This window comes from Coenobita brevimanus, chromosome 78 (assembly GCF_032717465.1).
Source record: "Coenobita brevimanus isolate Jiangsu-jjx chromosome 78, ASM3271746v2, whole genome shotgun sequence".
NCBI classification, from domain to species: domain Eukaryota; kingdom Metazoa; phylum Arthropoda; class Malacostraca; order Decapoda; family Coenobitidae; genus Coenobita; species Coenobita brevimanus.
The window spans coordinates 10,877,842-10,949,930 of NC_137031.1; the positions used below are offsets into that span (position 1 = coordinate 10,877,842).

Sequence of the window (72,089 nt, forward strand, 5' to 3'; positions counted from 1 at the left end):
GGAATGTCACTCAGCCATATTGCAGAACTTCTGCCTATCAGAATTCTTTCATTCCCCGAACTGCATCTCTCTGGAACTCGCTTCCCCAGAGTTGTTTTCCTCCAAATTTCAACCCACAACTGTTCAAGTCTAACTGTTACAGATATTTTATGAATAGAGGACACCAGTAATCTGGTGTATGGATTATTTTTTTTTTTCCCCATTTGTTTTTCCTTCCTCCGTTCTGTTATTTAAAAAAAAAAAAAAAACATCGCACAGCACGTATCTCCAGAGCATATTTTCCTGCCCCCAGATCCCATAGTCCATCAGATTTCTACCTCATTCCACCCATTCCATTTCTTACCGTGCCCATTTCATGACGTGATACAGAACAACCGGTCAGTGAACGCGCTTACTTTGCTATTTAATTTGTAGTGATGATACGGAGGGCTCAAACAAAAGTAATAGTGGCGTCATTATCAACTTGACCCAGTGTCCAAGACTCACATGGTGCGCGGTGCTATGCATTATGGTTCTTTGATCTCTTTGGTAACATGATTTTGAGGAAACAAAGCCGTAGAATACAACTGTTGACAAATACTGATTCACATAATTACTGTCTATACCGAATTAGTGAGCAATGACTATCAAAACTCTGTGGGAGATATGCGGAAATAATCTAACTTTGCAGAGTCACTTGGCAAAGGTGTGATTTTGTCCCAGTATAAAGTGAATGGATATTTTGGTCCTCAGCCGTACAATCCCACTACCAAGAACGCGTTACGAATAAAACTAAATATTCCAAACTCTTGACAAATCTCTTCTAGTGACCCGAATGAAAGATGAAGCCCTACTCACCCGGGTATGTTTTAACATTTACATGGAACTCAGGCCGGGGAAAAAACAGTAGATCTGAAGTATAGGAATATAATTTTAAGCATTTTTTTCCTATAAACTTCCCGTGGTGAGCAATTAAAGTTTCTATGAATATTAAGATTTGTTTACACTGGACATGACACCATCGTTCATGCAGACCATCATTTTGTTGTGTTACTTTCAGAAAAAAATAGACCATTATGGCCGAAGATTAGGTAACGTTACGATAGGCTGGCTGAATGCCAAAACAATGCATATGAAATAATTTCCAGTAAATTAGTTTTAAACGATTGCCGTTAAAAATAAACGTTGCCACACATATCCTCTGCAAATACGCTCGTTTACGCAATATCTCAGAAAGTGTTGATTTCCACCGAATGGTTATTGAAGAAATTTTGCTCAGATTTATGGGTAGTATAATGCAGGGAGCTAGGGCTACGGTGCGAGTGGATGGTGAGCTGAGTGAGTTCTTTGATCTCAATGTGGGACTGAAACAGGGGTGTGTAATGTCTCCATGGCTGTTTAATATATATATGGATGGGGTCGTAAAGGAGGTACAAGGTAGGGCAGTGGATGTGGGGGTGGCCCTAATGAATGAGGGTGAGATTTGGAAGCTTCCGGTGTTGCTGTTTGCTGATGATACAGTATTGTTGGGTGAAGATGAATGGGAGTTGCAAGGTTTGGTGAATGAATCTGGGACAGTGTGTAGGAGGAGGAAGCTGAAAGTTAATGTAAACAAAAGTAAAGTTATGGTGTTTGAGAGGAATGAAGTCACAGAGTGTGCAGTGAGGTTGGATGGTGAGGATATGGAGAATGTGAGTGCATTCAAGTACTTGGGTAGTGTGATGAGTAAGGATGGAACTTTGGGGGATGAAGTACGTGAAAGGGTACAGCAGGGAAGGATTGTTGGCACACTGAAAGCAGTGATGAGAAATAGGGAGGTGAGTATGGAAGTTAAGAAGTCTCTGCATGATGGTATTGTGATCCCTACCCTGACGTATGGAAGCGAGGCGTGGACTTTGCAAGAGGGGAACAAGTCAAGAGTGAGCGCAGTGGAAATGAGTTACTTGAGAGGAGCATGTAGAGTGACATGGAGGGACAGGTTGACGAATGAAAAAGTGAAGGAACGTTGTGGGGTAGATGTGGATGTGGTTGAAAAGATTAGGAGAAATACACTGAGGTGGTTTGGACATGTGGAGAGGATGGAGAGTGAAAGACTGACTAAGAGGGTGTATGTGGGTGAGGTGGAGGGAGGGAGAGGGAGGGGTAGACCGAGGATGAGGTGGAGGGATGGAGTTGAGAGGTATATGAGAGAGGGGGGGGGTGAGTTGGGGGAAGAGGAGTCAAATGGTGGGTGACAGAGTGACTTGGAGGCGTTTTGTCTGCGGCCACCCTTTGCGGGATTAGGGCGTCGGGCTATAGATAGATAGATAATGCAGGGGTATTGGTTTTTCCCTGCATAAGTTTGGTGTAACGATAAAAATATACAACCCCGTGCAGCTTTGCTTATAGTTAGACAATAGCAAACCGTAACAGCTTTCCCCCACCTCTTTCATCAAATTAGAAAGAATTTCCCTTCTTTCCTAACTATTCTCTTCTAAGCTCTTAAGGGTCTTTAGCCCCGTAAGTCCAAAGATTTATTTTCTATTTGTTCTTGCTATATCAAACATTATTATTAGCCCGAAGATAGGTTTATCGGACTGCAGGGGTTAGACATGGCCTTCATTAACCTATTTTCTAGCAAGTAACTAAAAATAATAATATAGTGACAGAAGGAAGAGTAAAATACAAATGGAATACTGTAACTGAAGGGGTTAATATCAACACAGGATAAATGAAGATCATACCCAAGATTATTATTGACCTTAAAAAAAAAAAAAAAAGGTATGGGAGAGATGAACGAAAACGCGGTCTTTGTCCATTGATCTAAGAAGACCCACACAGTGACGCTCTAAAGGATTCATCAAGTCAGTAACCGATAATTTCACAGTTATGATTCGACCAAGTGTTAACGCGGTGGCTTCCATCTCGTGAGTGCAGAGTTAGGAAGTAATTATCGATAACCAACGCCACGTCCCCGCATCATACACCACATCACAGAGAGAGAGAGAGAGAGAGAGAGAGAGAGAGAGAGAGAGAGAGAGAGAGAGAGAGAGAGAGAGAGAGAGAGAGAGAGAGAGAGAGAGAGAGAGAGAGAGAGAGAATTTGGGTGTAAGTGTGAGTGTGTGTGTGTGTGTGTGTGTGTGTTAAGGTATGCTTGGGCTGTGACACCCTTCCAGCTTTGTTGTGGCACTGTGATCCGCTGCTAACAATGGGCACTGGAAATAATGGCATCTGTGTCAGCCAGGGCTGGGTCCACTGCTGAATCGGATCATCTCTTTGTAGCGAGACTAATGGCCAGAATTAACCCTTGTGTCTGCTGGCGAATTAATAATGAGGAATGGGTGTCTGCGGGAAGACTGATATATGTGATAGTGGAATTGTTGTATATATAATGTTTATGTTTGTCAGCGTCGGTATATGACATTGCTACACCAAGAGTGACGAAATATGCATGTATGTTCTAGGATATAATGCTAACATCCACTTCAATTAACTGAACCCAGAGACGTAATTTTGCATATTATTAGTGCCATCTCATGAAGATTATTTTCAGATCTGGAATGATCTTTTGAAATGAGTAATTTACAGCAGATATACTCGTTGTCTCAATAAATCCCCTCAGTACAGGACGCCTTTCCCAAACTGAAAGTCTCATTTGAATGAAATTGTCTGGAGTTTCTAAAATAATATACTAGAGTTACTACGACCATGAGCGGTTAGACTGTGAATACTAACACTCTTTTGTTCCTGTGACTCACGTAGCTAAATTAATTCGTCAGGCATTACCTGGATCATGAAAATGCTAATGCCATCCGTATTAACACACTCGAGGTACTCCAATTCACTTTCAGGCAAACAAAAACCTAACTTTCGGTGGAATAGAACTGCCCCCGCGAGAGTTAATGCCATTATTAACATTCACATTCGTATGACGCACTTTCAGCTCAGCAGTTTGCTCGATGTGAATACCAGAGACTTCGCGCACATGAGGGAGTTAATGGATAAAGTATTAGCTGATTTAGGTTCATTTGAATTTGTTTCATGTATATAAATTCGTCTGACGTTGGCAAGAATAGAACACTGGAGTTTTTTCCGACCAGATGACGGTTATGCAGCTAGTCACCTGAGTTGTTTCGAGATATCTCTAATTAACACTCCTCCAAAATTCCTAGTAAATTCTGGGATGTTTGAATCCGTATTGTGTGGTCATACATACATTGTTTTTCTTTTTCCTTTTATATGGTAGATGTAACTTAGTAGTGCATCAAGGATGTAACATAGTAGTATATCAAGCAGACCAACTGTCATAACCCTGGCACATCCAGAGCGGAACAGAATCATATAAGGGTAGCAATGGTCACAATAATATATATATATATATATATATATATATATATATATATATGTATATATATATATATATATATATATATATATATATATATATATATATATATATATATATGTATATATATCATTTAAGTATCGACACAGTTTGTAACAATAACATAAAAGTGGATTTTCAAGCGTCAACGTTCAAAATAAACCTTTATTGGAGTCTACAAAGCCAATTACAGTATGGTTCAAAGTCTTCCTAAACTCTGCATAAAGTTTATATTTTGATGAATTTACCTACTTTTGCAGTTCTTTGCACATTTTCTTGTATGGACATCCATCGCAAAAACATTTAAGTTCTTGGGAAATCAGGTGGGGTGGATTTTCTCAACCTCTTATCTTCGTTTTTTAATGCATGTGTATTAAAATTAATTGAACTAACCTAATTTAGCCTAGTTTAACCTGACCTAACCTAAATTAGAGTAACTGAGACGAGCCAATAATAATCAACTTTCAACGCAGATGAGACAACGGACAGAGCTAAGAGCAGGATACTCCCCCCTCCACTGCTTATTTGCTAAGTGCTAAAAAGAGCATTTGTGACAGATGTGTATAAAAAAGAAATTTTATAATCATAATGGTGAACTTTTTAGTGTTTGTTCATTTGGTGAATTCCGAAAACATGCCCATAATTTACCTCTATAATCGTAGGCTTCGTTATTGTGAACTAAGCCTCTTAATGTAAATAATGATTTACAGAAAATCCATTGCTTGATCTGTTTATTTACAGATCATGATTATTTCCATTGCAACTGCGGTGATTCAGTTGTCATCGCATTTCTGTTGTGATGAGTGTGTCACAAGCCTGTGGTTCGGGTACAAGCAGTGAAACATTTTAACCTCTTGAATTCGGGTGACCTAATTGCCAATATATTCGTCACTATAGTAGGACTCGCCTAAGTTTGCGGCTGTGGTGTGGCCGGCACCTGTGTACAGTGTTGCCACGTTTTCTATACCGTTATCTCTCTCTCTCTCTCTCTCCTGGCGGGAGATGTGAGCCACCCTGAGTACTTTTGATTCTTTAATGTTATTTATAATTGTGCTTTCATTTGTTAATTTGGTTTTGTTATATTTAGTGATATCATTTTTTGTATACGGCGACAGATGACCCGTTATTGCAGTACCATGATTGATTTTCATTCATTCATTCTCTTTCCCCTTCCTCCATCTCTCTCTCAGCCTGACAATGCCTCCACCACCACCACCACCCCCCGTCATGCCGACAATGCATTCAACCTTGCCCCTCTCCTGCCTGCCTCTCTCTCTCTCTCTCTCTCTCTCTCTCTCTTTTATTGCAAGAGACTTTTTGGATATTTTCTTTTACATAATATTGCATATATTGTAAATTTGACATCATTTCCACACCACCCCTGAGATCAAGGCCACCGACTGGGTGTGGAAGTGTTGCCGCTCGCAAGTGAATAATGTTTCTTTTTTTTACTTCAGTATTGGCATATGCCTACTATTTTGTTCTACATATTAGCTTATGATTATAAATGTGATTATTCCTCGCCCTTAAAATTACGGTAAAAGCCAGTAAATGTGAGCATTTTTCCCTAGCAACACCTGTACAAGCTATGCTTGGGTCTACAGAGGGGTACGTACTTTATCTTAAGCCAGACTGGGTGTGTCAGTGTTGCCACTCACAAGAATTATATGAATTATTTCTTTTACTTTGGATATTGGCATATTTCTTCTTTTTTCAGGCTCATTCTCTTATATCCATAACTGTAATATTATTACCCACCCTAAAACTACGCTAAAAAACATTAAAAGTGACTACAATTTCTTTCAGCAACACTGTACAATATGTATGCCATGTTTCTGTGTTACCGTATAAATATTTTATGCATAATAAGATTACTGTTGATTCATCCATCAAAATACACAAGTGTAAGTTTTATTCATCTGAATTTATCGTATTTGTGTTGCCTTGTACATAAATAGCTTCCGTTTCACATCGCAAGTTGGGGAAACGTGGCACCAGTGTACACAGGTCCGGGCCACACCACAGCCGCAAACTTAGGCGAGTCCTACTTTAACAGATGATTTTCTTCAACACTGCTATGGCGTCTTATACTGAAGGGTTTATAAAGGCTATACCAAAACACTTCAGTTTGAAAAGTGAATCCATAGTTCAATGTCATGGTATTTATACGGCAAGATTAATATAGAAAATCATGTGTTTGGTCTCACTGGAATAAAGTGGATGCTGGCAATGATTACTATATTCTTGCTAATTTTCTCATCCTGTCGGTTTAGCAGTGATGTATACCAAACGTCACACACATAAACATAGTCAATATTACACTTCCACTCTTACATTCATCACTTCCTTCAGACTTTTTTTCACAATAATACTTCGCCACCTTGGAGATCGAATATTCGTAGCTGTCACACTCCCGAGAGGGAGATGATCCAGTCTACAATGAACGTGATTTTGACATAGAAAGATGCTGTTAATAACAATGTCCATTGCTAAGACTGAGTCGCACTGACGCCACAAAATCGGAAGGGCATCACAACCCAGTTGCATCTTCTGACATACACGTATATAATATATCGTATTTGTAAGCATAATACATCGTAGTCGTCGCCAAGCTATTGTAACAGTGTGTTGATTTGTAGGGATTTTACGAAAGGAGAGAATGTTCGTTGTACTTGTCGTAGATGGCAGAAGAAAAATAAAGATGAGTCTGGGGATAGACTACAGTTTAGTTTCTTCAAAGGGAATATCTCAAGAGCAATACTGAGGTGAGTAATAGTGAGGGCGCGTCCACACGTGTGCTCGAACAAGTCCTGGCAACATGTAAGCAACACAGTAACGAACACGCTGCAAACAAGTTGGTAACAGCAGCGTCCAGACCATGTTGGCAACATCATGATGAAGTCTCAGCTTCCTCGTATGGACACACTTATCCCATCACCTCAACTGCCGGTGTTCGAAACTGCACTAAAACATGTTCGCAAACATCTGTCCAAATACTGCTGCAAACATGTTCCCGAACATGTTCCCAGCTGTGTTTGCCGACAGATGTGTGAGTACACGTGTGGACGCGCCCCGAGTCCCACGAGAGCATACTGAGGTGCGAGCGATTACTGGTTAACCAGCGCACTCCTTCCTCCTCTCCTCGCCGTCATTGTTCCCTCCTAAACCCCTTGTGCTCTGTCGCTCCCATTCCTTCTGTATATGACTAGTTGCGTCACGTGTAAGGGCACGGGTGTGCTGAACCTTCCCGAGCCTGGGGACTTTCCGATCAGGCATCACACTTTGCTGTGTTTCGAAATTCCTAAGAATGTGCGAGCGTTATTTCCTCTAGCCCTCTCTCTCAGGCATGACTTTCATCTAACCTCTATATTGCATATATACGGTACTAGCCATTATGTAATGTGTTATGATATTTTAGAGCCCTGACACACACACACACACACACACACACACACACACACACACACACACACACACACACACACACACCGCTCGCTGGTGCAGTGGTAACGCTCTTGCATGCCAACTGGTGGACGGGAGTTCGCGCCTCGCTCAGGTTGCGAAAAGTTTCACTGACGAAGTGGGTGGTTACTGTCCCCCTTGAGCAAGGGGACGGGTGTGTGCGTGTGTGAAGGTCACAGCCTTGCCCTTAGATCGGACTATATGAGCTCTCAGCTCCCTTCCGGGAGGGTAAAAGCTGACGATCACGACCATCAAGTGATCCTGACCGACCCGGTGAATTACACACACACACACACACACACACACACACACACAGGAGAGAGAGAGAGAGAGAGAGAGAGAGAATCACTGCTTTCATCCAATGACGCATTTTACATCTAATACTTGCAACTTAGGGCAATGTAATTCAGCCGAGGAAAGCCTCTTGCCGGTGCACCAATAAATAAAGGCTGCATCTAGTCTGTTCAGTTTGGTAATCTCTCTCAGGCTGAATAACACAACCTCAAACAAAAGGAATTGATGACGTCTGCTGGAGTATGTGTGGAGAGGTATGTTTTTTTGATGTGATGTAGTGTGGTTTGTGATGTGGTGTGGTGTGGTTCGTGATGTGGTGTGGTGTGGTTTGTGATGTGATGTGGTGTGGTGTAGTTTGTGATGCGGTATGGTGTAGTTTGTGATGTGGTGTGGTTTGGCTTGTGATGTGGTGTGGTATGGTGTAGTTTGTGATGTGGTATGGTATGGTGTGCTTTGTGATGTGGTGTGGTATGGTGTGGTTTGTGATGTGGTGTGGTATGGTTCGTGATATGGTGTGGTGTGATGTGGTTTGTGATGTGATGTGGTGTGGTTTGTGATGTAATGTGGTGTGGTTTGTGATGTGATGTGGTGTGGTTTGTCATGTGGTGTGATGTGGTTTGTGATGTGGTGTGATGTGGTTTGTGATGTAATGTGGTGTGGTGTGGCCTGTGATGTGTGTGTGTTTTTTTTTATGCGAGGAAGAAGGAACCAAAGGTCATGAGCCCGCAGTAACAGTTCCCTCCAAGAGAAAAACAAAATACAATATAGAGCCAAATTCAAGATCCGATCATTTTGAGATGCCTGGACACACTGCGTTTGAAAGACTGGAGATCATAGGCAGCAGGAAATACAGACAGAGGGAGACAGTTCCAGAGCTGACCTGTTGCACAAATGAAAGACTGGGAGTAACGGTTAACTCTTGCATTAGAGAGTTGGACAGAAAAAGGATGAGAGTTTGCTGCCAGACGGGTGCTACGCGTCCGTCGTAGAGGTGGAGGAATGCAAGCAGACAGTTCAGAGGAGCAGTGACCATTAAAGTAGCGATAGAAAAGAGATAAAGATGCAACAGTGCGGCGAAGAGACAGAGGTTGAAGGGAGTCAGTAAGAGGAGGAGAGTTAATGAGACGAGAAGCCTTTGACTCCACCCTATTGAGAAGAGCTGTATGTGGGGAGCCTCCCCACACATGAGAGTTGTACTCCACACAGGGGCGGATAAAACCCCTGTATAGAGTCAACAATTGCGCAGGGGTAAAGAAAGAGCGGAGTCGGCTTAGCACACTCAATCTCTTGGAAGCAGATTTTACAAGAGATGTAATATGATCTTTCCAAGATAAGTCCCGAGTAAATGAAACCCCAAGCATGTTCAAGGATGATGCAGGATTAAGCTGAATATTATTAAACATTAGTGGGTATACCTGTGGAAGATTTTGTCGGGTTGTGGTGTGATGTGGTTTGTGATGTGTGGTGTGGTTTGTGATGTGATGTGGTGTGATTTGTGATGTGATGTGGTATGGTTCGTGATATGGTGTGGTGTGATGTGGTTTGTGATGTGGTGTGGTTTGTAATTTGGTGCGGTGTGGTTTGTGCGTTGGTGCGGTGTGGTTTGTGATGTGGTGCGGTGTGGTTTGTGATATGGTGTCGTGTCGTTTTGTCATGTTGAGTGGTATGTTTTTGTGTTGTCGTGTAGTTTTTGGTGTGGTGTGTTGTGGTTTGTGATGTAATGTGGTGTGGTGTGGCCTGTGATGCGGGTAGGGTGCTGTACAAGCTGCTCTAGGTCATTAAGGATAGAAAAGATGTAGGCTTGTTCACCAGGTGGATCCGTGAAAGGAGAGGAGAGCCAAAGGTGGTGGTGAACATTGAAATCTCCAAGAATGGAGATTTCAGAGAAAGGAGAAATGGATAGAATGTGTTCCATCATAGAAGTAAGATAGTCGAAGAATTTTTGATGGTCAGTAGAATTAGGGGATAAGTAAACAGCACAGATATATTTAGTCAGAGAATGACAGGAAAGCCGAAGCCAGAGTGTGGAGAATTCAGAAGAATCAAGTTCAGGAACACGAGAGCAAGATAAGTCGTTGCGTATATATACACAACAGCCACCTTTGGCTTTGAAATGAGTATAGAGAAAGTAGGAGGATACAGAAAAGGGTTTGCTGTCAGTTGCCTCAGACAGCTGAGTCTCCGTTAGAAAAAGAAGGTGAGGTTTAGAGGAGGAGAGGTGGTGCTCAACAGAGCGAAAGTTAGAGGAAAGGCCGCGAATGTTGCAGAAATGAAGAAGAAGAGAGTCAGATAGTGGTTCCAGGCACCTTGAGTCGTCACCGGGAGAGGGGCAGATGGTGGGGGCATTTATGGTCCCCCCCCGTGGGGACTCCGAGGCTTGATAAAACGACGCCATTTTTGGTAAATTTTGAATAGGAAGTGTAGTGTGTACTGTGCATGTAGTTGATGAAGATAGTTAGAGAAATTTGTACTGGAGAGTATGCTGGCCTACTCTCTGTATAACTGAGACACTGAAAAAGTTCAGCAAAGGGGGATGGTCAGGAACTAGTCCTGAGGGCTGATGAAACGGGAGCTCCAGCACTCCCTGTCATCAGCTTTCCATCCACCTCGGGAGTACTGGCCTGCTCGACTGGTCTGTGATGTGGTTTGGTTTGTGATGTGGTGTGGTGTGGTTTGTAATGTTGTGTGGTGCGGTTTGTGAGGTGTGGTGTGGTTTGTGATGAGGTTTTGTGTGGTTTGTAATGGTGTGTGGTGTAGTTTGTGATGTGGTGTGGTCTGGTTTGTGATGTGATGTGGTGTGGTTTGTGATGGGTGTGGTTACTTTGTGACATACTGTGATGTATTTCATGATGTGGTGTGGTATGCTTTTGTGATGTGGTGTGGCTTTTGATGTAGTGTGGTGAGATGTGGTGTGTGATGTGGTGTGGTGTGCTCTGTGATGTGATGTGGTGTGTGATGTCGTGTGGTGTGGTCTGTGATGTGATGTGGTGTGGTCTGTGATGTGGTGTGGTGTGGTTTGTGATGTGGTGTGGTCTGTGATGTGCTGTGGTGTGGTTTTTGATGTGGTGTGATGTGGTTTGTGATGTGCTGTGGTTTGGTATGTGATGTAGTGTAGTTTTTGACGTATTGTAGTTTGTGAGGTGGTGTGTGGTGGTTTGTGACGCGGTGTGGTGTGGTGTGGTTTGTGATGTGGTGGGTCTGTGATGTGCTGTGGTGTGGTTTTTGATGTGGTGTGATGTGGTTTGTGAAGTGCTGTGGTTTGGTATGCGATGTGGTGTAGTTTTTGACGTATTGTAGTTTGTGACGTGGTGTGTGGTGGTTTGTGACGCGGTGTGGTGTGGTGTGGTTTGTGACGCAGTGTGGTGTGGTGTGGTTTGTGATGTGGTGTGTGGTGTGCAATGTGGTGTGTGGTGAGTGGATGGCGTTGGCTGCCATTAATTACCTCATATGCACTCACGAGATGGAAGCCACCACGCCAGCAAATGGTCGATATCAACACTGTAGAATTAATGTTCACTGACTTGAATGTTTTTGAGCGTCAAATCTGAGGATCTTAAAGCATAACCACGTAGACTGTGTTATCGTCAGCTCTGGAAACTTTCTGTGTTTCGTACTTTTTAAAATACATCGTTGATACTCTCATATATGATATTTTTGCTTCCTATGTCCATATGTGTCTCTTCTGTTCCAACACTCCAATTGTGCTTTACTGTACTTCTTGTCAGCCTTTTTTTTTTTTTTTTTTTTTTTTTTTTATGAGGTCCCCGGTTTTTAAGAATTTAATAATGGTCATCTCAAACCTTCAAGTCCAAGATACTTATTCTAAGATGAGAAATCACATCTGGATACACCAAGAACCAATAGAAAATACATAATTGGATTTAAAAGGTTAAAAGACTTAATATCCTATGAGAGAATTATTTAGGCGTAATGTGAAAAATAAAAAAAAACTCGCTTAGGAAGAATTAATACAAAAACTTACCCTGACGAAAAGATGCTTTCTTATCTGGTAGGAGAGGTGAGGGGAAAGATGTTACTGTTTGGTACAGTGGATGAATTAATTATGGACAATGCTGCACGTGACTAGGGCTTTATCTTCCCTTTTGGCCATTAATATAGGTCTGTCAGTATATAAAGATATTTTGTTTTACTTGTACGGCATAGTAGGGAGAGGGAATGCACAGTAGGGTACAAAGCTATTGTTGCACTTTATATTCCAACTAATATGACACTCTTGCCTAAAAATTTTGAAAAGCGCGTGCGCGGTAGCATGTGTGTGTGTGTGTGTGTGTGTGTGTGTGTGTGTGTGTGTGTGTGTGTGTGTGTGTGTGTGTGTGTGTGTGTGTGTGTGTGTTTCGAGAACATTAATGTAGCTCTCCGCACTTCATGTGACCCACAGAAGCTAGGTTAAGATGAAGTTGGTGATGCAATATTTAATTACTCTTGTGTTCTATGGGTAGCCTCAGCATTATGAGCATAAGCTCTATAGTTAAAAAAGCACGTTCACTGACCGGGTGACCTGCCTCGGGTCATGAAAATGGGGCATGGTAAGGAAAGGGAGGGATGGCATGGAGTAGAAATATGATGGGCATTGGAGCTGGGGCTGGGAAATATATTTTGGAAATAGGCACTGTACGATGGGTGGTTTGAGTACAAGAAAAGTTTATATTTTAAAATCAGGTACAAGAGCAAAAGTGTCCAAAAAAAAAAAAAAAAGCACGAGGGACAAAGAAATGGGTTGCACGAGCTGGAATTGTGGTGTTGTGGTGACAGATTGGGTGGGAACATGAGCCTTTCCCATGTGAAAATAACTAATGTGGGATTAATGGTTTCAATAAAAGGAAGGTATATTTAAAAATTTTTCAGCAACAAGAAAAAAAATCTGTGGCGGAAGAACTCGTGGGTCATGAGTTTTGCTTAATTAATTTTCTCGTCAGTGAAATATACATTATCTTGCCACTTCAAAAATGAGAGTATACTGTTGTTGCAAAGCTCTCAATGCATCAAGCTGTTGAGTGTTCTTAGGGAATCTCAACCTGAGCATGACAACGAGCGTAGAAACGAACAGCATCTTTCTTTCAGACATTTAGACATTGTCATCATCAGCTATCTAAAACGAATACAATAAAATAGTAAGATTAGGCACTGTAGCATATTTCACAGGAAATTTTTAAGTAAAAAAATTATTCTTGAAATGCCAAAAAAAAGAAAGTGAGAGATCAAAGCAGAGTTACATAACAAAGAGGTACTGCAAATATAAGGTTATTAACCCATCCCATTCGGGTGACATGTTTATATGTCCTTCCAGGGCTGTCCGGGGTGCATGTATACATGATCTAGTGTTTTGCGGCATTGTTTGAATATTCCATGGGTTATTTCCATCACACGCAGCCACTGGCAACCCTCTAGCATGCATCTGAGTCATGCTCCAGTCACCTGCATACCTCCGTAATGGATAGACCTATACAAAAAGTTTTCCCTGTGTCTGGATCCTTGGCTGAGTACCAGCAGCCGCCAACTTCAACACCAATAAAGTCCAAATGCCAGAAAGGAAAAGGCCTTAGTGACAGAGCGATAAGGAGAGAACTCGAGGTTACAATATCGCCAATTGTGAATGGAGAAAATGACTTCCTCTTAAGCAAGCGACAGCCATAATGAGTGTCGATATTTATGCATTGTGTGAGGAGGGTGGAGGACGTGACTCCACTGCACGCCCATCGTTTCCCCCTGTACGTTCATCTGCTATTTCCGATGATGGGAATGGTTTAGAGGGTATTACCGTTCCTGGAGAGGGGGATATTGGCAAGGATAAGGAGATGGAAGAGGAGGTAGAGAGTGGAGAAAGGGAGGAGGTGGAGGAGGGAGGGAGAAGGGAGGAGGAAATTATTTTTTTTTATGTGACTGACTCTGGGCATAAGCTTCACAGCCTGCTCCCAAGGCCCAGCAGTCCTGCATGCCACACACCTCTACATGTCACCACTTCAGTGCTAGCACCCGCCATCCATATTGAATACATGCTAGGGCTGTTGCATGCAGGACTGGTGTACTGGTATTAGCGGAGGTATTTTTATAACATGTTGGCAGGTCTTGTGGTAGATCGGTAAAGTCTGATTTAATGAAATTCAGATCCTTAAACTGTGCCTTGCCCCAGCATGGATTTGAACTTGGGTCCAGTAGGACTGCAGGCCACCTATCTACCGATTGAGCCACCCCTCTCTATTTACGTGAATGATGGAAGCAGAACGTTTGTTTCATGATGAAATCAGTGCCTTATTTTTTATTGAAAGTTTCCGTGTGTGTATGTTATGATGAAAAAAAATATATATATAGTGGAAAACGTAGTGGAGAAAGGGAGGAGGGAGGGAGGAGGAAACTCGTGCCACCGCTCTGTCTATTTACGTGAATAATGGAAGCAGAAAGTTTTTCATGATGAAATCAGTGCCTTATATCTTGTTGATTTTTTGTGTGTGTATATTTATTATGACGAAGTCTAAATTTATCTATCTATCTATCTATAGCCCGACGCCCTAATCCCGCAAAGGGTGGCCACAGACAAAACGCCTCCAAGTCACTCTGTCACCCACCATTTGACTACCCCCCCAAATCACCCCCCCTCCCTCATATACCTCTCAACTCCATCCCTCCACCTCATTCTCGGTCTACTCCTCCCTCCACCTCATCTACATACACCCTCTTAGTCAGTCTTTCACTCTCCATTCTCTCCACATGTCCAAACCACCTCAGTGTATTTCTCCTAATCTTCTCAACCACATCCACATCTACCCCACAACGTTCCTTCACTTCTTCATTCGTCAACCTGTCCCTCCATGTCACTCCACATGCTCCTCTCAAGTAACTCATTTCCACTGGTCTCACTCTTGACTTGTTCCCCTCTTGCAAGGTCCACGCCTCGCTTCCATACATCAGGGTAAGGATCACAATACTATCATGCAGTGACTTCTTAACTTCCATACTCACCTCCCTATTTCTCATCACTGCTTTCAGTGAACCAACAACCTTCCTTCCCTGCTGTACCCTTTCACGCACTTCATCCCCCAAAGTTCCATCCTTACTCATCACACTACCCAAGTACAGTAGGCTCACCCAGTGCGCGTTATCACAGTACACGAATTGCATTGTGCGCGAGTGACCAAAAATCATAACGAAAAACCTTGAATGCGCGAGTTTACCCCACAAAACACGAGGTAGAGGCAAGAAGTGGCTTAGAAATGCCAGTTTCCATCAGTACGCGACCCCCCCCCCACACACAACGCGCCAATAGTGACCTAGAGGCTCATGGGGAAGGTGCTCAAGAGGAGTCTACAATAAGATATCGCCAATAACAGCTTCAATAATAACGTTTTCGGCAATAACAGTAACTTAGAATAGATACCCAGTTTTTATAATAATGATGTTTATTTCGTGAATATCAAGTTGTTATACTGCCAGTACGTTCATAACAAGATAAGGAATGAAACAAACAAGCAAGAAGAGATGAAGGAAATTGCCGAAAATGTGAGCAGTAGCGAGGAGGAGAGGGAGGATCCTCCCCTCACCACCTCCCCTGACTTGCCCACCGCCGTCCTCCACTGCCCCACCTGACTCACCAGCCGCCTCCCTCTCCACCTTCACAGCCCCACCTGACTCACCTGCTTCACCTGGCATACCTGCAACCCCCACCATAATGACTGTTGCTGCATTCTGGAAGAAATGTAACATTCAACAGGCCGTAAATTTCTTCATCAAAGCCTGGAATAATACAACATTGGCAACCTTTAAACAAGCGTGGTGCGGCCGGGGTGGTGGCGGGGGCACTGTAAGTGCGTTAACGCGCCTCAGAACCCCTGTTGTTTAAATCCATCAGGCTTGTTGTCTACTGTTGTTAAGGTGACTGCCCATATTTTTGTTATTGCAGCTATATCTGTAGTACAATGTCTGAAAAATTTGACCTTTTTTTATGTCTCTAAGGGTATTAGGGGGTACCGCCCATATGTAATTTTTCCCATAAGATTTTGTATTCCCAGTACGCAAATTCCCAGTGCACGAGGTCGTGGACCGCCCAATCTCTCGCGCACTGTGCGAGCCTACTGTACTTGAATGCACTCATATTCTCCATATCCTCACCATCCAACCTCACTGTACACTCTGTGACTTCATTCCTCTCAAACACCATAACTTTACTTTTGTTTACATTAACTTTCAGCTTCCTCCTCCTACACACTGTCCCAAATTCATTCACCAAACCTTGCAACTCCCATTCATCTTCACTCAGCAATACTGTATCATCAGCAAACAGTAGCATCGGAATCTTCCATATCTCATCCTCATTCATTAGAGCCAGCCCCACGTCCACTGCCCTACCTTGCACCTCCTTTACAACCCCATCCATGTATATATTAAACAGCCATGGAGACATCACACAACTCTGTTTCAGTCCCACACTGAGATCAAAGAACTCATTCAGCTCACCATCCATTCGCACCGTAGCCCTAGCTCCCTCGTACATACTCTTCACAGCACTCAACAATTTCCCCTCCACTCCATATATTCTTAATACCTTCCATATACCTTGCCTATCTATTCTGTCATAAGCTTTCTCCAAGTCCATGAAGGCAGCATACACTTTCCATCCCTTCTCTAGATACTTCTCCACTAAACGTCTTAGAACAAATATCTGATCTACACATACTTTTCCCTTCCTAAATCCCCCTTGTTCTTCTCCAACTAGCTCCTCTGTCATATGCCTAACCCTATAAATGAGTATTCTACCATATATTTTATCAGTCACACTAAGAAGGCAAATACCCCTATGGTTACCACATACTTCTCTCTCCCCTTTTCCTTTGTATAAAGGAACAATTATACCAGATTTCCAGTCCTCTGGAACCCTTCCCTCTTCCCAAGCCAATCTACACAACTTCCATATCCACTCCACAACAATCTCACCCCCATACCTAAGCATTTCATTACACACTCCATCAATTCCAGGGGCCTTCCCCAACTTGATCTTCTTCATTGCTTTCACTACTCCCACCCTGCTGATCTCTTCCTCCTTCCTCTCATTTCTTCTTCTCCCAGCCATTCCCCAACCACTTGTGCTCGTACTGCTCTCACTCTCTACATTCAACAAATCCTCAAAGTGCTCCTTCCATCTCCTCAATTTCTCTCTCTTCTCCACCAACAATCTATTATTCCTCTCTTTCACTCCCCTACTATTTCCCCTTTCACACTGCCTTACTTTCTTTACCTCCTTCCAAAACAATTTCTTACTCAACCTCCATTTCACACTCAGATTCCTCCCAAACTCTTCATCCACTTTCTTCTTACTCTCCTTCACCAGTCTCTTCACCTCCCTTCTCCTGCTCACATATGCCTCTCTCTTCTCCCTCTCATCTTCTCCCCTTCCTCTACTCGCTTACCATTCACTATATGCTTTCTTCTTTTGTTCCACAGCTCGTTTCACCTCATCATTCCACCATGCTGTCCCTTGCACACCCTTGTACCCTAAATCACAGGAAAAAAAAAGTTTTTATAGTGGAAAATACAGTATTTTCGATAATGGACTACGTGTATAACTATTTTGTTCACAATATTTTTCTTTAGGTTTTATGTTGTAGTAGTAATTGTAGTAGTAGTGGTATTATATGTAGTAGTAGTGGTAGTAGTTGTAGCAGTGGTAGTTGTAGTAGCAGTAGCTGTAGTAGTTGTGTGTGTGTGTGTGTGTGTGTGTGTGTGAGAGAGAGAGAGAGAGAGAGAGAGAGAGAGAGAGAGTGTGTCTGTCTGTCTGTAAGGCATCTGGTTATTATGTATAAGTCAGTGTTACTTTTGTACATACTGGTATGTTGTTTTGTGTGTAATTAGAAAAAATGATTTTACTGCTCAGTGTATATTAATGTGAATAATGGAAGCAGAAAGTATGTTTCATGATAATGTCGTTGCCTTATTTCATATTGAAAATATTTGTTTATACATATTTCTTATAATGAAAGAGTACAAATCACAGGAAAGAGAAAGTCATAGCGGTAAGTATTTCCGATTATGGGCATACGTAAATACCTAGGCTACCGGTACTTTGGTCACATTTTTTTTTTTTTTTTTTTATAGTTGTACTTGTAGTGGCAGTAGTAGTGGTAGTATGTTTAGTAGGTGTGGTAGTAATTGTAGTAGTTAGTTGTGGTAATTGTATTAATAGTTGTATTGGTAGTAGTGGTAGTTGTAGTATTAGTAGTAATTGCAGTAGCGATAGTTGTAGTTGTAGTAGCAGTAATAACAGTATTATTTCCGGTAGTTGTAATACCCAGGCTTCTACTCACTCAGCGGTGCCAGAATGGAGCGACAATGCAAACCAAATATACATCTCCGTCTGTGAGAGAGAGAGAGAGAGAGAGAGAGAGAGAGAGAGAGAGAGAGAGAGAGAGAGAGAGAGAGAGTGTGTCTGTCTGCCTGTCTTTAAGGAAAGGTGGTACAGGCAAGCAGGCAGCCTGCCTTCAAGGTCGTTGCTATGGTTACCGGCCTACCCGCACCAAGTACGATCGATTATGGAAAATTATTCACGCAAAAAGTGTTTGTAGTGGATTTTGGTCTTCTGGAAGTGTTATTGAAGTGTTGTTATTGTGGAGGGCTAGTGTAAGCCTTAGTTGTCACCGAACCTCCGCCACACATAGGGACACCGGCAAAAAAACAATAAAAATTGCCCTCATTCCCCACTCACTCACTCTCCCTACATGCACTTCACGGACCATCTGATACCATCAGCTTGAAGCCGAAGGACTGATGAGTAATATGACACCTTGTTTGTTTTATTTGGTACAGTATTAAGTGAGATATGAAGGTTTAAAAATAGACGATTTTCCCGATTTTTATCGGGAATGCCTGGCTGGGGGGAGCGCTCGCGACATCTGCCGGATGGGAGGGGTTAAGAGATATGGGTCATATACAATGATTCAAGGAATCTTTAGTTACTGTTGTGATGTACAAGATAATATCTTAAAATGCCCCTTTAAAAGTATGATGTCAGAAGATACACAATGATCACTTACTGCTGGGTGAAGAGGCGACTGAGTCTTGGGTCTTTCCTATTTGACTGACCTACATGCTTGCCTGTTCTAACTTTGAAAGCGAGGATTGTGCTGTCAATGTACCCGTCCTGGCAATCTAGACAATTGAAACAATAGACGGGAGATGAGCTTAGGCTGGTCCGAACAAGGTCTTTAATGTGGGTGAAAGTGCCAATTTCGAATGAATTACTTAATGTAATCTTAAAGTCAATTTGGGGATAAAATTAGCAAAACTCCGTAGTAAACAGTCTTTCATCTGAACGAAAATATCTACCAAGCAGGGCAAACAGCTATACAACATCTTATTAGCAGTAAGGATTGCATCATTAGGAACGTAATGGTTGTTTAGAAAATATAAGACGACAGAACAGGTATTCACTATAGCCATTATTTACAGAATATTATTTTAGAAAAGGAATCTAATCATGTAACAGAGAATATGTGAATGAAAGAATAAGACCCCAATGTAACAAGGTCATAATACCGATGATTTTAAACATTTTGCAGCAATAACTTAAAATTATGCAACCCAAACCAGAGAAAGTAGACTTACGAAACACTGAACACCAGACTTTACCATTACCTTTCTTAATCATGATATCTAAAAATGGTAGACAGCCGTTGGACTGATTCAGTCGTGAACTGTATCTTATTATGACAATTGTTAATACAGTGCATAAAATTTGAAACTGCCCTATGCAGATACTCAACTTATCAAGGGAAAGGCAAAAGGTGTTTTAAAAAAACTATTGTCCCTTTGTGTGAATGATGATTTGTTCATATTTGATAAAGAAGTCTGTAAACAGATCAATGGTGTTGCTATGGAATCATCCCTTTGACCTACTTTTGCCAACATCTGTTTAAGCTATTATGAGCAATTATAACTATGCGATGCTTCAGGTAATATTAAATCACGAATGCACCAAATCTATGCCGATTGTACATTTGTTGTAATTAGAGTTAAACGCCATGCTTATGAGTTTTTGCACTTATATTACAACTGGGCATAATAATATAAAGTTCACTACTGAAACAGAGTCCGACTGTTGTCTCCCATTTTAGTTATCATGATTAAAAAAGATAACAGAAATTCTTGTGTTTGGTTTTCCGTAAGTCTAATTTCTCAGGTTTGGGAACCATTTTTTCCTGTTACTTATGTAATATGTTTAATATCAATGCTGTTAAGACATTTTTATGTAGGGCTGTTTTTCTCTGTCATCTACATAATGAGATTCATGATGAGATACATGATGGGATTCAAAGAAAATATTTTGTAAATAATCTTTATAATGAAACCCTGTTCTATCTTCTTGTACGAAATTTTCTAAACAATCATTATGTGCCCAACAACCAACCCATGCTGCTAGTAAGGAGGTATTTTATCTTAGTTTAGTCTATTTGGGTGACATTTTCGTTCAGATGAAAGGCTGTTAACTTTAGTCTTCCTCAGGGTTATTCCCAAATTGACTTTGATATCACATTCCTGCCCGTTTCTTTGCTTATTGTCATCATGGGAGGACTTCGGAGACAACGACTGAGACTCTGTGTATAGGGTAGCTATAGTAGCATACCATGCTGGACTCCACAGTGTGTGGAGGTTGGGTTGCTGGGTTGACGCCGCATTTGCGTCTCCACTCTGTTCTGCCCTCTCCTCTCTCTTTACGTCCCAGTCACTGACTCATCTAATTTTACATGGCCCTTTTGTTCTGGAGTTCCTTCTTCCTTCCCTTTCTCCCATACTCTCCATTCTATCTTTGTCTTTAAACTGAGTGGATTTTTAAAAATTTATCACAATTTTTGTCAATTACCCTTAGCATATTGCAACTGGAGGGATTAGGATGTACAATACCTGTGGACTCTTCATCTAAGCAATTGTGGGGACCATGGAGGCCCAGCACCACCCCAGAGGTGGACCTCTGCTTAGGCAGAACTGCTGCTAGGCTACTGCTGTGGATCTGGGTGTGCTGTTGCTTTGTAGTAAGACTCTCGGCCATAGGCCAGTGGCCCAAAACTGTGCTGGGAGAAGTTGCTCTCATACATTTCCTTGTTGGGTATGGTAGGGAGTGCATGCTTGGGGCTTGGTCCCAGCCTGGGTAGTTGGTCAGGCCTATAAACCCCGAGTTCTGCTCACATGATCCTTTCTTTTTCAGCGGTCATGTTGAACCTAATCTTTTTCATGTATAATAACGGATATTGCCTCCAGTTCTTCCTCCCCTAGTTCTGTTGATATTTTGATCCTGACAACAACCCCGGCTTCCCTTCCTGATACTTCTTTTCAGAATTTTATCATCACCTTACAAACGGATGATCTCTCACATCACCTCTGTCTGTTACGCCAAGTAAGCACTGATATTACATTCTCTGTGCAGCCCATTGGCTCTCACCATTTTAGATTGCAAAATGCAACCCAAGCAGAAAAAATCAAAATCTTTAGATGATTTGTCAAGTAATCCTATCTCATTCTCTCCAGATGCACAGTTAAATACCTCGACTGACACTGTCTCTCTCCCTCCTTTCTTGCCTTTCGATAATAAAAATTTTGCTGACTATTCTGAGGATAGTTGACTCATTCTTTCTTAACAACGCTATCCAGTTCCTTGCATTCATTGCTACACTATCCCACCCCGTGGAGCTACAAGGAGCCAGTTAACACTGCCAACACTGTATCTAAATCTTGCTATCAACCCCCCTTAGTGATCATCAGGGGTACATTCCTCCCGGTTAGAGAATATATTCCCCCCCTCGTCAGCGCACTTCCTGCTGGCACTTTGGTCATCTGGCAACTACTGCAAGTCACAGGCTGTCTGTCACAACTGTTCATTGGCTGGACACTGTGTTAACATGTACACCCAACAGCATTAATTCCTCCCCCCTCCCCCCAGTTGGTGAAGACACAGACAGTGACGACCGTGCGATCGAACACCCCACACCCACTGCCCTTACATCAACCCCAGTGTAGACATTGTTGGAAAGATGTGGAACAGCCAAGGCTGGTGATGTTACAGTGTGTCAAGACTGTTTTAGTAGGAGTAAGTATATAAAGGCATTTATTGAGTAATACTGTGCTGTTATCCACAATACAATTGTATGGATATGAGAAAGGTATGAAAGTGAATGAAGTCTTAAATTGGATTGTGCTAATTATATTATAATGATACAAATAAATATAATATATATATATTCTTTTTATGTGTCCGACTCTGGGCAAAGGCTTCACGGCCTGCTCCCAAGGCCCAGTAGTCCTCCTACATACCATACACCTCTACATATCACCACTTTGGCGCTAACACCCACCTTCCATACTGAATACAGTAATCCCCCCACTATCCGTTGTAATAGAGCCAAAGGCATGTACGGAAAATGGTCCCTTCCGGATAGTGGGCAATAGCCTCCTGGACTTGTACTTATGGACCCTAACCTACCCTGACTCAGAAAAACACCTATACAACTCCCTCTGGACAAGCATAGCACCCATTTAACCCGCGCCGTCCCGAGGACGTACTTCCACGTCCTCACGTTTTGTCACAGCCAGTCCCGAGGACGTACTTCAACGTCCTGCAATTGCAAGGTTCATAATTTCCACAAATTTCAAAATTCGCGGGAGATTTTCATTTCGCCCGGGTACCCAAGCCTCCCCTACCTGCCGCCAGGCGGGCAGCGTCCTAGACCCCGCGTGACCCGCACTCGCCCTTGTCTCGGTCACTCACCTGCCAGCAGTGACCCAGGTCAGACATGGCGCGGAAAGGTCTCTCAGATGAGCAAATTGCATCCGTCCTGGAAGCCTTCACTGGAGACAGTGATTCTCCACTCGATGATGATGTGGTGGATCGCGATTACGTCCAGCCAGAGGAAGAAATAAGTAGCAGTGATGAGGAGGTCCCTTCGCCCCGAAAATCGCGGTATGTGACATACCGTAAGGCAAGGGAAGGCCAGGCTGCTCCCCAACCACGTGCACAGCTATCTCTCCATCACGATTCTGATCAGGACGAGGATGAGGACGATGAGGATGACGGAGGGCTAGGACGTGATATCGCCGAGTGGTTGGGAAAGGAAAAAATATCACCACGTGGATCAGAAGGTGGGGCGAGACGACACCTAAGGTATGGTTCAAGTACTTTGTCTGGGGAAGTAGCAAGTGGTGTGGTGGGATTGCTGGGAGAAAGGGAAAGTGTTGTGGTGGCAGAGCGGGGTGAAAGTGAGAGTGGTGTGGGGGTAGTGCGGGGTGAAGGGGCCATTGGTGGGAGGGAGGCAGCACGAGCACGTGGTGCTCGTAGGCCTAGGGGAGAGGAGGTTGAGTCACTCCCCAGCACTTCTTTCGCCCCTGAATATGCCCAAACTTCCTCCCCACAGCCCCAGGATGTGGGGAAAGGAAAGAAAGGGAAGGGAAAGGGTAAAGGAAAAGGGAGAGGGAAGAGAAGTGCGAGTGATGAGAGGCGCCGCTCTCCACCTCCCCCAACAACCCCACCACCCACACCACCCCACCCAGACGAAGGGGACGATGGTGACGTGGCTGGAGACGGTGGTGTCACGTGGAACTGGGAGGATGGGAGTAATTTTACTCCCATCATTCACCAGTTCACTGAGGAGTGGCGGTCAGGTTGCACGGCTCCAGGTGTAAATGCTGGGTCGTCACGTTTAGATTTTTTCAATTTGTTTTTTGATGAGGCGTTTGTTGGGCGCATAGTAGAAGAGACGAATATATTTTCACAATCCCAGCGCCTTGAAAGTGAACGCCTAGGAACCACTAGCAAGCATGCAGAACAGTATGACTTTCCCGTGACTATATCAGAGATGTTCCTATTTTTGGCCCTGGTAATCTTGATGGGTGTGGTGAAGAAAAATCAAATTCCTGCCTATTGGACAACTGACCCAATCATCCTAACACCTTTCTTTGGAAAGGTGATGGGTCGTAATAGATTTCAGTTTATTCTCGGCCGCCTCCACTTTTTTGATGCAGATGATCCAGCCAATGCAAATAACACCGATAAAATGAGGAGAATTAGGCTGGTATTTGATCATTTACGGGAAATGTTCCGCTCCTCATTTTATCCCTACAGAGACCTCGTCATAGACGAGAGTCTTGTGTTGTGGAGAGGCAATATTTCCTTTAGGCAGTATATACCCAGCAAGAGACACCATTTCGGGTTCAAGATCTTTGTTATGTGTGACTGTAAGACTGGTTATGTGCAAGACATAGTCTTGTACACGGGCGCACAGAACAGATATAATAGAAGATCGGAGTATAGGACTCTCTGGGGCCGTGGTGAAGACAATGATAGAAGAGTACCTTCATCGTGGTCATGTTTTGTACCTGGACAACTGGTACACTAGCCCTCTTCTCGCTAGGTTCCTCCACCAACACGACACCGGAGTCTGTGGTACAGTCAAGAGAAACCGTCGCCATATGGTCAAGATAGGGAGGAAACTTGACAAGAATGAGGTGGTTTTCTTCCAGGCCAATAACATCCTGGCAACCCTGTGGAACCACAACAGGGAAGTTTGCCTCCTATCAACTGTTCACAGCCCCCGATGCACCGCACAGACTCCGTGGATCACCGTAGCGAGAGGAGGCGCAACGTATGGAAACCAGAGTCTGTACTTGCCTATAATCTGAACATGAGGCAAGTTGATCAGTCAGACTCGATGATTTCAAGTGTTGACTGTGCCAGGACAACGATGAAGTGGTACAAGAAACTCTTTTTCCACTTGCTCGACATCACGGTCCTGAACGCCCACTACCTGCACGCAATGACCACCGGAGTATCCGAGACCTTTGAGGGGTTTGTGAGGGAGCTGGCACGTGAAATAATCGCCAAGCATGCCCAGGAAAGACCCCCACACCGCCCCCGCGCCCCCCGTGCTGCTCAGACTCCCCTACGTCTTGCAGCCTGCCACTACCCCAGCGCAATCCCTTCCGAACCAAACCGTCGTAAACCCCAGCGTCGCTGCCATGTATGTAAGCACTCGACAGTCAGACCATCAACGCAGAGAAAAGACACAAGATACGAGTGTGTCGAGTGCAATGTTGCGTTGTGCCTTCAGCCTTGTTTCAAGGAATATCATAATCTCGTACACTTCTGAAACTGTGTGGGAAGGCGAAATGACGCTCATGATAATGGTAAGGCCAGTCAGTAGGTGCTAAGTCAAATATAAAGTTGAAACGGGTGTTATTTTTTCAGAAAAGTAATGTATAAGATGAGAATTAGTGTAAGTGGAAAGAATTGTTATCAAAACTACACCCACTGTGTAAATCTGGTCAGTAAATATGTGATAGCAAGGAAATAAAGTGGAAACGGGTGTAATGTTAGCATGAATAAAACGTATAAGTTGAACATTACTGTAAGTTGTCATAATTGATGTCCCGAGTACACCCACATTCTGGTCAGTAAGTATGTGATAGGAATTATATACAGTGGATGATGTTGTAATGTTAGTAGTAAGGTATTTTATAAGTTGATTACTTGTGTAAGATGAAACAAATGATATCGCGATAACACTCCCTGTGTAAGTACGCGCAAATATGACGCTAAGTTCCATCGTACGTTCAGAAATGATGTAATATCAATTATATCAAGTGTTTACATGTGCAATGTTAGTGTAGAATAATTATATAAGTAAAAAAATAGGTTGTAAGTTGAAATAGTTGTCATAGCGACTTCACCGTGTGTGTTATTATGCGCTATTATTACGCTATATATTTACGTAAGGCCTGAAATAATCTCAAAACAGTTATATAAAGTTGAAAAGTGTATAATAATATTAGAAAGGTATTATGTTAGTAGAAAAAGCACAATACGAGTTGAAACATCAGTCACAGCGAGTTCACTCACTACGCAATTTAGCGCTAGCATTACGCTAAATGTTATCAAAAGGCCTGTGAATACGTAAAAACAGTTCAATATATTGTAAAATGGTATAATGTTATTGTAGAAGTATTATGTAAGTAAAAAAAATTATATGTATCATGATTTTAGAATGTTAGCGATTCATCGGAACCAAGTTGGCCGATTTTGCTCGTTTCTCACGATGGTACAATGGTTATTTCTGCTCTATTTTTGTATAAAATCCAATATACTCTTTTATCACATGTTTTTATGTTTGTAATAAATTCATTTCTACTTACTTTCATTGGTTTCCCAAACTTATAATACCATAGAAAACGTTTGATGCTCACACCGCATAGGGAGAACACGGGGCCAGGTAGGACGAACGCATACCTGGTTAAGCTAATTAGGGACCCCAGGGACCACTTTCTTTGCCACCGGCCATTGTTTCTGACCAAAAGCGAAAGTTTAAGCAAAAAAAAAAAAAGGTCGAAAATTGCCCGGGATTGGGGGGTACCAGTGGTCGAAAAGTTGCCGGGACGGGGCGGGGTAACCCACCCCGTCCCGTTGACGTATGCGTACGTTGCAACATTTTGCATTTGCCAGTCCTGGCGACGTACTGGTACGTCGTGCAATTGCAAGGTCCCTAATTTGCACAATTTTCAATTTTCGCGGGTGATTTTTCGTATGTATACACGGGACACCTTCCTCTATTCCTCTACAAGGTGCCAAGCAGGGACAATGTCTTACACCGCATAACCTCCCCCCTCCCCCCCTCACACCATTGTCTCGGCAATTCACCTGTTACCAGTGACCTGGCCAGTAAAGATATTCAGGGCCAGAGTGATTCCCCAATTGATGACAATGTGGAGGACAAAGTTTACATAGCATTAGAAGAAGAAACAGTCAGAAATAATGATCAGGTAACGTGGCAAAAGAAGGTCAGGTATGGTGATTAGTTAGTGAGTGGAACAATGCTTATAATGCCTATATTACTCTTGAAAACCAATATACTCTCATACTACATATAAATTCGTACCAAGTAAATAAATAAATACCATTTATGAGTGGTGTGAAATAGTTACCCTCCCATAGAACTCGTTTTCTTTGCAGCCAGCCTGATAGAAAACCCAGTCAGGTAAGGAGGTACTCCTACCTGCATCGAGTATTTTAAACCTCAGGTGAGCAATTTCTCTATGAATTTTCGATGTTTCTCACCAAAAGCGGAGGTTTTAGCCAAAAAAAATTTTTCCGAAAATACCTTGGGATTGGGGGATGTCGGAGGTGCGGAAAACCTTGGGACGTGACGGGTTAAGACTCCAATCACACCAATAAGGACATAAAAGACTGAAATAAATGCAAAAGAACTAGAGAATGAGGTTTTAGAGGTAAGTTTATACAATATTAAACATTCTGGGTACTTACAACAAGTCCCTGGCTCCTGGACTGGTACTTATGGACCCTAACCTAGCCTAACTCAGAAAAACACTCCCTACTGGACAAACATAGCACCTAAGACCCTATTCACACCAATAAGGGACATAAAAGAGTGAAATGAGGTTTTAGAGGTAAGTATGGAAAATACAGGACAATATGAAACATTCTGGGTACTTACAACAAGTCCCTGGCTATCTCGATGAATAACCCGCCTCCTCTCAGACTCTGAGGGAAAAAAGGAGTACCTGAAGCACCTGCAGTACACTGTACATGAAGTCTTGCACTGAACTTAGTCATTTGCTCTCAGAATTCCATTCTCTTAACATTGCGCACTCTAGTCTTACTTGCGCTTCATTGCACCTTAATGAAATAAGTGTTGCACTCTGCACTTAAGTCTTTGCACTCATAAATCCATTTTCTTAACATTATACACTCTAGTATAATTTGCGCTCAATTGAACATCAATAAAATCAGCGTTGCACTCTGCACTTTAGTCATTGCACTCACAATGCTAATTTCTTAACACTATGCACTATTTTCTTCACTGCACAACACTGTAAATTCCCGTGTGGTCTAGTGGAGAGTTCTTGCCGTTTAATCACTGTCAGAGTCTGAGAGTAGCTGATGCAGGTGGCCTAGGGGTGCGTTGCTGGTTCATGGTGATGGACTACCCACTGCAGACGACTCTGAAGACAGGCGCAAACTCACGTCCAGTGGTGACTCCACCGTGCCTGATGTGCTGGGCTGTGGCTCGGAGGATGAAGGCCTGTCTTAGGGAAGCAATGGAGTGGAGCCAGGGCTGGGCACAGCAGGGGTCATGGGTCTGAAAAAGCTGCCTATGGTTGATTGATGCAAGGAACGACGATTTTGGCGATTAATGATGCGCTGCCTGAAAGCGCGCACTTCCTCCACAAGTCCCAAGGGCCTCATCTCCCTGTCACAGTCCGGGTGTTCCAGGTAGTCGAGAATGAACTCTACATGTTCCTGGAGTGTGCTCAGCTTGGGGATGGCTGGAGTTGTGGCATGCTCAGAGGAGTCTGCATCATTGTCGCCGTCCTCGTCGGAATCTTCGAGCTGTGTATTGACACCTGTAACTGAAGATGCGATCTCGATATCAGACACGGTCTGATACCCAGGATTGCCCTCGTCATCATCCAACCACTCACGCACTTCGTCCACATCAACATCGTTGCCATGCGCACATAGAAGTGCATGGAAGTCATCCACGTCAAAACCTAGGAAATCATGTTCCACATCCGTTCAGAGAAGTAGACGAGACCAACCATTTTCTAGAGTCTTGATAGGGACTTCCATGCACTGGCCCAGTTGTAGATGGCAGACTTGATGTTGTAGCAGCAAAGGTTTTCCGCGTGTCCCGTCCCTCCCTGTGCTCGTCCTCGTCCTCAAGAACAACCATCACCTCGTCCAGGAACTTCCTTCGGTTCAGCCTCTTCGTTGCCACGATCACTCCTTGGTCCATTGGTTGGATGAGAGCAGTCGTATTAGGTGGCAGAAACATGCACCTAATATGCCCACTCTCAGCCACCAAGTCCTTGTCACATAGGTGAGCAGGTGCATTGTCGAGGAGAAGGAGGGCCTTTACCTGGTCACGCGGGATTCCCAGTTTCTCCGTCTGGTAATGGAATACCTCCTTAACGGAATGGCGGTGGAACCAGTCTTTGAAGATGTGGGCAGTGAACCATGCCTTCAAAGAATGGTATCAGATGACAGGAAGGACATCCATCACCCCACGAAGACACCGAGACTGCTTTGCACGGCCAACAGTAACGGGCTTAAGCCGGTGCATGCCGTTAGCAGTGGCACAACACAAAGCAGATATCCGTTGCTTGGAGAGCTTGCAGCCAGGTACATGCTTCTCTGTCTCCTCGGCGAGCGTGTTCACTGGCAAAGAGCGATAGAATAAACCAGTTTCGTTAGCGTTGTAGACTTGACCGAGAGTGAGGCCCTAATTTTTTTTTTTTTTTATGTAAGGAAGAAGGAACCAAAGGCAACGAGCCCACAAAACTGTTCCTTCCAAGAGAAAAACAAAATACAAGAGAGAGCCAAATTCAAGATCTGATCATTTCCAGATGCCTGGACACATTGCGTTTGAAAGACTGGAGATCATAGGAAGCAGGAAATACAGACAGAGGGAGACAGTCCCAGAGTTGACCTGTTGCATAAATGAAGGACTGGGAGTAATGGTTAACTCTTGCATTAGAGAGTTGGAGAGAAAAGGGATGAGAGTTTGCTGCCAGACGGGTGCTACGCGCCCGTCGTAGGGGTGGAGGAATGCATGCAGACAGTTCAGAGGAGCAGTGACCATTGAAGTAGCGATAGAAAAGAGAAAGATGCAACAGTGCGGTGAAGAAACAAAGGTTGAAGGGAGTCAGTAGCAGGAGAGTTAATGAGGCAAAAAGCCTTTGACTCCACCCTATTGAGAAGTGCTGTATGTGGGGAGCCTCCCCACACATGAGAGTTGTACTCTACACAGGGGTGGAGAAAACCCCTGTATAGAGTCAACAATTGTGCAGGGGTAAAGAAGGAACGGAGTTGGCTTAGCACACCTAATCTCTTGGAAGCAGATTTTACTAGAGATGTAATATGATCTTTCCAAGATAAGTCCCGAGTAAATGAAACCCCAAGCATGTTCAAGGATGATGCAGGATTAAGCTGAATATTATTAAACATTAGTGAGTATACCTGTGGAAGATTTTGTCGGGTTGACAGGTGCAAAAACTGAGTCTGTGATGCATAAAAAACAACAAGATTATTTGTACCCCAATTAGAGATACGAGCCAAGTCAGACATTAGATGTGCCATAGCCTCATCCCTTGTTTGTTGAAGTAACTGCAGAGATGGACGTTGCGGGAATCGAATGGAAAGGTGAAGGGTGGAGTCATCAGCATATGAGTGGATAGGGTTAGATGTACAGCTTAGAAGGTCATTGATGAATAAAAGGAAGAGAGTTGGTGATAGGACAGAGCCCTGAAGAACACCACTGTTAATAGATCTAGGAGAAGAACGATGGCTGTCTACAACAACGGCTATAGAACAACCAGAAAGGAAGCTAGAGATGAAGGCACAGATAGAAAGATAGAAACCGTAAGAGGGCAGTTTGGAAATTAAAGATTTATGCCAGACTCGATCAAAAGCCTTAGAGATGTCAAGTGCAATGGCAAAGCTTTCGCCAAAGTCCCGAAAGGAGGATGACCAGGAGTCTGAAAGGTAGGTGAGAAGATCGCCAGTGGAGTGTCCCTAACGGAACCCATACTGACGATCAGAAAGAAGGTTATGATAGGAAAGATGCTTTAAAATTTTTCTATTAAGAACAGACTCGAAAACTTTTGAGATACAAGATGTTATAGCAATTGGACGATAGTTAGAGGGTTGGGAATGGTCACCCTTCTTTGGGACTGGCTGAATTAGAGCAAACTTCCAGCAAGAAGGAAAGGTACAAGTTGACAGAGAAAGGTGAAAGAGTTTGCCTAGGCAGGGTGTAAGCACAGAAACACAGTTCTTGAGAACAACAGGAGGGACTCCATCAGGCCCAGATGCCTTATTAGTATTGAGGCCTGTGACAGCAGAAAATACATCAGCTGAAGAAATTTTAATGTCAGCCATGAAGAAGTCAGAGGGGGGAAGTGATGGAGGAACAGCACTGGAATCGTCTAAGGTAGAATTGGAGGAGAAAGTCTGAGCGAAGAGATCTGCTTTATCAGTAGAAGAAATAGCTACAGAGCTATCAGAGTAGAAAAGAGGAGGGAAGGATGATGAGGTAAAGTTGTTAGAAAGGTTTTTGGCAAGGTGCCAGAAGGAGCGGGAAGAATTCGAGTTAGAAAGTTGAGAGCACTTAGTACGGATGAAATTATTTTTAGCAGAGCGAAGAACAGACTTAGCACGATTCCGGGCAGAAACGTATAAAAGATGTGATTCAGGGGTGGGTTGGCTCTGGTACCTTTTATAGGCCCTCTCCTTGTTGCAGACAGCATTAGAACAAGCATGATTAAATTAAGGCTTTCGTGCATTAGGCACAGGATATGAGAAAGGAATGTGTGCTTCCATGCCCGAGAGAATAACCTCTGTAATGCGCAAGGCACACCCAGATGGCTCCCAGCCATGGAAGCAATAATCATTCCAGGGAAAATCAAAGAAGTACTGCCTGAGTGCCTCCCAATCCGCAGCTCCAAAGTGCCACAGACGACGTTTTTTCGGAGGGTCTGCAGGCCGTACCGGAGCGATAGGACAGGTTAAGGTGATAAGGTTGTGATCGGAGGAGCCCAACGGAGAGAAAAGATTAACAGTGTAAGCAGAAGGATTAGTTGTAAGGAAGAGGTGAGGTATGTTGGACCTCTCTCCAAGGCAGTTAGGGATACGGGTAGGGTGCTGTACAAGCTGCTCTAGGTCATTAAGGATAGAAAAGGTGTAGGCTTGTTCACCAGGTGGATCAGTGAAAGGAGAGGAGAGCCAAAGGTGGTGGTGAACATTGAAATCTCCTAGAATGGAGATTTCAGAGAAAGGAGAAATGGATAGAATGTGTTCCATCGTAGAAGTAAGATAGTCAAAGAATTTTTGATAGTCAGTAGAATTAGGAGATAAGTAAACAGCACAGATATATTTAGTCAGAGAATGACAGGAAAGCCGAAGCCAGAGTGTAGAGAATTCGGAAGAATCAAGTTCAGGAACACGAGAGCAAGATAAGGTGTTGCGTATATATACACAACAGCCACCTTTGGCTTTGAAATGAGTATAGATAAAGTAGGAGGATACAGAAAAGGGTCTACTGTCAGTTGCCTGAGACATCTGAGTCTCAGTTAGAAAACGAAGGTGAGGTTTAGAGAAGGAGAGGTGGTGCTCAACAGAGCGAAAGTTAGAGGAAATGCCACGAATGTTGCAGAAATGAAGAAGAAGAGTCAGACAATGATTCCAGGCATCTTGAGTCATCACCGGGAGAGGGGCAGAAGGTGGGGGCATTTATCGTCCCCCCCCTGGGGACTCTGAGGCTATGTTATTCGATGCCATTTTTTCTTTTTAAATTTTGAAAAGGAAGTGTGGTGTGTACTGTGCATGTAGTTTGGTGTTGATAGTTAGAGAAACTTGTACTGGAGAGCATGCTGGCCTACTCTGTGTTACTGAGACACTGAAAAAGTTCAGCAAAGGGGGATGGTCGGGACCTAGTCCTGAGGGCTGATGAAATGGGAGCTCCAGCTCTCCCTGTCATCAGCTTTCAATCCACCTTGGGAGTACTGCCCTGCTCGACTGGTGCTACAGTCTACTCCTGTCGATCAAGCGCTTCACCTTGTACCGAAACTCATCTACTCCATCCTCGTTGGCGTCCAAAACTTCGCCATGGGCCTAACGGTTGGTAAGGCCATGTCGTTACTTGAACACAAATAGCCAACCCTTGGATGCCTTGAAGTCTGGGGCATCGTGAAGTCCTGCAAACTTCTCAGCAGCAGCCTTCAGCTCCATGCCACGCACCAGCACACCAGCAGCACGATGCTGTTGATACCAAATCAACGTGGAGTGGTCGACTTCTGCATACCGGGGAGTAAATATCATCTTCCTCTCCACGTTGCATTTGCTCTTCGACGAGAAGTCAGCTGTGTACTGCATGAGTTTGTCGTGAGATCTCTTGATATCAAAGTAGACCAGGCCAGGTTGAATTCACAGAGGATGCGTGAGGTTGACCATCCCGCGTCCACCTTGTCCAATATCTCCCTCTTCTTCTCCAGAGTCAAAACCACTCTCTTCCTCTTCTCAGGCGGCGGGGCCATCATCACACGCACTAACAAGAGGCAGGAGAGTAGCAGGAGAGCCTACAGCAGGTAGGGCACCACCAGAAAAGCGAGCACGTGGGCGGCCATGATCACAAGCGTGCACTCACAGCAAGAGACGGGCAGTAAGTGGGGAGGATGCAGGGGCTCTCTGGCGGATGGTGGCAGAACTACGCACCAAAACACAGCTGGTCCACGATGCGAGCGCCAAATTCAAATTATGGGGGGAAAAATGTCAGATTTTTTTTCGAATTTTTTGCAATTTTTGGCCCATTTTGGGAATATTGGATCCCGGGACCAAAATATCCGGTAAGTGACGATGTCCGGAAAGTGGGCATCCGGATAGTGCGGGGATTACTGTACATGCTAGGGCTGTCTCATTCAGGACTGGTGTATTGGTATTAGCAGGGGTATTTTTACTACATGTTGGCAGGTCTTCTAGTAGATAAGTAAAGTCTGATTTAATGAAATTCAAATCCTTAAACTGTTCCCTGCCCCAGCGGGGATTTGAACCTGGGTCTAGTGGGACTGCAGGCCAACTCTCTACCGACTGAACTACCGCGACCCCGAAACACAACAGCTGTTGCAAGATATGATGTGTTTTCATACCCAGTCTCACTCACACCTCTGCCACCCTTCTCTCTGGGTTCCTATCTCCACCACATGCCTCTCTAACCCTCCCGTCCCCCATTCCCACCCTTTATTAACATAAACTGAGATAGTGGTGAAATGATCCATCATATATTGCTCATATTATATCATACACCTCTGTATTAAGCACCATTAAATCAGTAACATACAATACTTACTATACCTGCCAACTATTTCATCCTGTTGAAAGCTGCTATGCGACATATGCACAGCAAGTTGGACCTTGTGTTACAAGGACATACAGTTGTTTATCCTTAACATGGGTTAAGTGTCGTTTTGGACGTACATTAATTCACGATAGTGACATAATGTCATTATGTATACGATTGAAGTGGGTCGATCGTATACAGAGAGTTTGTGGTTCGTCAGAGCCGATACCTGATCCATTTAGTTAATACGACAATGACAGGAACATAAACCTTATGTGTTTATAATGTAAGGCTTAAATTGCTACGTTAATATGAATTAATGGACGTCCAAAACCACACATAACCTATGTTTAACTGTATGTCCTTGTAACACAAGGTCCAGCTTGCAGTGCATATGTCATGTAACAGCTTATGTATTGTATGTTATTGATTTGATGGTGCTTAATACAGAGGTGTAAGAAAATATATATGATAAATCCCTAATGGATCATTTCATCATTATCTTAGTTTATGTTGGCTAACAAATGATGGGAATGGTGGACAAGAGTGCAAGAGAGGCGCGTGGTGGAGACAGGAACCCACAGAGAATGGTGGTGGAGGTGGGAGTGAGAGTGGCTGTGAAAAGACATCGTATCTTTCAACAGATGTTGTTTACTATAATATACTTATTTGTAACATTATAATATAGGATGAAAGTATAATTTGCACATGATACTTTGTAGGTCTTTGTCAGAATGATTCATGACTATAAGGGTTCAATATTGGATCTTTGTTCTAAAAGGGTATAATTTAGTTTCTCTGGTTTGTTTCATTAAAACTTGGGTTAGTTTTAGTTCTCTGGTAATGAGGCTGTTCGGAGCACGGAAGTAAATTATACTTTATTGTGGATCTTTCAAATGTAGTATGTTTATGTATACTTAATTTGTAATTTTCGGAGTGTGATTAATTATTATGAATTGTATGATACTGCTTCAATTTCTCCATTGTACGAATCAAGGGAAGTGAGGTGGTGACTGTGAGCTGGGGTTTGGGCAGTTGATCAGCAGCACTGGTATGGAAAGGATATAGCAGCTCTTCACGTGAAGTGTGCCCTCGACTCTCGACTTTCCCTCCCCGCTGTGACACTTGTGAGCCTATGAAGGGTGAGGATGGAAACTCCTGCATACTGAAGAAGCTCTAAACTCTGCCCACACTGCCCTCTTGGTCTACAGCAGGTGTTAGCATAGAAACACCTGCGGACATGCTACCTGCTTCTCAGTCACCACCCTCTTGATGGTCTGTTCTCAGTAAGGTTGTTATGTCACCAGTAATGTGAAGCAGTGTTCCTAAGGTTACTTCTCTTGTAGTTTACTTTCTTATGCTTAGGATTAAGTTAGGATTAAGTTATAATTTTGTGAATAAATTATATTCTCCAATTTACATTTTCCTAGCCCCAGTGTACAAATGAATGATGGGTCATTTCCAACTATGTGAGTAGTAGTAATAGTGCAACTCTGGAATCATGGTAGTCTTCTTTCACATATGAGACTGTTTCCGTAACTTGGCCATGACATCTGGCGCCCGAACAGGGACCCATTAATTCGTTGTGCACGCGGGTTGGCAGTATAGAGGGAAGTTTATAATCTTTAGATTTTCACCATGAGTTCAGACACTATAAAGAGGTTAACTGAAGAGGGAAAACAAATGGGATTAGAGGGTGACAAGCTTATTACCTGGGTAAGAGAAGAGAGAGTGATAGAGCAAAATCGGCAGAGAGAGGAGCGGGCTCAAGAGAGGAAGCTAAAGATTTTAGAATTAGAGGCACAGATTGAAGCTTCGAGGGCTGCTGCTGCTGCTAGTGCTGCTGCTGCTGGTCAGAACGTTCGACCAGTTGCAACCGTAATTAATCCCCCTAAGCTGCCAATTTTCGATGAGGCCAAAGATGATATAGATTCTTATGTGGCTCGCTTTGAGAGGGTAGCTCAAGCTGCAAGATGGGAGAGGTCGGTGTGGCCAGCTGCCTTAGCATCTCTACTAACGGGTCGAGCTCTCGAGATGTATCACCAGTTCACTGACGACATCATTGCAGATTTTGATGATCTGAAGTCCGCACTTTTGAGAGGTTACGATGTGACAGCAGAGGGTTGTAGGAAACGGTTTCGCGACACAAAGTTTCGTGATGGCGAGTCTGCAGTGCAACTAGCTTGTCGAATCAAAAGGACTCTTGTTAAGTGGTTGGAAGCGGATGGATCCAGTCAGACCTTTGAGAATTTAGCAGATCTCTTTGCAAGGGAGCAATTTTTAAGGCAGTGTCCTCCAGCTCTAATGATGTTTTTAAAGGAGAAAGAAGTTAAGAGTTTGCAGGTTTGTGGGGAGGAGGCAGATCGTTGGATTGATGCCCATGGTCACCCTTCCCAGATTAACAAGAAGGTCAACAAACCCGTGGCTGAAGGGCAAGAGAAACCTTCAGAACGCTCTACAACGCAGATCAAGACAAAGACCTCAGGGAGTGACAGTAAGTTTGGTAGTAAAGGATGTTGGGAGTGTGGTAAACTAGACCATAGAAAAGCTCAGTGTACTTTTAATAAATCAAAACAGACCAGTGCCGCTGCATCAGGAAAAGCATCTGTGAAAGCTAAAAGTAGGACAGTTAGTGGTTCAGCTACCAAATTTAATGGGAATGGGCAAAGTTATAAGAACTTAATATTGAACAATGGCTTGGTAGAAGGGCAAGCTGTTACAGCAATGCTAGATAGTGGGTCAACTACTTGTGTTGTAGCAGAGAAGCTAGTTTCATTGAGACACTATACTGGGAGAACAGTTTCACTGAAATTGGTGAATGGGGCAGTGATAGTGTTGCCAGAGGTAGAAGTTGAAATTTCTACACCTTGGTTAATAGGGAAAGTTTATGCTGCTGTGTGTAAGACCCCAGTTTACGATTTAGTTGTTGGTGGTGTAACTGACAATCCATATTCCCTCACAAGTATACAGTCTACCAGTGATCAAAGCTTGGCTGAACAAGACAACGCAGAGGACTTGAACCTAACCAGGAACAGAGTCCCGAGTGGAAGATCTGACACTGAAGCAACGGACGAAGTAACCACAGAGTTGGAACGAACTTCGAGGAGTACTGCTGGTGGATCATCAGACGCTGGACTCGTTGCTGCAGTTACTAGAGCACAAAGTCGCAAGGACGGTAAAGTTAAACAACCCCTGAAGGTGAGCAATGTTGATACTTTCGTGTCTACATCAGAATTTGTGAAAAATCAAGAGGATGATAGAACTTTGAACTCTATAAGAAGTCATGTTCAAAGTAAGAAAGTGTTTCAGGCAAGAGGAAGAGTGTCAACCTTTATTCTTAAAGGGGGTAGATTATACAGAGAGATGACAGTTAGAGGAGTGACAAAACAACAGTTGATTGTGCCAAAGAACTATCGTAAGGAAGTGTTCAAATTAGGTCATGAGGGAATCATGAGTGGCCATATGGGGTACAAAAAGACTCTGGACGGGATTCAAGGAACTTTCTTTTGGCCAGGTATGGTGGCTGATGTCAGCCGCTGGTGTAGGTCATGTGATGTGTGTCAGAGAACCGTGGATAAAGGTAGCATAAAACCAGGAAAGCTTAGGTCTATGCCAGTAATAGACGAGCCATTTGCTAGGGTGGGTATAGACATAGTTGGGCCTATTACACCTAGGGCAGATAGTGGAGACAGGTATATACTCACTCTCGTAGACTTTGCTACTCGGTATCCAGAAGCAGTTGCCTTGCCTAATATAGAGACTACTACAGTGGCGGATGCGTTGATGGAGATCTATTCTAGAATTGGTATTCCAAAGGAGGTTTTGACTGACAGAGGGAGCCAATTTACTTCAGCAATGATGAGGGAAGTTGAACGGCTATTGTCAATAAAATCTCTTAAAACCACTCCATTTCATCCCATGTGTAATGGCTTAGTAGAAAGATTTAACGGTACACTTAAGAAAATGCTGAAACGAATGTGTGATGAGGCACCTAAGGATTGGCCAAGATACATAGCACCATTGCTCTTTGCATATAGAGAAGCACCCCAGTCGAGTACTAGATTCTCCCCTTTTGAGTTAGTTTATGGAAGAACAGTGAGGGGTCCTTTGGATGTACTAAGAGAGATTTGGGATGGATCGGTCAGCACACCCGAGACTGTTAGTACCTACAGCTATGTTCTAGATCTCGGTGAGAGATTGGAAAACACATGTAAGCTAGCAAGGGAAGAATTAGATAAGGCACAGGAGTTGGATAAGAGCTACTATAATCGTAGGGCTAGTGACAGAACTTTCAAGGTGGGTGATCAAGTTTTGCTGCTTTTACCAACTGACCATAATAAATTACTCATGAACTGGAGAGGTCCATATAAGATTGTAGAGTGTCCTTCTGCTTTGAATTATGTAATAGATATAAGGGGGAAGAAGAAAAGATTTCATGTGAATATGCTGAAGAAATATGAAGTAGACTACGATCCAGATGATTGTGATGTAGCCGAATCAGATGTAAGTGCTGCTACAGTTATTGAGTACTCTGACGAGGTTGAAAATCTTTTGCTACCTATACCAACCACTGAGAAGTCTTGGAAAGATGTAGAGTTGTCAGTAACTTTGTCTCCATTAGAGAGAGGTAAGATATGTGATTTGTTGAGTATGTACTCAGAAGTGTTCTCTAGTACACCAAAGCTAGCAAATGTTCCTCCCCATGAAATTGTTTTGACTGACAAAACCCCTGTTCGAAGTAAGCCTTATGCTATACCATATAGTTTGCAAGCTGAGGTAGAGAAAGAACTTAATGCAATGGAAGAAGCAGGGATAATTGAAAAATCTAATGCTCCCTATAATAGTCCTGTAGTGGTTGTACGTAAAAAGGATAAAGGAGTGAGACTCTGTGGAGACTTTAGGAAATTAAATGGTGTAACTGGGTTTGATGCAAAGCCTATGTTTGACCAGGGGAATATCTTTTCAAAATTATCAGGGTCCCGATATTTTTCAAAACTAGATCTTTCTAAAGGATTCTGGCAGATTCCATTACATGTGGATAGTAGGAAGTACACTGCATTTAGTACTCCCAAGGGTTTATATCAGTTCAAAGTCCTTCCTTTTGGCTTGTGCAATTCACCTGCAGTGTTTAACAGGACAATGAGGAGTGTGTTGGGAGGTATGTCTGGCATAGAAATATTTGTTGATGACATTTTGGTACATTCCTCGACTTTTCATGAGCATTTGAAATTGTTGGATCAGGTATTTTTCAGACTTAAGGAAGCAGGCTTAGTAGTAAATCCATCCAAATGTGTAGTGGGTCAAGCTGAAGTGGATTTCTTTGGTCATAGAATAGGAAATGGGATATGCCAGCCCCAGAAAGATAAGGTTGGGAAAATAGTTGAAGCTTCTGCCCCCAGAACTAAAAAACAAGTTCGTTCGTTCTTGGGACTAACAGGCTATTACAGAGCATTCATACCAAACTACTCTACAATTGCAGAACCATTAACCAATCTAACAAAGAAGAGCAGTCCAAATAAGGTAGTGTGGACAGATTTAGAGCAAAGAGCATTTGATACTCTAAAGAACAAAATGACTAATAAGCCTATTCTCCATTTGCCAGATTTATCTAAAGACTTTGTTTTAAGAACAGACGCGTCAGGTGTGGGTATTGGTGCTGTGCTGATGCAGTCCCATGGAAATGAACTGTGGCCTATATCATACCATAGCAGGAAGCTGGGACAAGCGGAGAGGAACTACAGTGTTGTTGAAAGAGAGTTATTAGCAATCATTGAGGGTGTAAGAAAGTTTCGCCAGTTTTTGTATGGACGAAGGTTTGTTGTTCAGACAGATCATCTGCCTCTGCATTACCTCAAGACTGCTAAGAATTCCAATGCAAGGATTATGCGGTGGGCATTATACATGCAGCAATTTGAGTACAGTGCAGAGTACATTAAAGGAGCTGAGAATGTAGGGGCAGATTATCTTAGTCGTTTGAATGAAGGATATAACACATGCTGTTCAAGTTTGGGAATTCGTTCAGATTCTGTGACAGATGTTGGCTCAGGTTGTTTGGGCTTGCATGTACTTGGTATTGATGAAGATGTAATTCTGGAGAAGTATAATGTTAAAATTAACTGGAATTTAGCTGGCCATGATGTGTGATATAATTTTCTAGAACGTAATATTAGTTGTTAGAACTTGGGTACAAGTTCTTTTGTTCAGGGGGTAATGTCAGAATGATTCATGACTATAAGGGTTCAATATTGGATCTTTGTTCTAAAAGGGTATAATTTAGTTTCTCTGGTTTGTTTCATTAAAACTTGGGTTAGTTTTAGTTCTCTGGTAATGAGGCTGTTCGGAGCACGGAAGTAAATTATACTTTATTGTGGATCTTTCAAATGTAGTATGTTTATGTATACTTATTTTGTAATTTTCGGAGTGTGATTAATTATTATGAATTGTATGATACTGCTTCAATTTCTCCATTGTACGAATCAAGGGAAGTGAGGTGGTGACTGTGAGCTGGGGTTTGGGCAGTTGATCAGCAGCACTGGTATGGAAAGGATATAGCAGCTCTTCACGTGAAGTGTGCCCTCGACTCTCGACTTTCCCTCCCCGCTGTGACACTTGTGAGCCTATGAAGGGTGAGGATGGAAACTCCTGCATACTGAAGAAGCTCTAAACTCTGCCCACACTGCCCTCTTGGTCTACAGCAGGTGTTAGCATAGAAACACCTGCGGACATGCTACCTGCTTCTCAGTCACCACCCTCTTGATGGTCTGTTCTCAGTAAGGTTGTTATGTCACCAGTAATGTGAAGCAGTGTTCCTAAGGTTACTTCTCTTGTAGTTTACTTTCTTATGCTTAGGATTAAGTTAGGATTAAGTTATAATTTTGTGAATAAATTATATTCTCCAATTTACATTTTCCTAGCCCCAGTGTACAAATGAATGATGGGTCATTTCCAACTATGTGAGTAGTAGTAATAGTGCAACTCTGGAATCATGGTAGTCTTCTTTCACATATGAGACTGTTTCCGTAACTTGGCCATGACAGTCTTCTTTCACTTTCGTGCCTTTCTCATATCCATACAGTTATGTTGTTGATAATAGTGCAGTGTTACACATTAAGTGCCTATAAAAAAAAAACCCTACTGGTTCTAATTATCCATAAAAACAATACTGACACACTGTAACATCACAAGCTTTTGCAGTTCCACATCTGTCCAACAACGTTTACACTGGAGTTGGGCCACAGGCGGTGGGAGTGGGGTGCTTAATCACACGGGGTTCACTAGCTTCAACTCCGGGTACTTGGAGGTCAGAAATGTGTGCTTTCGGGTGTACCTTCCGGTCCCTCCCGAACTGCGGGGGATTTCGTACAACCTCCTACAGGATGTGCAATGTTTACAATTTCAAGGTCGAAGTGTCCCACACCCGTTGGAAAACCAGTATCGTATGCACGGAGTGACTTATGCTGAAAGTTACCGTTCTGCTCAGTGCGCATGCGCCGAGCGGCCGTTTAGCTTCTATTTTGAAAGTATCTGCATGTTATCTCAAATTTTGTGCCATTTATCAACAACATTGTATGAAATACATGTGCCAGGAAGATAGTTCGATGTCTTATCGACCTGTAGGTAACTATAGGTCGATATATGGATATATATAAATAAAGATATATATGTATGTTACAGGCTGATTGTGAAATTAGTCATTTCGTGAATTAAAATTAGTTTAATTTAGGTTTATATGATATAGGATAAGGTTAGGTTAAGGTTAGGTTAGGTTAGGTTAATTTAGGCTTGATAGAGAAGGGAACGGTAACTTCCAGCATAAAGTCACTCCGTCCATATGACACCGGGCTTTTCCCTTAGAGATGCCTGCCAATAAGTGCATCGCTTACGTCACTCCCCTGGCATCTCATATGGCTCCGTGGCCCAACCTACCCTATGCCACAGATAGCCAGCTTTTCCAGTATCTCCACTTCTATACCTGTCACCAGTTCTACTGCTCAGCCTATCCAGTGCTCCCCCTACTCCAAACAACAGTGCTTTAATGCTCTATTGCCGGCTCCCACTCAGCCTTTGTCATGTCCAATTGAAATAAATTCCCTGCAAAGTATCCTCAATTACCTTCACCGTACTCCCTCCTGGCCTATCCTTGTCACTGTAGAAATACATTCCCCTCTTTCCTCATTCCTTTCTTCTTCCATCTCTTCTACCTCTCCTGAGCCACCCCCTCCCATTCCTCCAAACCCACCTGAGCCTTCTCCTCCCATTCTCTTCTATTTCACTCTCTTCCTCTGTCCAGTCACCTTCCTCTTCTGTGATAACTACGCTCTACCTCTCTTCCCCAGTCTCTTCCGATATCTTGATTTACCTATGCCAATGCCATAAACAGTCTCTGTGCTCCTCCAAAACCTGATTCTTACCTTTGTCATGGCAGTTCCTCAGTAGAATGCTAGAGACCTCTGTACCCATCATATGGACCTTATTTAGTTCCTCCTGTAATCCTCTTCCCTCCCTTCAAGAAACTTTTCTCTATACTTCCCAGGTTCCTATTTCGGGTTATACTTTTTCTTGGATCCCCTCCTTCATAAGATACTGCCTTCCTTTTCTGCAATGATGTTCCCATTGAACCTCTCTCACTTTCTTCTATCCCTCATACTTCTGCCCGTGTCTTTCTCCGTCAATGGATCACTGTTAGAGCTTATCTTCTTTGGTCCCTCTTGATTTTCCAAACTCTGCCTTGCTCCTTCATTCCTTTCCTCCTCCAATTCTTCTTGGTGTTTTCAGTTGCCGACACTTCCTATGCAATGCCTCTGTGATCACAACTACAAGGTGCTTATTAGAAGAGTTTCTTTCTTAAGACCTCTTCACCCTTAACACTGGCACCCTTACCCACTTTGGCCTCCGTACTTAGTCCCCCTCTTCCCTGGATCTGTCTCTTTGCTCACGTTCGATTTCTCTCAGTTTTTCAGTGGTAAGTATTAGAAGACAATCATTTTTTAGTGACCATCTCTCTGTCAAACTCTCCTGTCTATTGTTGTTGTCTTCCTCGTCCCCCCCACTCCCCGCCGTTGGCAGTTCCATGCTCCTGACTGGGAGATATTCTCTTCTCTTACAGTGCCCTCTCTTCCTTCTTCCTCCTCTTCGTCTCAACAAGATATGTTGTCCTTCTTTGTTCTGGTTTTAAGTGCCGCTTTCATCGCTATTTCTCATGATATCCAACCTTCAACTGCCTGGCCAGTGACGTCACTAGAGATGGTGTCACCCAGTGCGGTAACTCGTGGCGTCACCCACCCATGAATCTCCTCCTGTACCAGACTGTACAGAATCCTTAGTAGCGCGTACAGACGAAACCACGTGATTCGAGGCGTCATTGAAACTGGAGCACATTAAACCGTTCAAAAAGTAAATTAGCATAGCTTCATAGGTATATTGGTACATATAAGCTGGGCTTATTAAAAATGTTTTTGTTGTTATAACTAACTACAGGGATATTTTTGTTTAAAGCAAATTCTGCTGAAACACTGTATAATAATTTATAAGCAGTCATTTTGGCATCAGCCCCTCTGATGATGTCACCCAGTGCTGTCCGCACCCCCATACCCCACAAATGACGCCACTGTGCCAAACGTATTCCAAGGTGTTCTAGTTCTTGTTTACAATCCCTCTTTGTGAAACGTGCCACCTGAAAAGTTTCCGTCGCAAACAGTCCACACCTGATCAGATTTATAGTCTCCACATATTTCGCAGAGCTTCTGCTGCTTTCCGTCGTACAATCCGTCCGGCTAAATATTCTAGTTGGAGGGACCACAGTATGTCTCTTCTATTTTGGAATATATGCCTGTTGCGGCAGTTTAGTCCCGACTTCGGAGGACATCAGGCAAACATATCCCACCCTAGGCTCCGGTTCCTCATATCGGTGGTCAGTCCGTGGTTGATTCTTCCTTAATTGCCGATGCTTTGGGTAATTATTTTAGTCTTATTAGTAGCGGGTCTCAACTCTCTCCAGATTATCATCGCCTTAAACCTGATTTTGAATCTGTACTAATCTCATTTTCTTTGTCAACTGAAGGAATTCTTAATGCTCCCTCTTCTCTTTGTAACTGTCGTCTTCACTTAAATCCTGTAAAAATGCAAGTGAACGACATGATGGTGTTCATCATACAATACTATGTTAACACATCTCTCCCCACAAGCCATGTCTTTCTCTGTAAAACAAAATATTTTGGACTAAAGTTTTCTTTCATTCTCAAAGGTGAATAGCAATCAGCTTCCCATTTCTCAGGCCTGGTAAACTTGGTCACCATTCTCAAGATTACCATTCCATAGCCCTGACTAGTTATTGTCCGACTTTAGCAAGGCGGAGCGATAATTTTTTGCCAGCATCTGTGTGTGTGTGTGTGTGTGTGTGTGTGTGTGTGTGTTCCCTGCATATCTTGAGAAGTTGTGGACGAATTTTCACCAAATTTTCAGGAAATTGCGATTATGTGGATGTGCAAAAGCCTAATACTTTTGGTGAGGATTTGATCAAAGGCAACTGAATGCCCGCCCTTTGTTTCATTTTTATATGGATTGTTTTTTTTTGTTTTTTTTTTGCAAAATGCGGTGACTCGATTCTGTAGAGTTTGGCTAATATTCTGCATATTGGGTTTGTAGGTATCTTGCACCTTATCCAACAAAATGTTTTGGTGAGCGATTAGCAGTCAACCCCCGAATGCTTTTGTTTAATTGTTTATGTAAACGTCTTGAACGGATGGTCAATACTTAACTTATGTGGCAACTTGAATCGCGCTGTCTTCTTTCCTCCTTACAATTTTGGTATCGCATTACGCACAGCACCTTAGATCCTTTTTTTAGACTTAAATATTTCACCTGCTCGGCTTTTCCAAGCAACCAGTTGGAAATTGCTTTTTTTTTTTTTTTTTAAATTTAGAAAAGACATGTCACAGCATGGAGGTATTATATTCTTCATTGTCTTCGTCTTCTTGGTCTGCATGGTAACGTAAGTGTTCTTCAGAATTTTCTTTCCCTCCGAATCCTTCATGTCCGTCTATGAGGCCACCTACACCCTGACTTTCTCTAACATGGGGTCCCCCAGGGCTGCATCATTAATGATATCCTTTTTCTCACAGGTATAAATGGCACTGTCTCTTCTCAACCCCTTCTGTTTTGGCCTTTCTGTATGTTGATGATTTTGCTGTTTACGCTGCAGATTCACACCTGCCTCGTCTCCAATTCCTTCTTCAGTCCGCCACTGATACTGCCACCACTTGGACTACTACTCATGGTTATCGTTTTTTCACCTTAATGTCCTTAGCCGGAAAGTTTACTCGTTCGTGAACCATACCACATAATTCTCTTTACTTATATAATATCCATCTTCTCTACCACTCCTCAGTCGCATTTCTTAGCCTTACATTTGACTCTTGGTTAAATTAGAGTGCACATATTTCTTCCCTCATCTCTCATACTCTCCATCATCCTCATTTGCTGCAAATACTGTCTCGTCTTTGGCGGGGTGCTGATCCCGTAACACTTCTTTGTCTTCACTCTGTCCTTATTCTTCTCCGGTCGGTTATTGTTACCATGGCTATTCATCTGCCTCCATTTGCTGACTCTCAAACAGTGGTGTACATAGGACCGTGGAAAGTGGCGGGCCCCACAGAGGTGAATCCAAGATTTTTTTTAGTGGGGGGGGGGGAGGCGAGTGAAGCGAGCCTCTACAGCGGGGGGTCTGTGGGGAAGCCGCAAGCCCCCCCCCCCAGGAAATTTTTTGAAAATCAAGCATTTTTAGAGGCATTTTGAGGCCTCAGGAGGGATATGTTGCACTAATTTGATATTCAGTGGCAAAATAATATAAAGAAGCTTATGTATCTTGGCTAAAACAAAAATGAGCTGTTTGAATAATATTTAATTAGGGAATTCTGCAGTACCCAGTATGTATAAGAAAAAACTGCTAGATCATAACATACAACTGTTGATTCCTTCATTCCTGGAAGCTGCAATGTTCATATTTATATTAAACATCTAAAAAATTAAACCAAACTCGCATTAATGACTAAGAGAGAGCGAGAGAGAGAGAGAGAGAGAGAGAGAGAGAGAGAGAGAGAGAGAGAGAGAGAGTACTGTACTATGACAAGTAAAAACCTCTTTCTTCTCTTCAAAAATGCAGGCTGTTAGTTACAATCATCATTGTATAACAATCCATAAGGGAAGTTTATAGTTTCTATAGCCACCAATTCATGGGGGCCTATGCCATCTTGGCAAATGTTTTGTATACGTATTTAGATCTGCAGATATTTAGGCCTACTGGGACAAAAGGGGGGGGGGCATGGCCGAGTGCCCCCACCCCCTATACGCCTCTGCTCTCAAACCTAGATTCCATTCATCATACTGGCCTTCATCAACTACTGGTGCTTTACGGTCAACTCCCACTGCAAGTCTTTGTGCTGAATCAGACAGTTCCACCAATCTTATCGTCATTCTCTTCTCACTATTAGGTCCTATGCACATCTTCAGTTTCTTACAGATAAGCTACTCCCTCTCAGCCTTCTCCAGTGCTCTTTGCACTCGGTCTCCCATCTCCTTCCGTTCCTCCTTCAGGTTCCCACTCTTCTATCTATTTATTTCGCCTTTCCTCCCGTTCCTCTACTTCCCCTGCTGTGGTCTGCCATTCTTTTCTTCCTTGCTCCAAGTCTCTTTTCCCCTCAGCTACTCTTTGCTCCTCTCTTCTCGAACATATGTCCTGTCACTCTTCTGCCTTGAGTATCTTTACTGACGGCTTCAAATTTTGCCGCGGTATCGAGTTTGCTGTTGTATTCCCTGACTCCTTCCAAAGCACATTTCATTCCGTTGCAAGTATTTTCACTGCAGAACTGATGCCATTTTTTTTTTCCTCTGAAGTTTGATGCTAGGTTCTCTTCTCATGTTATCTTCTATGGAACGATTCTCTCAGTGCTCTCGCTTCCTTACACACCGCTCCTTCTCATCCTCGAATCATCCAGATTCAGGAGCAGCTGTTCCACCTTTGTTCGCAGTGTGCTTCTGCTGGGTTCCTAGCCATATTAGGATTACAGGTAATGAACAAGCTGAGTCGATGGCGCGCTCTACAACCCTCTCCTCTAGGCCCTCTTTCCTCCCCATTCCTGCTCTTGATTGTTTCCCTCTTCTGACCCGTCTCTTCCGTGAACGTTTGGCAGCCCTCGTGTAACCTGCAGATTCAGTTCTTCCCTGGCATACATCAACCCACCCCAGTCGTCGACTGGAAGATGCTTATCCTTGTTTGTCTTTGCTTGGGCCATACCCGATTCATTCATGGTCATTTAATGAGTCATGACCCTTGGCCTGTCTGTTTAAAATGTAACTGCCCTATGACTATCCATCACCTTTTCTTGATTGCTCAGTTACACTCCAACATCGTCTGTCAGCTTTCCCCTTCCATTCCTCACTACGTCGGCCACTACAGCTTCCTGATTTCCTATGTGACTCTTTCATTGTTTGTATTTCGAATATTATCACTTTTCCTACTGCTCTTCACATCATATATTTAATATTATTTCCCTTACTCCTTTCTGCCTGTAACATATAGCCATATTATTGATTAGTGCTACATTATTCCTTCCTTCCTTTAAGATTATATTAGGTATTTCATTCAAAATTATATCTTTCTTTCACGTTAAGGACCATGTTCCAACCTTCCTTCGTTCGTCTGCCGTCATTTGTTTCACTTGCCCAGATAGCCAGGCAAGGTATCAGCGTTAATTGTATCGTCCCGGAAGCACCAATATATTAACCTTGTACTGCGCATGCCCCTTCTATGCATGGATATCAGCCCTCCCTAACGTAAGCGTCTGAGCCCGGGGAAGGGCTGACAGCCAATTAGAATGCTTCCTGCTGAAAGAAGTGAGTATAGGATATCAGACATGAGACCGAGCAAGGAGTATATTTCAAATAAATATGGAGCTATGAACGGATTTTCGATTATAAAGGAAACACAAGATGAGAATATTTATATTATTGCCTGCAGCACCATCTTGTTACAAGAGGCTAGAGTCCGCAGTGCAAAAGGACCCGTAATATGTTTAATTGGTACTTGTTTTGTCTCTGCCGGTTCAGTGGGTTGTGTTGAATTCTTTTCCGTTGCTTTTGACGTTGGCACGGTGACATTTACCAAAATCCATTATTCATTAAGTTTTTAGAGACACTCAGTGTATAACCTAACAATTATTAGAAAGCATCATTATATCCCCCTGGGGGTAGGGGGGTTTTCAAGAATACTCCCCCAGTATCCCTGCTTGTCGTAAAAGGCGACTAAAAGGGTTGGCGGAGGGTTAGTGCCCCTCCCCGGAAAACAACTAACTAAAAAAACAAACAAGAAGCCTCGGACAAGGACTGACCAAACGATGACGACCCAGGACCGGACAAAGGACTTGGTAATGAGTACATGGAATGTAAGAGGAGCAAATGATGAGGTGAAAGAGAGAGATTGTCCAGGTGCTTGAGGGTGCGAAAGTGGATGTATGTGGAATAACTGAAACAAAATGGAGAGGAGAAAGTGTGAGAGAATGGGAGTATGGATGGGGTATATGTGCAGGAGTAGATGAGAATGACAGGGCAAAGGAAGGAGTGTGTATAGTTGTGAGTAAAAGATGGAAGAAGAGCATAAGACAGTATGGATCAGTTGGGTCAAGGATTGTGTGGGTAAAGCTGAAAGTTGGAATACAAATGTGGGCGATTGTGTGTGTGTATGCGCCAACGCAAGATCGTGCTAGAAGAGTGAGAGAAGAGTTCTGGACAAATGTGGAAGTGTGCATGGAAAAGTTTGGAAGGAATGAGAGAGTGTTTTTGACTGGTGATATGAATGGTAAAGTTGGTAATGTGAAGGTGGATGGAATAGTTGGTGAGTGGGGTGTGCCTGCCGAGATAGATGAGAATGGGAGTGCGTTAGTGGACATTTGTGCTGGGAGGGGGTTGGTGATAGCCAATACCCTCTTCAGGCATAAAATGATCCACAGGTATACATGGCGAGTGATGAAAAGGGTGGGTGGTGAACTGAATGAAAGGAAGGCAATGATTGATTATGTGTGTGTGGATGAAAGGATGCGAAGATGTGTAAAGGATGCAAGAGTGTATAGAGGTTGGCGGAGTGGACTTTCTGACCACTACTTGGTGGTGGCCAGAATTAGGATGCAAGTGAGATGGAGGAATAGAAGAAGGGAAAGACGAGAGGAAGGAGTAGTTGCAAGGAGAGTGGAAAGGTTACAAGAGGATGAGAAAAAGGCAGAGTATAAGAGAGAAGTGGAGGAACGATTGGGCAAATATGAATTGGAGCAGATGGGAGACGTGGAAGGTGTGTGTAAGATATTTACAGAAGAAATATGTGCAGCATGTGATGTGGTGTGTGGAAGGAAGAGAAGACGGAGGGGGGTGCAAGGAACAGCGTGGTGGACTGAAGAGGTGAAACAGGCTGTGGCACAAAAGAAGAAAGCATACAATGAATGGATGAGAAATAGGGGCATGGAAGAAGTTGAGAGGTGGAAGAGAGAGTTATATGTGGAAAGGAAGAGAGAGGTGAAAAGATTAGTAAGAGAGAGTAAGAAGAGAGCGGATGAGGAATTTGGAAGGAATTTGAGTGTAAAGTGGAGGGACTGTAAGAAAATGTTCTGGAGAGAAGTGAAAAGAGTAAGACAGGGTGGAAGTGAAGTTAGCAGGGGAGTGAAAGATAAAAATGGTAGATTACTAGTGGAGAATGGAGAAAAAGTGAGCAGATGGAGAGAACACTTTAAGGAATTGTTGAACGTAGAGGATGGATGTAATGCGGGTATAAGTGGCTGGGGAATGGCTAGGAGAAGGAGGGAGGTGAGAAGACAGGAAGAAATCAGTAGGATAGAAGTTGTGGAAGCAATGAAGAAAGTTAAATCGGGGAAAGCCCCAGGAATTGATGGAGTGTGTGGTGAAATGCTGAAGCATGGGGGAGAGATAGTAGTAGAATGGATGTGGAAGATGTGCAAATTGGCCTGGGAGGAAGGTAGAGTCCCGGAGGATTGGAAGTCAGGTATAATTATTCCCTTGTACAAAGGAAAAGGGGAAAAAGAAGTGTGTGGTAATCATAGGGGCATTTGTCTTCTTAGTATAATAGGAAAAGTGTATGGTAGGATACTTATAGACAGAGTTAGAGAAAGAACAGAGAAATTAGTTGGAGAAGAACAGGGAGGCTTTAGGAAGGGAAGAGGTTGTGTAGATCAGATATTCATTCTTAGATCTCTAGTGGAAAAGTTTCTAGAGAAGGGAAAGAAGTTGTATGCGGCTTTCATGGATTTGGAGAAAGCATATGACAGGGTGGATAGAGAAGGATTGTGGAAAGTATTAAGAATATATGGAGTAGATGGGAAGTTGTTGAATGCTGTGAAGAGTATGTACGATGGTGCGAAGGCTGCAGTGCGTGTGGATGGTGAACTAAGTGAATTTTTCTCTTTGAAAGTTGGGTTGAAACAGGGATGTGTCATGTCTCCATGGTTGTTCAATCTGTACATGGATGGGGTAATAAAAGAGGTACAAGGAAGGGTAGTGGATGTTGGAGTGGCCCTGGTGAGAGAGGATAGTGTTTGGAAACTCCCTGTACTGTTGTTTGCAGATGATACTGTGTTGTTGAGTGAAGACGAAGGGGAGTTGCAAGGCTTGGTGGATGAGTTTGAGAGAGTGTGTAAGAAACGGAACCTAAAGGTGAATGTAGGGAAGAGTAAAGTGATGGTTTTTGAGAGAGGTGAAGTTAGTGAATGTAAAGCGAGGTTAGATGGTGAGGAATTGGAAAATGTGAGTACGTTTAAGTACTTGGGTAGTGTGATGAGTAAGGATGGAGGTTTGGAGGGTGAAGTGCTTGAAAGGGTACAGCAGGGAAGAAAGGTTGCTGGTTCCTTGAAAGCAGTGATAAGAAACAGGGAAGTGAGCATGGAAGTGAAAAAGTTACTACATGACAGTATTGTGATACCAACTCTAACGTACGGAAGTGAAGCTTGGACATTGTTGGAAGGACACAAGTCAAGAGTGAGAGCAGTGGAAATGAGTTATTTAAGAGGAGCCTGTGGAGTCACGTGGAGAGACAGGCTGACGAATGAGGATATAAAGGAGCGTTGTGGTGTGGATTTGGATGTGATAGGAAGCGTTATGAGGAACACACTGAGGTGGTTTGGCCATGTGGAGAGGATGGAGGGTGAAAGACTGACGAAGAGAGTGTATGTGAGTGAGGTGGAGGGGGGAAGAGGGAGGGGGAGGCCGAGGATGAGATGAAGGGATGGGGTGGAGAGGTGTATGAGAAAGGGGGGTGTGAGTTGGGAGCAGGGCAGTGAAATGGCTGGGGACAGGGCGACTTGGAGGCGATTTGTTTGTGGCCACCCCAAACGGGATTGAGGCGTCTGGCAATAGATAGATAGATAGATCATTATATTAGAAGCATTGACAAATACCGTTTAGAATCAAGAATTTTTGGGTTTATATTAAACCGTAAAAAAAAAAAAAAAAAAAAAAATAGTCCCCATACCGGACAGACTCTGGAGAAGGAACAGTAGCACAGTAGTAGTTGAGACGATCGGTGCAAGGTATACACTGGTGAAGAATGGATGTTATGTTTAGCACTACCCACATTTTTATCGTAACTTTAGGATGAAAAAACTGAAATCAGTGTGTAGCTCATGCTCTAGCAAGAATAGCCTACTCTGTACCACTCAGTTTCATAGCGTTGCAGTTATTTGTATTTCCTGCAGGCTCTTCACTAAACACTTCATTCAGTGTCTCAAGCATTATGGTGAAGGAAGCATACATAGGACCAGTGGAGTAGTGGGAGACAGCCGAGGTGACCCTGGCCACCCATAAAATATGTCTGGCAACTCCTTTAGTAGCCTAGTAAGGGCGAGGGTGGGGGGTGCACCCCCCAAATCGCTAACTCCCCCCCCCCACCTTAGGTGTCCACATTCAGCCCAAGACCTAGGGACCTCCCTGCGCTGGAGATTGAACAAGAAAGATCTTAGGATACCAATATGGATTAGCTTGTAAACATGTTTTCCTTCAAACAAGACTGTTCTTAATTCTCAGATAATCCGTAAAAGTTATGTTGGTGATACGGTGAGGCTAGAGTCTTATCCTGATCCTCAGCACAACCAAACGCTAACATTCCGCATGCACCGTAAATCAACATCATCCAGTAAAGTGCACTTTGTAAGCGCGTGGCGAGCAAGTGAGCGTTTGTACATAATCCTATCATCATAATTTTATCTTGGTGTAAACTTTCAACATTTATGGTGAGGTAGGTGAACAATTACAGGAGAATAATTGAGCTAAAATATTTACTTTCTCACGTTTTTCACGTTTTCTCTCTGGATGTGCATATAGCTAGGCGCCGTAGCATTTATCATATACGCAATATTCAATTCCCTGCTCCCGACTATATAGCCGTGTCAACGAACTGCGTCAGTAAACGCTTGGCTATTGATCGAAAGACGAAACTCAGAAATGGGTCGATTACTCCTGCTGTTTTCACCCCTTAAACACAGAAGAAAAAAAAAGTTTATGTAAAACTTATGAGGGAAATATATATCCGATACTTAATTGTTAGAATTCATGGAAAGACATCGTAGTGTTATAGCAGGAAATCTTTTTAAATTCTTTTTCATAGTGGAGTATGTCAGTTGAAGGCCCCGGTACATTTCCTTGGAAAGATGGTTTGTTTGGTCTCATAAGTAAATATATACCCACATACAAAATTAATTGAATGTATCTACTACCTGCGAAAAAAAAAAAAAAAATACTAATCTGTTTATCAGTCACACATAAATTTTTTCAGTTTTCTCTAAAGTTAACTTATAGAAAATGGATAACATTTACCATAAACTATAAAATGTAAATTTTTAAGGACCTGCGACTCCTGCAACAACGCTACAATTAACTACTCAGTCTCCTGCATGTACTCTCTCACCTCAGTATTGCTTCTCAGCCTACCTACCAGTTCCCACTAACCAACTCCCATGTAACTACCCCCCCCCGCTGCTATCCCTATTCCGTCCCCCCCCTCCCTCCCGTCTCACCACCAAACAGCCTTATCCCTGCACCTGTGCTCCAGGCTCTCTCTCTCACACAAGACTAGAAAAAAGTCCCCCTCTCCTTTCCCCCATACATTCTGGCCTCTCTTCCATCCCCTTCCCTCGCCCCATCCTCCCTCTACTTCCTTCTCTCAAGGCAACCGCACAAATGGGACTCCCGCTCTCTACTATCTCCTCAACCATCATTCTCTCCCTTTCCCCCACTTTCCCAACCATCCGTTCCCCCAACCCTCTCATGACAAATCTCCGTTTCCTCCCTTGTCCCAATGGCCCCAAACCCATACAACATAAAATGTCAGCCGCCTGGCTGACTTTTCTTATTGTTAAACTGCCACAGGCTCCAATAGCAGTAGTTCATTATAGGAAGGTCGTTGCCCAGTGAGTTGTTCTTCCTAGAGGCAGCCTTTCAGTATACAACAACACAGCAGCACAGGCAGTGAATGTAAACAAGCTTCTCACGGTCGTTGTCTTTATTTACCAATTGATTACATGGTATGCTTGCCAACTTCACTGTTTTCACAAGTACCGGAGCTATACAATCTTCACTAACTGCACTGACACTGAACTGAAACGAAACTGACTTTCTAGACCCTTCCAGCTCCTCATATAGCTTTGATTTACACTCGAAGCATTTAGTGTACTCTAGCACCCACCATATCACAGATATCCAAAATATCCAGAGTTTTATTACATTGCATAACACTGTACATAATTTTGTATACAACTGAGATAAAATTCACATAATTTAACAAACAATCACATAAATAAAACAATATACAGTAGAGAAAAAGAGCACAATAATTGTACAATTTTCACTAACAGCACTGACATTGAACTGAAACGAAACTGACCCCCTAGGCTCTTCCACCTCCTTATACAGCCTTGCATTACACTCGAAGCTTCTCGTGTGCTCTAGCACCTACAGTTACCAAATCAGAGACATCCAAAATATCCAAAGTTTTCTTACACTGCATAACACTCTAAATAATATGGCATACAAACTGAGATAAAATTACATAATTGAACAATCACATAAATAAAACACTATGGAGGAAAAGAGCACAATAATTAGTACATAACTTTACAAAATAACTTCGATCACAAATAGCAGGCTAAGTGGCAGCTCTGCCCCGAAGTGGAAAAAATTGAGAATCGTCGGGAATATTCCAGCACCAGCTATAACTGGCGAATTCCGCTTCTCAACACTACCCCCTCCATATTCCTTTGTCGTCCCGACAAAACTATACAGACCTTACAAACATAATTAATTCTAATGAAACATCTAATTATACACAAAATAATCCTTCAACTAATAGATAAGCTCCTTTCCTATGCCACTTCTGATGATGTCCCTGCTTCCACACAGTTCACTTCTCCTGAAATGTCTTGGTCCTCTTCGTGATTCACTTCTTCTCTTGAGAAACTGTCACCATCCTCTTGTACTTCAGCCCCTTGGTCCTACTTAACATCTTCGACTGCGGGAGAGCACGATTCCTCGGAGACGTCCGAGCTGTACTGTCCTGGTCCATAGTACTGCCACAGACGGTTAACGTGTACCACATCTGGGCGAAACTTCCTGCTTCCCCGAATCTGGTACGTTACGTCCGATAGTTGGTCCTTCACTGTGTAAGGCCCGTCCCAAGGGTTCTTCAGCTTCGATGATTGTCCCTTCTTCCGCTGAGGATTGCATAACCAAACCTTGTCACCATCCTTGAAGCTCACTTCACTTGCCTTGGCATCATATTTGCACTTCATTACTTCTCCTGAAAACTTAAGGGCTCATCACGCTTTATGATGAACCTCAGCCAGCCTTTCCGGAAGATGCTTCTCATATCTGGAGGTGTCTGTAGGCAGCTCCTCACCAGGTGGTCTTCCCATGAACAAGTCAAAGGGTAAATGTAATTTGTGGCCTAGCATGAGTTTTGCAGGGGTGTAGTCAGTAGACTTGTGCGATGCAGATAGATATGCCATCAGCAACGCAGGTAATTTCTGGTCTCATTCCGTTTGTCCCTCTACGAAGTACTTCGATCGCTAGTTCTTGTCCCAGGGTCCAGTTGAATTTCTCCACCATCCCATCTGACTGTGGTCATAGTGGAGTCTTCCTGGTCTTGATCTCCAGCAACTTGCAGCACTCATGGAACACAGCAGACTCGAAGATTCTACCCTGGTCTGAATGTAGCTCTTGTGGCTTTCCAAAACGACAGAAAAACCGGTCAACCAGCACCTGAGCAACAGTCACAGCCTCTTGATCAGGGATGGCATAGGCTTCTGGCCACTTTGTGAAGTAGCCCATGGTGACACATATATACTGGTTTCCTCTTTCACTGAGCAGCAGAGGTCCAGCAATGTCCACCACGTCTCCTTCCATTGGTGCACCCACTTGGTACAACTGAAGAGGGGCGCAACCACGTTTCTTGGGTCCCTTCTTGGCACAGCATACATCACAGGCCCGACACCACTCTTCAACGTCTTCACGCATACCAGTCAAGTAGAACCTCTGTCACGGCTGACTTCAGAATTTTTTTCACCCCTGGGTGCCCACTAGTGATCTGGTCAAGGGACTCATTCAAGATTTCAGACCTTATTTTCTTTGGAACCACCAGATGCCAACACTTGCTAAGGCCATCAGGTGTCTCCTACTGATGGTCCAGTAGTCTGTTGTCCAAACGAAGAAGGTCCCACTGACTCCAGTAGGTCTTGGTCGCAGGGTTAAACCTGAAAACCTCTTCCCAAGATGGTCACACTGTACTCCACTACAGCCACTCTAGCACAGGTTGTAAATCTACAGCCTTTTCAGGTCTTCTCCATCTGATGCTGACCATGTCACTGCAGTATGGTGACATTTCTTGCTACGATTTCATTCCTACTACACTGCTTGCCGTCTGTTCTTCCGTCTTCTCGCACAGTATCAAAGTTCTCTTCCATTTCCTCAGTGGTGAGGTTTCTTGGGAAAAACTGGGTGGTTGGCGCCTCTTGAAATCAGTCTTTACTAATTTACTCTTATCCTTCTCGTCTTCTGCAGCCTTTTTCTTGCCTTCCTTCTTGCTTGGAGAGTCATAGCTGAGGTGTCCCACCTCACCACATGTCCAACACCCGTTTCTTGCAATCATCGAATTCCTTGCACTGTTCCGTCCTTGTTCCTTCTTCCATTTGTAACAATCCAGCTTCCTGTGTCCTGGTTTCTCGCAGAACCAGCAACCTCCTTTGATGATCTGTTTTCTCTTCCACTTGTAGTGGTCCTCTTTCCTGTGTCCTGGCTTTTCACAGTACTAGCAACTTTCGTCAAATTTTTCTGACTAACGTACCGGTCCCTTCCTTGCCTTAAATTCAACACTATGACCTGCATGAAAAGAGGATGCACTGGACCTGACATTAGACTCAAATTCTAAAGCCCTGGCTAGTGCTTCTTGCATGCATCTGAGTTGTGCCTACTTCACTTGCACTTTCAACTCTGCACTGTCAGGAGCATCGATGAACTGATCCCTCAGAAGAATAGCCAACAGGTTAGGTGCTGTTCCAGAGTATGCCTTGTATGCCATAAACTCCAGGACATGAGGAAGCTGCTGTAGGGATTAGCCTTGAGTCCGTGCACGGGTCCGAATTCATGCTCTGTAAGCTTCAGTCTGGTATGTTGTCCCATATCTGCGCTCCAGTACTTTTACTAAGGACTTATAACTATTCCTCTCCTCTACTGACATCTGGCCTAGAATTCCCAATGTGGCACCCTTGAGGCTGGTAGCCAGCTGCACTGTCGTCTGCCTATCATCCCAACCAATCTGATCAGCAAGTAGCTCAAAATGCACACTGTAAGTTTTCCAAGGTATTCTACTGTCTAGTTCCTGACGTTTCTTTTTAACTGAATCCCCATTATAGCCATGCACTTCATTGGTTTGGGGCATACAAACTGGAACATCATAATTAAGTCCAGGACTTAAAACTTTTTCATTCTGATTATTCAGCCCTGTAATGCTATTTTTAAATGTTTGAGATTCATCAAGATCCACCATACACTGTCTATTTTTTTTTCATATGCTCCTTGTACACTAACCTAAGGCTCAGCAGTGCAATATTTCTTGTATCCTCAGGTGTAACTCACTCTGTTGCTTCTGTAATGCCACTAGCTGTTTTTGTGCTTGTAATAGCTTCATGATTGCTGCCAGTCATGCCTCCTCTTGCTTAGCTTGGCCTCTCGACTGTACACCTTCCGCCTCCGTATCGAAGGTTTGACTCACTGCAGCACTTTTCTAATGATCCACACTCACGACTCCACTGTTATGTCTCCGTCCCACACTACCACAGGCTCCAACGGCAGTAGTTCAGTATAGGTAGGCTCCAACAGCAGTAGTTGCCCAGTGTGTTGTTCTTCCTAGATTTAGCCTTTCAGTGTACAGCAACACAGAGCAGCGCAGGCATTGAATGTATACAAGCTTTTCACGTTCGTTGTCTTTATATACCAGGTGATATATGCTTGCCAACCTCACTTCGTTCTCTTCAAAGTACCGGAGCTGTACAGTGGTCACCAAATGCACTAGCACAGAACTGACAATGAACTGAAACGAAACTGACTTCTTAGGATCTTCCACCTCTTTATCTAGCCTCGCATTACACTAGAAACTTCTAGCGTACTCAAGTACCTACAGTTACCAAATCGGAGAAATCCATAATATCCAGAGTTTTCTTACACTGCATAACACTCTACATTGCTTAGCAAACAGAGATGAAATTACATAATTTAACAAACATTCACTTAAGTAAAACATAGAAAAAAAAGAGCACAATAATTAATGTATAACTTTACAAAATATCTATGCTCACAAATAGCAGGCTAACTGGCAACTCTGACACGAAGCAGAAAAATTCAAGAATCGTCGGGAATACCCCATCACTACCTAACTAGCAAATTCCACTTCTCATCATTATCATGCTTTGTCTCATCACCCTGCCGTTATCTACGTTCATGAAGCTTTCCCTTGCTCTCGTCAACCCAGACCCACACTGAGACTTCGAGGATACCGCTGTTATCTTACCCATTCTGGCCAAGGCCTGGTTATATACATTCGTCACTCTATTCCTCACACTCTCATTGCCTAATCACCTGCCTTTTCTCACTCCTCCCTCTTTCACTTACTGTCCAAGAAGCCTCCTTCTATAAATGTAACGTCTATCTCAGTCCAACTGGGAGTGACCCCACCACTTTACCCATTCACTGCTCCTCACCTACCTTTTACCTCGGTGATTTTAATGCCTCTTATCCGCCATTTGGCGGTTCCCATGTTTCTCCTGCTGATCATCATCTCCATGACTTTGCCAGTACCCTTCGTCTGCATCCTGTCCCCACTCCTCATCCCACTTATGTTGGGGGAGACTATCTCGATCTCGTCCTAGGTAGCAGCGTGGCACAACATGCTGTCACTGTTGATATTGTCCATCCTCTTATCTCTGACCACACTGCCATCCTTGCCACGTATCCCATTCCCATCCTACACTCTCAGGACCACCATGTTAGGAAAAAAGATTAATATCCCTATTCTGCTGCAAACCACATTCAGGGACATTGTAGAAGTTGAAAATAAATGCCAATAATATATTTGCATCTTGCACTGAAATATCCTATGGTTTCTATACCTTTTTGTTGTGATGTTATATATTCTTTACATCAATTGAGTATTTATATTTTTCAGTTGAACGATGACACTTAAGGCTAATATATTATCAGTGAGTTCCAATATAGTTTGTGCTATTATCCACATTACTAAAACAAAATATCACAGGTAGTTTAAAAGTCTTATTACAAGGGTCTCTAAGGGGAAGTGGAGCACTAAGCAAGAGGAGATGCTCGGTCTCTTTCTAGGTTTTGATCACGGCCTCCTGCCTGGAGCTTTCCTTCTGCTAGCCCCATTACAAGTTAGTGCATCGACTTCTAATCCCCTAAAAGGTTTTAATTGTACTGTGCCTATGTTAGTAATGTTTTGAAAGTAATATCTGCTCTGGAAATTGTGATATATGAGAAGAGTACAGAGCAGCTGTGTGTGAGAAGAGACAGAAATAGCTTTTGCCAGCAGTTTGACACCCTAGGATAAGGCCAGCCAATCACATACATAACCATGATACTAAAAATTGTTTTGTAATTATGAAATAAGGTGATGAATTCTTATCCCATATAGTATCACCACAACAACTAAGAATTAGGGTGGTCAAAGGGCTTATCTAATTCCTTGAAATATTCCTATGAAAAGTTTTATTTTTTCACATTGAAGTATAATCAATCAATCAATCAATCATTTCCTGTGGCACCCTCGGGGATGCATAGGGCCTCGATGAACTCACACCACCACATCCTATCTTGTGCTAACTCCTCAAGATCTCCCCAACACTCATCTCCAGCTTCCCGTCTCATTGTCCTCACCCACGTCTCTTTTGGCCTTCCTCTAACTCTCCTACCAAGTGCCACCCACCCTGGTGTACCTCGTACTATTCCCTGTCTTCTATACACATGTCCTAGCCACATCCATCGTGAGAATCTAACAAATTCATAGATCGGCTGCACTCTCGTTATTTCTCTAATTCTACTATTTGGTATCCTTTCCCACCACTTAACTCCTAATATTCTTCTAAGTGCTTTATTTTCAAACACCAAGAATTTATTTTCCATAGTCACTGTGCTGTACCAAGACTTGTGTCCATAAATTAAGATACTCCTAACCATTACTTTATAAAGTTTGATTTTTGTATGCACAGAGAAATTATTATTCCAAATATTTTTAAGCATTCCCATTGCCTGATTAGCCTTCTTTAACCTTTCCTCGAATTCAAAGTTCAAAGTACCATCCTTGGCTAAATAAGTACCTAAATATTTAAACCTATCAACTTGCTTTACAACCATACCTCCAATTACACATTCCTGCGCATTTTCCATATTCATATTGATTATTTCAGTTTTTCCACAATTAATAACCAAACCCACCTTGCGACCTTCACTCACCAAACAGTCCAACACTCTCTGCATCTCTTCTGGCCCATCACAAATCAAAACTATATCATCTGCATAATCTAAATCCAAAAGTTTCCTGTTCTCTTCCCAAAGTATACCTGCACCGGTTTCTGTTCCAACGCGTTTCATAATGTAATCAATGACCAATATAAATAGTAAAGGCGATAGAACACCACCTTGAATTACTCCAGACTTGACTTCAAACGAATCACTCAGACAACCATCAACCATCACTTTACAAAATGTGTCCTCATGCATGTTCATAATGACCCTCACAAACTCCTCTGGTATTCCATAATGTCTCATGATCTTCCCCATAGTCTCTCTTGAAACACTATCAAAAGCCTTTTCAAAATCAACAAAACAAAGAGTTAACGGTACTCTCATTTCATTAACTTGCTGCATCAAATGCCTAACTATAAAGATCTGATCATTGCAACCACGTCCCTTTCTAAAACCAGCCTGTTCATCCCTCAGAATACCCTCAACCACCGGCTCCAACCTATTTAACAACACTACTGAAAACTTTCAAAGCTATCGGTGACAAAGAGATTCCCCTCCAATTACCACATTCACTCAGGTCTCCCTTCTTCGGAACTTTAACAATTACACCATTCTTCCAAACTGATGGTAGTAACCCCGTCACCCATATCTTATTGAATAGCTTGGTCAAAATCATTATTAATCTATCCCCCTCCACTTTAAACATTTCCGGAAATAAACCATCCTCCCCTGGTGCCTTATTATTCTTTAACTGTTTTACTGCTTTCTCCACTTCTGCAAGCCTCAACTCTCCTGTTTCTATATTTAAATCTTCCTGAGCAGACGGTATATCCTCTTCTGGTGGTATTAGTCTATTAAGAACTGTCTCAAAATGCTCTTTCCATCTATTTTTAATATCTCCATCTTTGGTCAATAAATTTCCTTCCCTGTCTCTAACTGGTATTTCCTTGCGTTTACCTGCATTACCACTCAGTTCTCTAATCGATTCATATGCTATTCTTTGACTCTGTCCATCATTTTTGTTTATTAAGATTTCAGTCTCTGCAACCTTTTCATCCACACATCTTCTTTTATCTCTCCTAGCTAACCTTCTTACTTCTGAATTCAAACTCCAGTACGCAGCTCTTGCTAATTCAATCTCTCGTTCATCAACGCATTGCATCTCACTCCTCAATTTAGCCTCACCTCTCTTTTTTATCATATCCCACGTTTCCTCTGATATCCATTTCTTTCTCCTGAATCTATGTCTCCTTCCAATCGTACATTCAGCAGTCTCATGCAAAACTTTGTTCACATCCTCCCACATCTCATCTACACTTCTCTCCCCCTCTTCCAACGTTTCCAACACCAAAAACCTATTTCTGCATTCTAATCTGAATTCCTCCTTTTCTTCTCCTTCCCTTCTAAGCTTAACAATATCGTATCTACCAACACCAGATTTTTCCTTCTTCTGATCTTTAAGTTTAAACCTTATTTTTGCAATGCTGAGTTGATGGTCACTACCAATATCCGCTCCCCGTTTAACATGAACATCTAGCATAGAACTTCTATGCCTCCTACTGATAGCAATGTGATCAATCTGATTTTTATATTTTCCACACGGCGACACCCAAGTTGTCTTGTGTATATTGCAATGCTGAAAGAGTGTGCCCCCGATGACTAAGTCATTTGCTAGACAGAAGCTTCCAAACCTCACTCCGTTTTCACTCATCCTACTACCAACTCCCATCTTACCCATACATGCCTCAAATCCCTCATTTGAACAGCCCATTACTGCATTAAAGTCTCCAACGCAGATCAAAACATCATGTCTAGGTACCCTTCCTACTCCTTCTTGAAACTTTTCATAAAATGTGTCTTTCCTTTCATCGAGAGCATCATTAGTAGGTGCATAACACACAAACAGACTGATGTTGCCATGATTTGATTTAAACCGTGCGTATAACAATCGCTCATCTATAGGATCCCACTCACATAAAGCCTTATTTGCCTTACAACCCAGCAACAATCCTACTCCTTGATAATGCATTCCATCCTGTCGACCAGATATCAATAAACGTATACCATCCTCCAAATCCAACTTATCGACTCCAGTTAATCTAGTTTCTGTCGGAGCACAAATATCAAGTCCGTAATTTTGAAAAACCTTCACTAACTCATCGATTTTACCGTCATGATTTAGCGTTCTCACATTCCAGTTACCAATTTTAATTGTATTTTTTGCATTGGCAAAGGAATTAGATTGTAATTGAGGCAACCGTGAGATTCTTAGCACCCCCTGCCCATTTAAGGGCTGCACGGGACTGGGGGCCATTATTGTTCTTTCAGAGTCCATCAAGGTTTCTTTGGCTAACTTCCTGAACACCTCGCCAATGTGTTGCAGTCGCAGTAGGCAGCTAACTTGCCTGATTGCCCACACCCGAAAGACCCAGCTATGCTGTAGCCAGTCACGTGCCGGCATGCTTCCCAGCCATTTCACTCTCAAGGAGTTCCTCTGCCTGAGAAAGCAACCACCCCCCTGCTCCCGAGGGCTTTTGATCAGTGTAGGTAGAGGGCGATCACTCCCTCACTAGCCATAAGTATAATACTTTTATCTTATTATTTTGCTTGAAACTACCTGAATTTTCTACAATTTTCAGGGGAGCAAGTTTTATTGAAAGTCTTTGTGTAAGACTTCGTGCAAGTCTGAAATATTCCTATGAAAAGTTTTATTTTTTCACATTAAAGTATAATACTTTTATCTTATTACTTTGCTTGAAACTACCTGAAAGTTCTAAAATTTTCAGGGGAGCAAGTTTTATTAAAAGTCTTTGTGCAAGACTTGGTGCAAGTCTGAGTACAAGTCTGGGAGTGGACTTCAACCAAGTTCTGGCGGAGTTTTACTTCTGACACAGGGTCCAGCAAGGCTATTGTCTGGTTTTCCAGTGTTTTTCAAGTCTTGCCTAGATCTGGAACATGTCCAATCTCCCTTTTGTCATTTACCATGTATGGAGAAGCAGTACATGAATAAAGGACCATCATCTATTGTCACGTGTTTCGTCGACCTCCCGCACGACCCAACTCTCCTCCCCAGAAAATACAATAGAAAATTCTTCGAAACCAAGAATTTGGATGCCTCATAAATTGAAGGGTCAGTGCTTCCATGTATATCTTGTACCCTTCATCAAGTTATAGTGTAGACAACCCTTTTTATTAGGTCCATTTAGTATTCTGTTTTAAAATATATTACTAAAAACAGTTCCTCAAATATTTCGTAGAGTCATAACCATCTTGAATTTAAATGTACTGGTCACTTATTGTTTGTAAGTGGTTGTTTTTTATCAGTACAGTGGTGAAGATTAGGTGTCTAGAGCACATCACGCCTGTAGCATGATTAATTTCGGATGTCAAATGTTTATCTTTGCGCGAAATGATATATTATCTAAAAAGTAATAATTAAAGAATTTTGAGTCGAATAATTGACATCATTACGCTTTGACCCAAGGATAATGTTAGCTTATTTTTAAATAATACATGCCAACCAGCATAATTACCTTAGATGACCGGAATGAAGCTTAAACTCGGATAGAACATTTGCTAAGAAACTGTATCGATTTTCCCTGGACGTGATATGAAATATTCGGGTAGCCATAAAGGGTGAATTTTATAGCTGTGGTGCATGTTAGATGGCATGTTCAGTAGCACAAGTATAAAACGAAACAAACTGAAGTAAAACAAAACATTATCTGAAAAATAATTCCATTTTCATCTAAGAAATCAATTTCTTTTCTCAGGCTAAGTAAACATTCACCTATTTTCACAAGGTAAGGACAGGAATGGTCAATAACATACCGGATACAAAAATGAACCATTACATTTTTAAAAAGGCTGTTCCCGGTCCTTGCTCTCAGGAGCAAACCTTGGTGCCAGCATAACATTCTCGTAGTTGTACACTTTTGCACCAGGGCTGAGTATACTGGGAGTCAAGAGCAAGCGCTGATTCCTGGGTTTCACATACTTTGTGTCAAGGATGCGCACTTGGTAAAATATTAGGACTAATATCAAAGTTTAATGTCGAAGAAACTAAAGTTCTACAAACTGGCTGCAGAGTGTCTCTTTATCGGGAAATACGAGTACAGTATATTATACGCTTTATATAAAAACTTGAGCCGAGCTTCTTTCCAAAGCACATCATTCCGCTAGATACTGGGTTCTTTGTGTCAGTAGTGCGTCTTTCCACCATGACGACACACACACACACACACACACACACACACACAAACTATTTGAAGAAGTTGAAGCCGAATTGTTGTCACGACTGCTCTTTGGTCTAAGGACTGTGATATAATATTCTTAAAAAACGAACGCCTGACTGCAAAACTAAAACCAATAAACGCTTCTGCTTAAAGACGGTGGTTGAGAAACATGTCATAACTCGATTGCAACATTCCCTACGAAATGATTTTGTTTCTTCACAAAGAATATTAAAAACTGTCTTGATCATAATCGATGAATGGTGTACATGTGGTGCATCCAGCATGGCGTACAAAGCGCCACATGCATAAGAAATAAAATAAATTAAAGCAAATCACAAGACTGTCATTTCGCTTTCGTCTACGAAGCCGTCCGGTTCTAGGTTGGCCATATATATAAGTTAAGGCGGGTTATCAAACTAAGTATATAAACAATATTAAATATATATATATATATATATATATATATATATATATATATATATATATATATATATATATATATATATATATATTGTTACGGAACAGAGAGAGATAATGAACACTTCAAGTGAGAATACTAAAATCACTACTGTCCCGCAAAGTTCCAGGTTCAAAACAAAAGACTTAGGTAAAATTACAAGTTAAAGTTTAATGCTCAAACTAACAACTAAACATTCAGGACTCATAAGGATAATGTAATGGCAAAAAAGGTTACATATATGGTTAACTGCAATAGCCTTTATTAACACGAAATTAGCAAGAGCAAATTTATCTAAGTCAGCCCTGATAAATGAGAGAACCGGATAATGCTCAGTTAAAGCAAGATATAATATTATTACAGATACAAAATATTACTAATATTGGCTGACAGCGTGGAACCAATATGAATCACAAAAACTTTACCAGGCTTACGAATTAACGCCTTAGGCTATACAGTACGAGAAAAATGGTAATAACGCTTATACTCAAATTATACAGCAGCTAGATGGCTGGAGACTTCCTGAGCACTCACAAAAATAATAATATACTGTACAGGGGAGGACAGAGATGTGAACAGAATGAGGGGTAGATCTAAGTGGCAACTAATGCAGAGACTGAGCTCATTATAGAGGGGGCCGGCAGAGCTTGATTCAACTTGTAAGAAGGACGCGGAAATGAAGGCATAGGGGAGGAAGAGTTGACAGTCCTGCTCTGAACAACAGAAAGAACGACTTACTCTACTATAAGGGGGAGAAAGGGGGAGTGAGGTAGAACACGCAAACCTGGTCTCTATGGAAGCCACATGGCGAATCGTGAACAAACATGCAGCATACTGTACATTAGGATCATACAAAGGATGATGCAATTATGAACACAACCGTATCATAAGTTAGAATTATACAAGGGATGATGAAATCATAGGCTATGTAACAGCTCCCCACAAAGAAAAAGAAATTTACAAAGGAAATTTCTTTTTACTCTAAAACAATCTGTCTAAAGTCTAGAGAAGCAATCTGCAATAACATTTTCTTTCCCCTTGACATGTTGTATGTCTAATGAATACTCCTGAAGAAGTAGACTCCATCTTGTCAATCTCTGATTTTTATCTTTAAACTTACTAAGGAATTTCAGTGGGTTATGATCGGTATAAATGACTATGGGGTCAAAACCAGAACACAAATAAAATGAAAAATGCTGTAAACCCAAAATCAAGCCCAAAAGCTCTTTCTCAATAGTTGAGTAGTTCTTTTGAGGTGGAGTGAACTTCTTACTGTAATAAGATACAGGGTGTTCAATACCCTGATCATCCTCTTGCAGCAAAACAGTCCCAGCTCCTGTATCACTTGCATCAACAACCATCTTAAAAGGCTTAGCAAAATTTGGAGTAGCGAGCACTGGCTGACTTAATAGGATAGCTTTAAGTTTGCTGAAAGAGGATTCGCAGTTGTCGGTCCAGACAAATTTAACTCCCTTTTTCAGTAGGTCTGTAAGTGGTGATACAAGAATTGAAAAGTTAAGAACTAATCTCCTGTAATAACCTACCATTCCCAAAACTCTTTGTAGCTCTTTCCTACTTTTAGGTCTGGGAAGATCACTTATAACCTGAACCTTAGCTGCTGGTGGTGCAACATGTCCATCACCAATTACGTACCCAAGGTACTGAACTTTAGCTTGACCAAACTCACACTTTGATAAATTAGCTACAAGATTAGCCTGAACCAAATGCTCAAGAAATTTACTGACATGGCATAGGTGATCTTTCCAGTTGTCACTGAAGATTAATAATCATCAATATAAACAACACACCCTGCCAAACCTTCTGTTAAACATTCATGAGCTTCTGAAAAGTGGCTGGTGCATTCTTCATACCATATGGCATTACAAAACATTCAAAAGTCTTTCCTAGTGTTACAAAACATGAGATCTCCCTAGCACGTTCAGTCATATGTACTTGCCAGTATCCCTTTAACAAATCAAACTTACTTATGTACCTAGCCTTTCCGATCTTGTCTATGCAATCTTCTACGCATGAGAGAGGGTGTCTGTTTTGGTTATCTGATTAACCTGTCACGTCCCGAGGTTTTCTGCACCTATGACATCCCCCAGTCCCGAGCCTTTTTGGAATTTTTTTTTTTTTTTGCTAAAACTTCCGCTTAGGTCGAGAAACGAAGGAAAATCACAAAGAGAGTGGTTCCCGCAGTCTATAAGTGGTCCATACAGGTGCGGTTCCCCCCCGCAGGTATGGTGTTCTCTAATGGGCTGGATATGCGTTTACGTTTTCTATGGTAAGGAATAATGGGAGAAACAACACACAACACCTCTATATTTATTGAATTTGAACTAATAAACAATAACAGTAACAATATAATGGATTTCAGACACATATATATGAAAAATAAGCATTGTACCATCGCGCGAGCATAGCGAGTTTGGTCCGAGTCGTAACTTGCTATATGCTAAGTGTCTGGTATGAGTCAACCTATCATTTTTTCTACTTGTATACTTCTGTTTCAATGACATTTTACCAATTACAACTGTTTGTAAGTGTTTTCAGATGTTTTCATTCATTATGATGACATGCAGCATAAGTATAGCGCACATCAGCTTAGTAAGCGCACTCGCTATGACTCGTATTTCAACATACCAAATTGTTTTATCACTTTCCAATTATTTTCCCCTTTACATAGAACCTTTCCTCCACCACTGTAAAGGTTTTCAATTATTTTAATTCATTACGAGGGCATTTAGTGATATGCTAGCGCATATTCACGTAGCAACCACGATCTCAAACACTCGTGTTTCATCATCTACTTTATTTATTCACTCCACTTATAATTTCCCACTTACATTACACACGTTTACACCCCTATAATGCACTGTACATACTTACTGCCATCATTTGTTCAAGTGAGCGTGAGAATATCGCCTGAAAATACCCTCGCAAGGAATGTTTCGACAAACATAATACTCACACACTTATATACTAATTCACTCACACACTTATATACTAATTATTCACTTTATCACTTGCTGACTTTTATTTTGACTAATACGTGCCTTATTCATTCAACTGAGCGTCAGGAAATCGTATCTTTATACACACGCTATGAATATTTGACTTAGAATATAATTATATCATCACCTACAATGATTTGAACTTATATTATACCCGTAAGAATTTCCCATAATAATAATTATATAATTACGGGCCGTATTTATTGCACTGAGCGACAGAATATCGCATCATAAAACCCTCGCTATGTAAGTTTCAACTTAGGGCAGATTTATATACTTACATACAATGTTTTCACTTATGTTCTACCCGTATGCACTTTATACTACTATTTGGAGATCAACATGACTGATAATTTCACTGAGCGTCTGTCTGTCGCATTTACCTCATAATTTCAGCGTCCTTTCGCATTCACACCATACTAAAATTGCATCAACGTGTGATATTCACTAAAGCATGGGTGAATACAAAGACCCACGTCACACTGCACGCACTCATAGCGGGTGTCCTTCCTCTGTGTCGTGAGTCTCACCTGGGAATTACTGCACACGTGACACCTGCGTTGGGGCCTAGGTCTGTTTGGCTGGGGAGGGATAGGAGTGGGGAAATGGCGGCCGGATATTCTCTGGGGAGTTTGGGCATTATGGGCAGTGCGGGTGCGATGTTGGGGCCTTTCAACAGCATACTTTGCAAAGATTTCTCTTGTGAGCTCCCTCACAAACCCTTCAAATGTTTCCTGAACTCCTGTTGTCATGGCATGAAGGTGGTGGCAATTCAGAGCAGTGATATCTAGCAAGTGAAAGAACAGTTTTTTTATACCACTTCATGGTGGTCCTGGCACACTCTGCCGTCGATATCATGGAGTCTGACTGGTCCACGAGGCACATGTTTATATTGTAATCCATAACACACTCAGGTTTCCAAACAAGACGCCTGCTCTCGCTACGGTAATCTACTGAATCAGTACGGTGCATCAAGGGGCGGTGAACAGTGGACAAGAGGCTTACTTCTCTGTTGTGGTTCCACATTGTTGCAAGGATGTTGTTGGCTTTGAAGAAGACAACCTCATTGCTTGCAAGTTTCCGCCCTACCTTGGCCATGTGACGCCGGTTCACCTTTACGGTTCCACAGACTCCCGTTTCATGTGTGTGAAGATAACGAGCGAGAAGAGGGCTAGTGTACCAATTGTCGAGGTAGAGAACGTGACCAAGATGAAGGTAGTCTTCTATCATCGTCTTTACCACTGCTCCCGACAGTCCAATACTTCGATCTTCTATTATGTCTGTCTGTGCACCGGTGTACAAGACTATGTCTTGCACGTATCCAGTCCTACAGTCACACATAACAAAGATCTTGAACCCAAAACCGTGCCTTTTGCTGGGTATATACTGTCTTAATGAAATATTGCCTCTCCACAACACGAGACTCTCGTCTATGACGAGGTCTCTATAGGGATAGAATGAGGAACGAAAGATTTGCCTGAGGTGATCAAAGACCAACCGAATTCGCCTCATTTTATCAGTGTTGTTTGCATTTGCAGGGTCATGAGCATCATAGAAATGGAGGCGACTTAGAATTTGTTGAAACCGATTACGGCTCATCACTTGGCCAAATATGGGGGTAAACATAACAGGGTCCCTAGTCCAGTAAGCAGGAATTCTATTCTTTCTTATAAAACCCATCGAAAGGACCAGGGCAAAAAATAAGAACATTTCTGGAAGGGAGACAGGGTAATCATAGATCATAGAATGCCTACTACTTGTTCCCAATCTTTCACTCTCTAGGCTCTGGGCGCTTGCAAACAGGTTTGTTTGGTATACAATCTGATCAACAAATGCCTCACTGAAAAACAGGTGGAAAAAATCCAACCTAGTGGAATTATGGTGAATTCCTGGTGCAATGCAGCCAGATCGCCCCTGCTCAGTGAAGGGGTGAATGAGGGGAGAAAAATCACTCCCATTCTCCCAATCCCATGACACAAATCCCTTGCCCCCATCAGCCCCATCACCGCCTTCGTCTGGGTGGGGAGGAGATCCTGGTTGGGGAGGTGGGGGAGGAGTGCGGAGGGCTTCCCCACTGTCACTCCTCTTCCCTCTGCCTTTACCCTTTCCCTTTCCCTTACCCTTACGGCCTTGAGGAACATTAGGGGGCTGTGGGGATGAAATAGGGGAATATTGGGGAGCAGAAGACGTGCTGGGGAGTGGTTCCTCCCCACCTTCCCCCTCCATTACAACACCACGTGCTCTCTCACGCAACCTAGCTCAACCACGTGTTAGGGGATATTGGGGAGCATAGGACGTGCTTTGGAGTGGTTCCTCCCCACCTTCCCCCTCCCTTACAACCCCACGTGATAAGGAACGCACCCGCACTGGCCCACGTGATCCACTACGCCGCCTCACACTACGTAGGGAGAGCAATGACTCACTCACATCACTCTCACTTTCCTTAATCCTCCCTGGACTTTCCCTTTCACTCCCCACTCCCTCCACTTGACTTCCTAGCTCCCCAAACAGAATGCTAGGCCCATACCTGCTCATACGACGTGGTGTGCGATCTGGGCCACGATGTGTAATCACCTCCCGTCCATACCACGTGGCAGCACGTCCCATGGCTCCGTCCTTGTCCTCGTCCTCGTCCTCGAATTCTGGTTCCAAATCACGCTGGGGATAGGGATAGGATATAGCACGTGCCTTCTTTGCCTCCTGCCCCTCTCTAGCAGCACGGTAAGTCACGTACTGCCGCTCCCTGGGAGACGGAACTTCCTCGGCACTGCTGGTGGTTTCTTCCTCCTCTGGCTGCACATAATCCTTGTCCATATCCTCGTCGTCCGGTGGGGAATCACTGTCGCCGGTAAAGGTGTCCAGGGCGACTTGAATTTCGCTGTCTGAGAGACCTCTCTTAGCCATGTCTGAGCAGGACCGTGGCTACCAGGTGAGTGGACGAGTGGTGGGCTAGCGTAGGTCGCACGGGGTTGCCGAGTGTCCCTGCCTGGTGGCAGGTAGGGGAAGGTCATGCGAGGGTACATACCGCAAATCAAGCGCGAAATTTGAAAATTGTCGAAATTATGCAAATTGCAATTGCACGACGTACTGGTACGTCGCCGGGACTGGCAAATGCAAATCGTTGCAACGTACCCATACGTCGACGGGACGGGGCGGGTTAACATGTCTGTAGTCAATGCAAAGCCGCTGTGACCCACCTGGCTTAGGGACTAGAGTGACAGGAGAACTCCAGTCGCTCTGACAGGGCTCAATCATCTTGTGGTCCAACAGGTAGCCAAGCTCCTTCTGGATGAGAGGAACTTTCACTGGGTTCACACGGTAAGGAGGCAGTTTAATTGGCTTTGCGTCTCCAACATTGACATCATGCATCAACACAGTGGTTCTTCCTGGAGTGTCACGGAACACTTGCGGGTACTCCTGCAGTAATGCCGAGAACTCCTGCCTTTCCTTGGGAGGTAGATGAGAAAGCTTAGTCTGGAGATCATTCATGATATCAGGATTCTTTCCCAAACTATCACTCAGGCACATACTGCATGGGAGAGCTTCACTTGCAGACTCGGGTGGAACAGCTACAGTGCAGACTGGGTTATTTTCGTCCTGCCTGTGATATAACTTTAGCATGTTGATGTGACAAAGTTGCTTGTTCTCTCTACGATCTGGTGTGGCGATGACATAGTTGACATCACTGAGTTTCTTCTCCACAAAATAAGAACCACTAAACTTGGCTTGAAGAGGTTGCCCATGCACTGGTAGCAGAATCAAAACCTGATCTCCTGGCTGAAAGTGGCATAACCTGGACTTCTTATCATACCAAGTCTTCATCTTCTCCTGAGCAGCTCCTAAATTCTCTCTCGCCAGCTGTAAAGCAGTGGACAGCCGTTCTTTGAACTTCATCACATACTCCAGCAGGTTGATGTCATCTTCCTCCGACAGCCAGCATTCCTTGAGTAGCTTAAGGGGTCCTTTTACTTCATGGCCAAACAGTAGTTCAAAGGGTGAGAAGCCCAGTGATTCATTTGGAGATTCTCTTGCAGCAAATACAACGAAAGGAAGACCTTTATCCCAATCTTTCTGATGTTCCAAACAGTATTTCCTGAGCATCGATTTGAGTGTTTGATGATATCTCTCCAACGCTCCTTGGGTCTGGGGATGGTAAGCTGAAGATGTGATCTGGGTGATGCCCAAATCTTTCAGAGACTGCTTGAAAACATTTGACATGAAATTACTTCCCCGGTCTGACTGTACCTCCTTGGGCAGAGCAAACTTGGTAAAGAACCCTAGCATTTCCTTAACCACGTTCTTTGCTGAGATATT

At 42.9% G+C, this 72,089-nt stretch overlaps 1 protein-coding gene across 1 annotated transcript; it reads left to right on the plus strand.

Annotated features, from left to right (window-relative positions):
* Positions 1-35,631: 35,631 nt before the first annotated feature.
* Positions 35,632-40,137, plus strand: LOC145408701 (uncharacterized). The gene has a single exon (XM_080279372.1). It carries the CDS (start codon positions 35,632-35,634, stop codon positions 40,135-40,137), a length of 4,506 nt encoding a protein of 1,501 aa, XP_080135498.1.
* The last annotated feature ends 31,952 nt before the right edge of the window (positions 40,138-72,089 follow it).

What these genes read in the sequence shown, in the direction of transcription:
- LOC145408701 (XM_080279372.1), top strand. Translation starts at nt 35,632, where the DNA reads ATGAGTTCAGACACTATAAAGAGGTTAACTGAAGAGGGAAAACAAATG.